This window comes from Hypanus sabinus, chromosome 16 (assembly GCF_030144855.1).
Source record: "Hypanus sabinus isolate sHypSab1 chromosome 16, sHypSab1.hap1, whole genome shotgun sequence".
Lineage (NCBI taxonomy): Eukaryota > Metazoa > Chordata > Chondrichthyes > Myliobatiformes > Dasyatidae > Hypanus > Hypanus sabinus.
In genome coordinates, this window is record NC_082721.1 from 89,631,511 (window position 1) to 89,703,599 (window position 72,089).

Consider the following 72,089-nt stretch of genomic DNA (forward strand, 5'->3'; position numbering starts at 1 on the left):
GTGTATAAACTTATGAGAGGCACAAGTAAGTAAATAATCCAATTCGATTCCCAAAATCAGGGTATCAAACGCCAGAGAGATTAAAGTAAAAATGAGAGGAAGGAGTCTGGAAGGAGTAAGTTTCTTTACACAGAAAGAAGTTGATATCTGGAATGTGTGGCCTATGGTGGAAGCAGCTACAATTATTATGTTAGAGGTAGACATATAAGTAAACAAGGTATAGAAGGATGGGGTCTTAATGTGGCAAAAACGATCAGAGTAGATGGTGAGAAAAGTAGGCATAGATATGTAGGCTGAGGGGTCTGTCTCTATGTTGTACAGTTCTGTAGCTCCCAAAAATGTGTGGGTTGGTACATTAATCGGCCACTGTAAATTGTCATTAGTGTACTGATTACTGATGGAATTTGTGAGGCATTGATGTCCATAGGCAGAAAATAATATGGGATTCATTTAGGATTATTGTAAAAGGGTGTTTGCTACTTCACACAAAGTCAGTAGGCCAGAGGCCCTGTTTCTGTATTGTATGTCTCCCTCTTTCTGTCACACCTCCCACAACTTGTACATTCACAGAGCCTGCTTTGTAAAAACATTTGCAAACACTACACAATTAGTTAATGTTTGGAAATGTGCTTCTGATACATTCTTTTATTGCTAGCTGACTGGACAGTGATCCAGCCCTGTAGCCTCTTTTCCAGCAAGCATTATTACAAGAGGCATGGCATAGACAACTTCATTTGTTTTAATCAGTGTCTAATTGAAAATGTATCTAGTGCTTTTCCAAAGTATATGATGAATAATTTCTTCTCAGTCTTCCAGCCGGGTGCAAGTATTAATTATAACCAATGTTCCGATGACAAACTCTGTCATCTTCATCAGGGATGATGCCTGGGTGTGTCTAGTCCAGTGGTATTTGTACCCCCATAGTTCATCCATCCTGATTGGTTAGTCTTAGCTAATCAGGTTTCCACTCTCCCACCTTGTTTACAATCGAATTCCAGTTCTTAACTGGAGCGAGACCTTAGTTTTTGTTAAAATTCTTTTCCTCCAGTTTCATTTCAATGGCTTTTTTTTACAGGTGGTCCTACAAATCATTGGCAATTGGCATGGCGCAATAGTTTTGTACCATCAAAGTCAATCCAATGGCCATTGTGAGTGCGATGTTCTGCTACCACTGATTCCTCCAGGTAATCCAAATGGATGCACCTCCTGTGCTCCTTGAAGTGGGCTTCCACCGCACATCCCATCTGGCAGATATATGTTGCTCCACGTTCACAGGGTATCCTATTAGCAGCAGGAGACCTGAGTCCCAGCTCATCTTTGATCTGCATAAGCTGTGATTTGAGCTTTAAGATGAAACACATAGTAGAAACTAGTTGGGAGAGCAGAAACCTGATTGGATGATGACTAATCAATCAGGAAGGACAGACTACAGGGGTATAAATACCACTGCACTAGACATGCCCAGACACCATTCCTGATATAGATGGCTGAGTTTGTCATTGAAACATCAGTTATAATCAATACCTGTACCTGGCTGGAAGCCCAAGAAAAGTTTATTAGCTTTCTACGTATTTTTGTGTACCAATATGGTGGCATACTCTTACATGGCATTTAAAAATAATTTTGGAATCATTAATGTATTCCTGCAAATATGAACAATATTCATACAAGACTCATCTCAATAACAAAACTACACAACAGTAAAGAATACATACACAATGCTGGAAAGAACTCAGCAGGTCAGGCAGCATCCGTGAGAAAAGAGCAGCCAACGTTTCGGGCCAAGACCCTTCATCAGGAACGAAACGTTGGCTACTCTTTTCTCACAGATGCTGCCTGACCTGCTGAGTTCTTCCAGCAGTTTGTACGTATTCTTTGATCCACAGCATCTGCAGTTGTATTTTTGTGTTTTACACAACAGTAAAGTTACTCATTATATTCAACTCACAGCAACGAAGGTGTTTTAATTAATTTCCAATTCAATGCACAAAAACATCTTGGCAGATTCCACATTAGGTATACAGAAAGTGGTCCTTATCAAGATGGCACAAGTGAACCATGTTGGCATTCTGAGGGCTACGTACAATACTGTTAAGTATATCTCTTTTGAATTACACTGACTGTAATCTGCAGCATGTAACTTACCTTTAAGTAAAGTACTTTTGAATCAACTTAATGATCTACAGATTTCACTGCCTTCTGAAGTGCTCAACAGACTAAGCAGATGTGGCACCTGTAAGCCATCAAAAGTTCATCACCAAGATATCCTGAAGTGGGAGGGTGAAGAGCCAGAGGTCGTGGTACATGTAGGTACCAATGACATAGGAAGGAAAGGGGAAGAGGTCCTGAAACGAGAGTATAGGGAGTTAGGAAGGCAGTTAAGAAGAAGGACCGCAAAGGTAGTAATCTCGGGATTACAGCCTGTGCCAAGCGACAGTGAGAGTAGGAATAGAATTAGGTGGAGGATGAATGCGTGGCTGTGGGATTGGAGCAGGGGGCAGGGATTCAAGTTTCTGGATCATTGGGACCTCTTCTGGGGCAGGAGTGACCTGTTCAAGAAGGACGGGTTACACTTGAATCGTGGGGGGACCAATATCCTAGCGGGGAGGTTTGCTAGGGCTACAGGGCGGACTTTAAACTAGTAAGATGGGGGGGGGGGGCGGGAGACTATTTGAGGAGACTATGGGAGAGGAGGTTAGTTCACCAGTGGAGCAAGTAAATAGACAGTGTGTGAGGGAGGAAAGGCAGGTGATGGAGAAGGGATGCGCTCAGCCCGAAGATGTAGGGGAGAAGAAAGAAAAGGATAATAAATTTGAATGCATTGTTAGGGATGGAAAGAGAGGAGGAGATGGAGAGTATCTTAAATGTATCTATTTTAATGCTAAGAGCATTGTAAGAAAGGTGGATGAGCTTAAAGCGTGGATTGATACCTGGAATTATGATGTTGTAGCTATTAGTGAAACATGGTTGCAGGAAGGGTGTGATTGGCAACTAAATATTCCTGGATTTAGTTGCTTCAGGTGTGATAGAGTAGGAGGGGCCAGAGGAGGAGGTGTTGCATTGCTTGTCCGAGAAAATCTTATGGCGGTGCTTTGGAAGGATAGATTAGAGAGCTCCTCTAGGGAGGCCATTTGGGTGGAATTGAAGAATGGGAAAGGTGCAGTAACACTGATAGGAGTGTATTATAAGCCACCTAATGGGATGCCTGAGTTGGAAGAGCAAATGTGTAAGGAGATAGCAGATATTTGTAGTAAACACAAGGTGGTGATTGTGGGAGATTTTAATTTTCCACACGTAGACTGGGAAGCTCATTCTGTAAAAGGGCTGGATGGTTTAGAGTTTGTGAAATGTGTGCAGGATAGTTTTTTGCAACAATACATAGAAGTACCGACTAGAGATGGGGCAGTGTTGGATCTCCTGTTAGGGAATGCGATAGGTCAGCTGACAGATGTATGTGTTGGGGAGCACTTCGGGTCCAGTGATCACAATAGCATTAGCTTCAATATAATTATGGAGAAGGACAGGACTGGACCTAGAGTTGAGATTTTTGATTGGAGAAAGGCTAACTTTGAGGGGATGCGAAGGGATTTAGAGAGAGTGGATTGGGTCAAGTTGTTTTATGGGAAGGATGTAATAGAGAAATGGAGGTCATTTAAGGGTGAAATTATGAGGGTACAGAATCTTTATGTTCCTGTTAGGGTGAAAGGAAAGGTTAAAGGTTTGAGAGCACCATGGTTTTCAAGGGATATTAGAAATTTGGTTCAGAAAAAGAGGGATGTCTACAATAGATATAGGCAGCATGGAGTAAAGGAATTGCTCGAGGAATATAAAGAATGTAAAAGGAATCTTAAGAAAGAGATTAGAAAAGCTAAAAGAAGATACGAGGTTGGTTTGGCAAATAAGGTGAAAGTAAATCCGAAAGGTTTCTACAGTTATATTAAAAGCAAGAGGATAGTGAGGGATAAAATTGGCCCCTTAGAGAATCAGAGTGGTCAGCTATGTGTGGAACCGAAGGAGATGGGAGAGATTTTGAATGATTTCTTCTCTTCGGTATTCACTAAGGAGAAGGATATTGAATTGTGTAAGGTGTGGGAAACAAGTAAGGAAGTTATGGAACCTATGACAATTAAAGAGGTGGAGGTACTGGCGCTTTTAAGAAATTTAAAAGTGGATAAATCTCCGGGTCCTGACAGGATATTCCCCAGGACCTTGAGGGAAGTTTGTGTAGAAATAGCAGGAGCTCTGACGGAGATCTTTAATATGTCATTAGAAACGGGGATTGTGCCGGAGGATTGGCGTATTGCTCATGTGGTTCCATTGTTTAAAAAGGGTTCTAGAAGGAAGCCTAGCAATTATAGACCTGTCAGTTTGACATCAGTGGTGGGTAAATTAATGGAAAGTATTCTTAGAGATAGTATTTATAATTATCTGGATAGGCAGGATCTGATTAGAAGTAGCCAGCATGGATTTGTGCGTGGAAGGTCATGTTTGACAAACCTTATTGAATTTTTTGAAGAAGTTACGAGGAATGTTGACAAGGGTAAGGCAGTGGATGTAGTCTATATGGACTTCAGCAAAGCCTTTGACAAAGTTCCACATGGAAGGTTAGTTAAGAAGGTTCAGTCGTTAGGTATTAATGCTGGAGTAATAAAATGGATTCAACAGTGGCTAGATGGGAGATGCCAGAGAGTAGTGGTGGATAATTGTTTATCGGGATGGAGGCCGGTGACTAGCGGGGTTCCTCAGGGATCTGTTTTGGGCCCAATGTTGTTTGTAATATACATAAATGATCTGGATGATGGGGTGGTAAATTGGATTAGTAAGTATGCCGATGATACTAAGGTAGGAGGTGTTGTGGATAATGAGGTGGATTTTCAAAGCTTGCAGGGAGATTTATGCCGGTTAGAAGAATGGGCTGAATGTTGGCAGATGGAGTTTAATGCTGAGAAGTGTGAGGTTCTACATTTTGGCAGGAATAATCCAAATAGAACATACAGAGTAAATGGTAGGGCATTGAGGAATGCAGAGGAACAGAGAGATCTAGGAATAACAGTGCATAGTTCCCTGAAAGTGGAGTCTCATGTAGATAGGGTGGTGAAGAGGGCTTTTGGAACGCTGGCCTTTATAAATCAAAGCATTGAGTACAGAAGTTGGGATGTAATGCTAAAGTTGTACAAGGCATTGGTAAGGCCAAATTTGGAATATTGTGTGCAGTTCTGGTCACCGAATTATAGGAAAGTTATCAATAAATTAGAGAGAGTGCAGAGACGATTTACTAGGATGTTACCTGGGTTTCAGCAATTAAGTTACAGAGAAAGGTTGAACAAGTTAGGTCTCTATTCATTGGAGCGTAGAAGGTTGAGGGGGGATTTGATCGAGGTATTTAAAATTTTGAGAGGGATAGATAGAGTTGACGTGAACAGGCTGTTTCCATTGAGAGTAGGGGAGATTCAAACTAGAGGACATGATTTGAGAGTTAGGGGGCTGAAGTTTAAGGGAAACACAAGGGGGTATTTCTTTACTCAAAGAGTGATAGCTGTGTGGAATGAGCTTCCTGTAGAAGTAGTAGAGGCCAGTTCAGTTGTGTCATTTAAGGTAAAATTGGATAGGTATATGGACAGGAAAGGAGTGGAGGGTTATGGGCTGAGTGCGGGTAGGTGGGACTAGGTGAGATTAAGGGTTCGGCACGGACTAGGAGGGCCAAGATGGCCTGTTTCCGTGCTGTGATTGTTATATGGTTATATGGTTATATGACTGAAAACAAGGCATGAGGGGGGCGGGGAGGTGACCTCCAAGCCAGGCTGAAACACAGAAGGGTGAGGTCTTGTCTACCTAGCATCTTGCTAGCAAATGGGCAGCTGCTGGAGAACAAAATTGAGACCTGAGGATAAGATTGCTGCATCAAAGGGAAATGAGGGATTGTTGTATTCTATGGCTTTCTCCCAGCAAGCCAGATATGGTGTTCAGATCCAAAAGCTTCATGATTCATAGAATATATCGAACTGCTGATTTGGAAAAGGAAAAAGTGGAGGTGTGTGCTTCATGATAACCTCTCAGTGGTGCTCTGATGTGGCAGTTTTGTCAAACTTGTGACCTTGAACACCTAATGGTCAAATGATACATGTTCTACTCACCTGAGGAGTTCTCCTCTATAATCCTGACTCAAGTTCACATGCCACCAGTGAGTGACTATAATCAAGTGCTTGAGATACCTCATGATATCATCTCCATATAAGAAGCCGTCCATCCCAACGCATTTCAAATCATAGTTGGAGATTTCAATTAGGCTTGTTTGAAGAAAACTCTGCCCAATTACCATTAGATATAACCTGTAGCATCAGAGGTCCCAACACACTATACCACTGTTGTGCTCAGATAAAGAATGCCTACTGATTAATGCCCAGGCTCATTTAGTAAGTTGGATCAATTGGCTGTCCTTCTCCTACCTGCATGCAGGCAGAGGCTAAAGAATAAAGCTCTAGCGTAGGACAACAAAGAGGTGGTTGTGGGAGAGAGAACAATGGCTTTAGGATTATTTTCAGTTGGTGGACTCAGCCATGTTCAAGGATTCATCTGTGGATCTCAATGAATACACCATGACTGTCACAGACTTTGTTCAAATAGTTGTAGACAAATGTGTTCTCACAAAGATATTCAGATGTCTTCACCAATCAGACATCTGGATGAACCATGAGATCCACAAACTGCTGAGGGCCAGATCAGAGGAATGGAACATTGTTGCAGAGAAGGAGCATCCATCCTCAGGGACCCCTACCACCCAGATCCTGCTTCCTACTCACTGCTGCCATCAGGAAGAATTTCAGGAACCTCAGGACTCACATCATCAGGTTCAGGAATAATTATTACTGCTTAACCATGAGGCTCATCAACCAAACATGACAATTTCATTCAACTTCACTTCATCATTAAAATATTCTGACAACCTATGGACTCACTTTTAATGATTCTTGATTTCATGATCTCAATATTTTTTGCTTATTTATTTATTATTACAATTTCTTTCTTTTTGCATACTTTGTGTCTTTTGCACACTAATTGACTGCCCAAGTAGATGCGGCCTTTCATTGATTCTATTATGAATTTATTGAGAATGCCCACAAGAAAATGCGTTTCTGGATTATATATGGTGACGTAGAAGTACTTTGATAATAAATTTACTTTGAACTTTGAAATTTGATACAGCTGGATTCATCACCAGCAAAGCCTGCCCCACCATTGAGCACACCTACATGTATCGCTGTCACAAGAAAGCATGAAGGACCACCCACCATCCAGATCATGCTCTCTTCTTGCCGTTATCATTGGGCAATGAATTCAGGAGCGTTAGGTCCCACACTATTAGGTTCAGAAGCAATTATTAGCCTGTAACAATTAGGCTCCTGAACCAGCATGGATAATTTCACTCAAAAGAACTCCAAACTGATTCCACGATGTACAGGTTCACTTTTCAAGGCCTCTACAACTCATGTTTCAATGTTGTTGCAACACACACAAAATGCTGGAGGAACTCAGCAGGCCAGGCAGCATCTATGGAAAAGAGTGCAGTCGACGTTTTGGGCCGAGACCCTTCAGCAGGACTATTACCAAGGGCACGTGATTTTAAGGTGACTGGAGGAAAGTATTGGGGAGGGATGTGTAAGGTAAGTTATTTAAAGTGAGAGGTTGGTGCATTAAACACACTGTATGGTGGTAGAGACGGATGTTAGAATGTTAGGAGAGTACAGCACTGGAATAGGCCATTCAGCCCACAATGTTGTGCTGAACCAGCTAAAAAGCAATTCAATAGCACCTACAGTGGTGCTAGAAAGTTTATGAACACCATAGAACTTCCTCTGTTTCTGAATAAATATACCTAAAATGTGATCAGATCTTTACCTAAGTCCTAAAACTCAATAAAGAAAACTCAAAGAAATAAACAACACAAAAACATTATACTCATTCATTTATTCATTGAGAAAAATGATCCAATATGCAGAACCAGAGAAAATTCTATGGGGTTTGACAAACTTTCTAGCATCACTGTAAATACTAATCCCTCCTACCTACACCATGTCCATATTCCTCCGTCTTCTTTACATCCATGTGTCTAACAAAATGTCTCTTAAAAGCTTCTAATGTATTTGCCTCTACCACCATACAAGACAGCACATTTCAGGCATCAACCACACTCTGAGCAAAATAACTTACTTCTCACATTCCCATTGAACCTATTCTCCTCACCTTCAAATTATGCCCTCTGGTATTACACATTTCAACCATGGGAAGCAGATACTTTCTGCCACTCTGTTTATATCTCACAATCTTCTAAACCTCTATCAAATCTCCCCTAAGCCTATGATGCTCCAGAGAAAACAAACCAAATTTATCCAGCCTTTTGTGATAGTATATGCCCTCTAAACCAGGCAAGCATCCTGGCAAACCTCTTCTGCACTCTCTCCAAAGCCTCAACATCCTTCCTATAGAGGGGTGACCAGAATTGTATGTGATACTCCAGGTGTGGCCTCACCAGAGTTTTATTAAGTTGCAATATAACCTCTTGACTTTTGAACTCAGTGCCTCAACTAGACATTCCATAAGCCTTCTTACCAGCTTATCAACCTGTGTAGCCACTTTCAAGGAGATACCGAGGTGCAACACTCCATCTGCCATTTCTCAACCCTTATCTGTTGTATTCTTTGCCTGTTTTCTACATTATCCACAACTCCACCAATCTTGGTATTATCTGCAAATTTATTAACCCATCAATCTATTTTTTCATCCAGGTTTTTTATATACATTACAAACTCTAAAGGTCCCATCACTAATCTCTGTGGAACCTGACTAATTACAGACCTGCAGTTCAAATGAGTCCCTTCAACCATTACCCTCTGTGTTCTATGCACAAGCCAGTTCTGAATCTAAGCATCTGCACACCTACGCATCTTAACCTCTGAGATTAGAGACATTAGAGACATCTAAAAAACTCTTAGATTGAGGACTATGTAGGATGGAGGGGTTGATTGATCTTGGAGTAGGTCAACAGGTTGGTACAACATTGTGGGCCAAAGGGACTATACGCATCAGGAATAGGGTTAGCTTTAGTGTTCCATATTCTATGTTCTATGAACGTGTAAAAAATGAATGGATATGGACATTTTGTAGGTGGAAGGGATTAGTTTAGTTAAGCATTTAATTGGTTCAGCACAACGTCATGGGCCAAGGGGCCTGTACTCAACTGTTCTATGTTCTATGTACGTATTCTCTTCCACTCCATCTCTGTTGTCTTGAACTCTCTGAACCTCCATACTCCTCATATTTGCTTATAGTTCTCTATCGTTGTTGGCTATACTTTCATTTAGTAAAGCCCTAATCTCTTGAACTCTCTCCTCTCCTTTAAGGAAGTTCTTTTAATATAAAATGTTTTGGCATCTTCCTGGCTTGTTGTCAATTTAGTTTGATACATCTCCAAGGGACATTTTACATCTTTAAAGACACCACATAGATGGTAATTTTTGATAAATAAATATATGCACATAACAGCGAATGCTGTTAAATGTTTTACTGATTTTATTGCCTCGACATCCCCCACCACTGCCATCACAAGCAATTGTCCATTGCTGAGTTAGAGCTATAACAATGAATATAAGCTACCAACCAAAGTAAAACGAGAAATACATGCCATTACACATCAGAAGAAGTCAGTGAGTACATAAGAAATGAAAAAGCTGCAACATAGAGGAATAACAAAGCCTTTTGTCCAAATGGAAGCAGAATGTTTCACCAAGCTCATACCAACGTTGCAATACATCTTTTGGAAAGTTGCTAATATGTACGTTTTATTGTTTCTGGAAAAAACAAATAAGTTATTACAAACCATGAAGAAGCAAGACAGGTAAACCTGCATCCAATGGTCAGAAGCATTTGCACTTGTAAAACATTCCATGCATTCCTTCCACAATCTCTTGGAAAGAAGTACTTTTTAAAAGAAAATGGACATTGGACATTGAACCTGTGAGCACTACCTCATTTTTTCAATATATATTCCTTTAACCTTTAACATCTGCTGGACGATGTCGAGGATGTTCTATGAGTCTGTGGTGGCCAGTGCTATCATGTTTGCTGTTGTGTACTGGGGCAGCAGACACCAACAGAACCAACAAACTCATTCGTAAGGCCAGTGATGTTGTGTGGGTGGAACTGGACTCTCTGATGGTGGTATCTGAAAAGAAGATGCTGTCCAAGTTGCATGCCATCTTGGACAACGTCTCCCATCCACTCCATAATGTACTGGTTAGGCACAGGAGTACATTCAGCCAGAGACTCATTCCACTGAGATGTAACATAGAGTGTCATAGGAAGTCATTCCTGCCTGTGGCCATCAAACTTTACAACTCCTCCCTCAGAGTGTCAGACACCCTGAGCCAATAGGCTGGTCCTGGACTTATTTCCACTTGGCATGATTAACTTATTATTATTTAATTATTTATGGGTTTTATATGGCAATATTTCTACACCATATTTGGTTGGCGTGGCTGTAACAAAACCCCAGTTTCCCTCAGAATCAATAAAGTATGTCTGTCTATCTGTATTTCTGTTTTTGCACGATGTTTAATCTCCAATAAACATACTGTAATTGATTGATTGATTGATTGATTGATTCTTCTATATTATCTATTGCATTGAACTGCTGTTGCTAAATTAACAAATTTCACAACATATGCTGGTGATAATTAACCTGATTCTGATTCTGAATTGCTGTTAGCTACAAAATGTTGCAGCTAACTCGCTTCTTAACTCCCTGAGATAGTGATGAAGGACTTATTAAAAAGGCAGAAAGTATGAAATAGAATTAATTTGGTAGCAGTGATGCATTTTGGTGAGATGGCTGATAATGGAGTCTAGAGTGAAAAACTCTAGAGGAACGCAGCAACTGTGGAGGGAGACAGATAGTTGCTGTTTCAGGTCATTACATATTATCTGGTCTGAAACTGAGGGCAGATATAGGTGGTTGAAAGAGGTGAAGGGAAGGTGTGAAGCAAGAGCTAGCAAGTGGTGGGCAGATCCAGGTGAGGAAATGGAGGATGGGAGAGTGTAAATAGTGACAGAGGCTGGGAGGCATTAGGTGGGCTGCAGATGATGGAATCTGATAACAGATGAAGGTGGAGCGTGGAACCAGTTAAGGGAGGTAGGGTGGGCAGACGGCAGCAGTGGAGTAAGTGAAACCAGTGGTTGGAGTATATGGGTGATAGGCAAACAGAATTAGAAAGAGAAAAGGTGATAAACTGGGATGAGTATGGGATTAGGAATTGCAGAGGACCTGAAATCTGTCAAACCATAGTGTTGTGACGCTATTTAAATGATAGGAATCATTTCAAGCAACTGCTTAACAAAACCATTTTGGAGTTGGAGGAACAGAGGAGTGTCTAGGGTTAGACATATTTAGTGAGCAGAACCTCCAGAAAATGGATGATTCCTCTACAGGAGAAAAAGTACTTTGTGACAGCATACCATGCAAGAAATATTTTATTTTAACTAAATGCTCACCAGTCTTAGTTATGGTTGTGGTTACTCCAGATGTCTCTTCTCCACCTGTAATACTAATGCTGTAACAAGACGCAAAACAGATTAATTATAAAGCATCCAGCGGTAATAAATGGTCAACCATGTTGTGCGAGTTTGGTGTCACTGGTGAGATGGTTTAAGTTCCTTTTACTTGAAGGCAGTTAGTTTGAGTTCTGACAAACACTCTAGCTGTTAAAATCATTAAAATCTCCGATGTTCTTGACTTAAAAACTAACATTTTTTTTTATTTCACCCAACAGTAGAATCTGATTATGGCATATTCTGCAGTGGATCCTCAGATTAGAACTGAATAATAGAATTGTTACAGCATAGTTAGATCCCAGATGTCTCCTAATAAAACAATCCTCTGAAAATTATTCTCTCTACAGTACCAATCTAATTTCATTCATTTCAAAGGTATAAATGATTCTTTTTTCACCACACTGTGAGCAGTGAATTCCTGATTGGAACCATGTTCATGTAAAGATATTTTTCATTGCATCTATTGCACAATTTTTGCCTAGAAATTTTAAACTTGTGTCACCATGTCCTTGAAATATTTGTTAATTTAGTTACAGATTGGCATGTATCACATTGTGGGAATCACTGAATTGTGGCTGAAAGAAGGTTATAGCTGGGTACTTAAAGTCCAAGAATGCACATTGTAGTGAATGGACAGGCAGATGGGCAGAAAGGATGGCCTAGCTCTGTTGGTAAAAAATGAAATCATATTAGAAAGAAGCGACATAGGATCAGAAGGTATTATAATATTTTTATATTTGTATATCTGTGAACTTGTAATGCTGCTGTGACTCTATAATTTCCTTCGGTATCAATAAAATACTTAACTTGTCAGTAGAGATAAAGAAGAGCAAGAGTAAAAATACCCTAATGGGAGCTATATACAGATCTCAAAACTGTTGGAATGATGTGGTCTGCAAATTACAATGGGAGATGGAAAAGGGCAGGATAGACAAAGGTGAAGCAGTGGATGTTGCGTACTTGGATTTTCACAAGGTCTTTGACAAGCTGACACACAAGGCTGCTTAACCAGTTAAGAGTTCATGATATTACAGGAAAGATTCTTGCTTGGATAAAGCAGTGGCTGATTGGCGGGAGGCAAAGAATGGGAATAAAGGAAGCCTTTTCTGGATGACTGCTGGTGACTAGTGGTATTCACAGAAGTCTGTGCTGGGGACACTTCTTTTTTATGTTATATGTCAATGACTTGGATGATGGAATTGATGGCTTTGTGGCCAAGTTTGCTGATCATAAGAAGATAGGTGGAGCGGTTGGGAGTACTGAGGAAGGAGAGAGGCTACAAAAGGACTTAGACAGATGAGGAGAATGAGCAAAGAATTGGCAGATAGTATACAATGGTTGGAAGTGTATGGTCACACACTTTGCTAGAAGAGATAAAAGGGTAGACAATTTTTAAATGGAGAGAAATTCTGAAACCTAAGGTGCAAAGGGACTTGGAAGTTGTCATGAAGAGTTCCCTAAAGGTTAATTTGCAGGCTGAGTCGGTGGTGAGGAAGGCAAATGCAATGTTAATATTCATTTTAAGTGGACTAGAATATAAAAGCAAGGATGTAATACTGAGACTTTATAAAACACTGGTGAGGCCTCACATGGAGCATTGTGAGCAGTTTTGGCCTCTTGTCTAGGAAGGGATGTGCCGACATTGGAGAGAGTTCAAAGGAGGTTCACAAAAATGATTCTTGGATTCATGCTTGTCACATGTGGGGTGTTTGATGGCTCTGCACCTGCACTCACTAGAATGCAGAAGAATAAAGGGTGTTCACACTGAAACCTATTGAATGTTGAAAGGCCTCAATATGGTAGATAAACAGATATTTCCTATGATGGGAAAGTCTAAGACTAGTGCACGCAGCCTCAGAATAGGGGGATGGAGGTTAAGAGAAATTTCTTTTCCAGAGGGTGGTTAATTTATTGCCACAGGTAGTTGTGGAGGTCAAGTCACTGGGTATATTTAAGGCAGAGGTTGTTAGATTCTTGACTAGTCAGAGCATGAACGGATACAGGGAGAAAGCAACGGTTTGTGGCTGAGAGGGAAATAGATCAGCCATAATGAAATGGCAGAGGAGACTCAATAGGTCAAAAGTTCTAATTCCTATGGTCTTATGGTCTAATTGGAACAGCCTTATCTAAAATGCACCATGATTGCTGTCACTCTGTCTAATCTCTACCAGGAAAGAAGGAAAGAACGTTAGCTTCTAATCCTAATCTAATTCAATGACTGGAATTCCTTGTCCCCAGAGTCAATCCAATAAATATTTCATCAGTCTCTCTTGGACCTTCACATCCTGTCAAATGAATGCCGCTCATGTGTTGGTTTGTTTTCATACTTCTGCAGCTAGAGTGGCTAATGTTATCCCACTTTTCAAGAAGGGAGGGAAGGAGAAAACGGAGAACTATCGCCCTGTTAGCCTAACGTCAGTCGTGGGGAAGATGCTTGAGTCCATTATTAAGGACGAAATAGTGGCACATCTAGATGGCAGAAATAGGATTAGGCCGAGCCAGCATGGATTTACCAAGGGCAAATCATGCTTGACTAATCTGTTGGAGTTTTTTGAGGGTGTAACAAGGATGTTAGACGAGGGTAAGCCAGTGGATGTTGTGTACCTAGATTTTCAGAAGGCATTCGATAAGGTGCCACATAGGAGATTGGTGAGTAAAATCAGAGCTCATGGCATTGGGGACAGGGTTTCAACATGGATAGAAAACTGGTTGGCAGATAGAAAGCAAAGGGTAGCAGTGAATGGGTGTTTCTCGGACTGGCTGGAGGTGACTAGTGGGGTACCACAGGGCTCTGTATTGGGACCACAGCTCTTTACGATTTATGTCAATGATTTAGATGAGGGCATTGAAAACTATATCAGCAAGTTTGCTGACATTACTAAATTGGGTGGCAGTGTGACATGCGAAGAGGACGTTAGGAGAATACAGGGAGACTTGGATAGGCTGGGTGAGTGGGCAGATACTTGGCAGATGTCATTTAATGTGAATAAATGTGAAGTTATCCACTTTGGAAGCAGGAAGCAGAGGGCAGAGTATTGTCTGAACGGTGTAGAGTTAGGTAAGGGAGAAATGCAAAGAGACCTAGGAGTCCTAGTTCACCAGTCAATGAAGGTGAATGAGCAAGTGCAACAGGCAGTGAAGAGGGCAAATGGAATGTTGGCCTTTGTTACAAGGGGAATTGAGTACAAGAGCAAGGATGTCCTTTTGCATTTGTACAGGGCCCTGGTGAGACCACACCTGGAATATTGTGTACAGTTTTGGTCTCCAGGTTTAAGGAAGGACATTCTGGAAATTGAGGAAGTGCAGCGTAGATTCACTAGGTTGATTCCTGGGATGGCAGGGCTGTCTTATGCAGAGAGATTGGAGAGATTGGGCTTGTACATGCTGGAATTGAGGAGATTGAGAGAGGATCTGAATGAAACGTTTAAGATAATTAAAGGATTTGATAGGATTGAAGCAGGAAATATGTTCCAGATGTTGGGAGAGTCCAGTACCAGAGGGCATGGATTGAGAATAAGAGGTCAGTTATTTAAAACAGAGTTGAGGAAGAGCTTCTTCTCCCAGAGAGTTGTGGAGGTGTGGAATGCACTGCCTTGGAAGACGGTGGAGGCCAATTCTCTGAATGCTTTCAAGAAGGAGCTAGATAGATATCTGATGGATAGGGAAATCAAGGGATATGGGGACAAGGCAGGGACTGGGTATTGATAGTGAATGATCAGCCATGATCTCAGAATGGCGGTGCAGACTCGAGGGGCCGAATGGTCTACTTCTGCACCTATTGTCTATTGTCTATTGTCTACTGGTAATTGATTTTTATTCTTATTGGCAAAAGGATTCAATGGGGCCAGTCTCTTGTAAAAATATATGGTACTGGAGCCAAGAGAACAACACAGTACTGCTCTGAAAAACAACAAAAATAAATTTGCTTTGACTCCTTAGCCTTGAGAAAGGTTTGCATCACCATATCGCCACTAACCCTAATTCTAGTCCCATTTCTTTTTTATTCATTTATGTCATTCTCTTTTACCTGAAGCATCTTTCCTTTTGTAAGCTGATCAATAAAAGAAAAAAATTGCATGTGTCAGAAATCTGAAGCAGAAAATCAAAGAAGTTGGAACCTCTCAGAAGCTCAGAAAGAAACAATGGAAGGAGAAACAATCAATGGTTCATGTTGGAGTTCCACCATCAGGTGATTAGTTCTGATGAAGGTTCTTTGACCTGAAATGTTAATTGTTTCCTGGTGCTGAGTGTTACAAAATATTAATTTAAATTTTCCAACTGCAGTGGCCAGTTTGATTTCATTTTCAATGGATCTTTTGTCTAGGTGTCTGGATCTCAATTTCTATTATTTAATTGGTGAACTACTATGGGAAATATGAAGTGTCAATGACCTTAAAAGCCACAAACCTGTTACTGCTGCCTTGCAGGAGAGTTCTGTAGGCTTCAATTTCCTTCTCAAGTTGCATCTTTTTGTTGATCAGCTCTTCATATGTTTTCGCTTTATTAATAATATCATTCCTCATATCGGTTAACTCCATTTGAAGTTTAGAAATGGTCATCTTTATACCATTAAGTTGATTGGCATATGACTCATTAATTTCTGCAATGCTATTTTCTAAAGAGAGGTTCTGCAGAATTGATGGGAAAAGGGAGAAAAATAGAGTTTTATTCTACTGGTCTTTCAAGAGATTGGTCAATGATATTGTGGGATTGTCTAGAAATTCATTCATTTCAGTCATTGGCTTGTGCCCATTCATTATGTCATGGGATCTAGACCATCAATCACTGTATGCATACTGTGTGCATACTGTATGGATCACTGTACATGTAGCAGAACATTGAGGTTTTAACATCACTCTCATTTTCCCTTCAACGTATGAAGGTTCCTTAAGATGAAGCATCAGTTTTCCTATTGGTGACTGGATGGAAAGAGACACCCTAAGCCAGAGGGTTTCATGATCGACTGGTCCACCACCCAGACAAGTAAAATAGAACTCATATATCGACAGACTCTAATTCGAACTCAACTTTCTGAAACTTACCCTCAGTATGTTACAGAAAAGAACAAGTTGGCTTTTTCTGAAATTCATCTGCTGTCAAATCAATTTCAGATGCAGGTGATAATGTGCAGAATTTAAAATGAAGATGAGAATTTGGAAAACTTGTGGCCAGGGAATTCATTGTTATTCTTTGCCTCCTGTATTATAACAGTGCTGCTGCCTCACAGCTCCAAGGTCAAGTTTGATCCTTTCACATCACAAAAATGTTATGGTAGGTAAATTATTCTTTAGTGTAGGTATGTAACAAAATAATCAAAGGAGGATTGATGGGTATGCAAGACAGAATAATTTATGAGGGTGCAGAGAGATAAAGGAAGAGGAAATTGCATTGTTGGAGAAATAGCAAGAACTGAACGGCTTCTGTCCTTATTGTCATAACTAAATGAATGAGTTCAAAGTTCAAAGTGTGTCTTACTGTTCAGGTTATAACCCAATATTATGTCTAGTGAATTTGTCAGCAATTATTGAGAAACTTACTAGCCTTTTGCTGAAACTAAATCACTATTTTACTTACCGCACTTAACAGAGAGTCATACTCAGCCTGAAGAGTCTGACATTGTTGACGTAGTTCCTTCAGCTGCACTTTTGTGCTTTCTGCTGCCTCACTCACTTGAACCTTTTGAATCGTTTGTGTTTCGATCTTGTATTAGAGGGAAGGATGCATAAAAAATGACAAATCCTTTATAAAATCAAAACTCTGGTCAATCATACAATAACAAAATGTCAACTGTTCTCTTATCTCAAATACTTCCCAGATTGTTGCGAAATCAGTCTGCATACATTTAATTATTTCCTCCTCTGTGTTAGTGAGACTCAAAGTAGATGGGGGAGGGGGGGTCTGCTTCATTGAGCACCTTCAGATTGGCTGCCACAATAACAGGATTTTTCAGTGGCCACTCATTTAAATTCTACTTCCCATTCCCATTCTGACATGTCAGTCCATGTCCTCTTCTACTGTCATGATGAAGCCACTCTCAGGTAGGATGAGCAGCACTTCATATTCCATCTGGGTAACCCTCTAACTTAATGACATGAATAGTAAATTCTCTAACTTCTAGTATTTGCTTCTCCTTCATCTTCTCTCTTTTTTCATCCCCCATTCTGGCTTTCCTCTTACCCTTTCTCTTCTCTTCTCTTCACCTACCTATCATCTCCTCTGTTACTCCTCCTCCTTCCCTTTCTTTATTGGTCCATAGTCCTCTCCTATCAGATTCCTTCTTCTTCAGCCCTTTGCCTTTTCCAAATATCAACCCCCCCCCCCCCCCAGCTTATCAGTTCATCCCCCTCACTCACTCACTCACTTTTCCCTTCACCTGGCATCACCAATCACTTGTCAGCTTGTACTCCCTCACCACCCCCATATTCTTATTTTGTCTTCTTCTCTTTTTTTTCCATTCCTGATGAAGGGTCTCAACCTGAAACATCAGCTGTTTATTCTTCTCCATTGTTGCTATTTGAAGCATTGAGTTCCTCCAGCATTTTGTGTGTGTTGCTCTGAATGTCTGCATCTGCAGAATCTGTTGTACTTAGCTATTTCCATTGGTCATGAATCAGACATGAACTCAGTGGCATCTTTATTAAATACACCTGTACCGCTGCTTATTAATGCAAATATCTAATCAGTCAATCATATGGCAGCAACTCAATGCATAAAAGTAAACAGACATGGACAAGAGGTTCAGTTGTTGTTCAGACCAAACATCAGAAAGGGTAAGAAATGTGATCTAAGTGACTTTGATTGTGGAATGATTGTAGGTGCCAGACGGGATGGTTTGAATATCTCAAAATCTGTTGATCTCCTGAGATTTTCACACACAACAGTAAGAAAAATAAAAAAAAACATCCAGTGAGCAGCAGTTCTATGGGTGAAAAGAGAGATAAAGAGAGAGGTCAGAAGAGAATGGCCAGACTGGTTCAATCTGACAGGAAGGTGACATTAAATCAAATTATCACACATTAGAATAGTGTGATAAGAAGATAATGAGCATCTCTGAATGATATAGCTTGCTATAGCAGCAGAAGACCACAAACACATACACTCAGTGACCATTTTATGATGTCCAGGAGGTACTGAATAAAGTGTCCTCTAAGTATAGTTGTTAAGATGGACATTGCAATACTTCAAGAGATTTCTCAGATGCCAAGACTTGTCAAATTTAATAAGTCCAAATTTCACCCTCATTACCTCTATAGAGTTGTATTGCGATATGTCAATAGCCTGGAGTCACTTGGAAGCAATAGGAGTCCTGTAGTTAATCCAGATGGTGTTATACAGTTATAGGTTTTGCTGGCAAGGGGCATCATGGCACTGGGTAGCGACTTTATAGAACCATTTAAATTTATGAGATGCATAGGCAGGTCTATGGCAACAGCCTTTTCCTTAGGGGCATCCAAAACCAGAGGCATATGTTTAGCATGAAAAAAGAAAAATGTAAAAGGGACCTGAGGGGCAATGTTTTCATGCAGAAAGTGGGTGAGTAGATGGAATGAGCTGCCAGACAAAGTGGTTGAGGCTGGTAAAATACTACCATTTAAGAAGCACTTTGACATTTACGTGGAAGGGCATGGTTTAGAGGGATATGAGCCAATCAAAGGACATTGTGACTAGCTGGGGAGGCACTGTAGTCAGCATGGACTGTATCTGACCTGTATTTTTCTATAACAAGGCTCTATAACAAGGGATCAAAGATGCTGGAATTTGGAGTGACAATCTGTTGGTGGGTGGGGTAGGAGTAGGGAACTGCGCTAACGTAAGTCCTTTTCTCCCACCAGTACTGCTTGGTTCCTCTCTATTGATAGAACAGATATCTATAGAACAGATACCTGCTCTATTGGTTTTATTATTTCATTCCAGCAGGTAGGTTTCAAATCATTCACTCAAGAAGTCTCTAAGGCAGAAATACAGAAAAAGCAAACTCACCTCAGCAGCAAGCCAGTTGTCTAGATTCTCTTTGTTCTTCTTGCACATGGCTTCATAATTTAGTCGCAATTCTTCCAGTGCCTTGGTCACGTCAGGAGAAGAAGCAGCTTCCACATTCACACTAACAGTCCCAGTAATATGTTTTTTCAACTCAACCAATTGCTATAAAAATGAAAATTACAAACTCATTGCCATTTTCTCCAGCTAGATATTCACAACATTGCAAAATTCAAAAGAAATCCAAAGTAAATCAAAGTATACATATAACCATATAACATATAACCATATAACAATCACAGCACGGAAACAGGCCATCTTGGCCCTCCTAGTCCATGCCGAACCCTTAATCTCACCTAGTCCCACCTACCCGCACTCAGCCCATAACCCTCCACTCCTTTCCTGTCCATATACCTATCCAATTTTACCTTAAATGACACAACTGAACTGGCCTCTACTACTTCTACAGGAAGCCCATTCCACACAGCTATCACTCTCTGAGTAAAGAAATACCCCCTCGTGTTTCCCTTAAACTTCTGCCCCCTAACTCTCAAATCATGTCCTCTAGTTTGAATCTCCCCTACTCTCAATGGAAACAGCCTGTTCACGTCAACTCTATCTATCCCTCTCAAAATTTTAAATACCTCGATCAAATCCCCCCTCAACCTTCTACACTCCAATGAATAGAGACCTAACTTGTTCAACCTTTCTCTGTAACTTAATTGCTGAAACCCAGGTAACATCCTAGTAAATCGTCTCTGCACTCTCTCTAATTTATTGATAACTTTCCTATAATTCGGTGACCAGAACTGCACACAATATTCCAAATTTGGCCTTACCAATGCCTTGTACAACTTTAGCATTACATCCCAACTTCTGTACTCAATGCTTTGATTTATAAAGGCCAGCGTTCCAAAAGCCCTCTGCACCACCCTATCTACATGAGACTCCACTTTCAGGGAACAATGCACAGTTATTCCTAGATCTCTCTGTTCCTCTGCATTCCTCAATGCCCTACCATTTACTCTGTATGTTCTATTTGGATTATTCCTGCCAAAATGTAGAACCTCACACTTCTTAGCATTAAACTCCATCTGCCAACATTCAGCCCATTCTTCTAACCGGCATAAATCTCCCTGCAAGCTTTGAAAATCCACCTCATTATCCACAACACCTCCTACCTTAGTATCATCGGCATACTTACTAATCCAATTTACCACCCCATCATCCAGATCATTTATGTATATTACAAACAACATTGGGCCCAAAACAGATCCCTGAGGCACCCCGCTAGTCACCGGCCTCCATCCTGATAAACAATTATCCACCACTACTCTCTGGCATCTCCCATCTAGCCACTGTTGAATCCATTTTATTACTCCAGCATTAATACCTAACGACTAAACCTTCTTAACTAACCTTCCATGTGGAACTTTGTCAAAGGCTTTGCTGAAGTCCATATAGACTACATCCACTGCCTTACCCTCGTCAACATTCCTCGTAACTTCTTCAAAAAATTCAATAAGGTTTGTCAAACATGACCTTCCACGCACAAATCCATGCTGGCTACTTCTAATCAGATCCCGTCTATCCAGATAATTATAAATACTATCTCTAAGAATACTTTCCATTAATTTACCCACCACTGATGTCAAACTGACAGGTCTATAATTGCTAGGCTTCCTTCTAGAACCCTTTTTAAACAATGGAACCACATGAGCAATACGCCAATCCTCCGGCGCAATCCCCGTTTCTAATGACATATTAAAGATCTCCGTCAGAGCTCCTGCTATTTCTACACAAATTTCCCTCAAGGTCCTGGGGAATATCTTGTCAGGACCCGGAGATTTATCCACTTTTAAATTTCTTAAAAGCACCAGTACCTCCACCTCTTTAATTGTCATAGGTTCCATAACTTCCTTACTTGTTTCCCACACCTTACACAATTCAATATCTCTCCCATTTACTAAGTTGAGATTCATTTTCATGTAGATATTCACAGTAGATACACAATAGAATCAATGAAAAACTGCACATAATAAAGATGGACAAACAACCAATGTGCAAATAATAACAAATTGTGCAAATACAAGAAAAAAGTAAAATGATAATAATAAACAAATAATAGATATTGAGTTGTAGAATCCTTGAAAGTGAGTCCATAGTGTGTGGAATCAGTTCAGTGTTGGGGTAAGAAGTTATCCCCCCAGTTCGCCCTAATGCCTAACAGTTGAAGGGCAATAACTGTTCCTGAATGTAGTGGCCTGGCACCTGAGCCTCCTGTACCTTCTTCCTGATGGCAGCAGCAAGAAGAGAGCATGCACTGGATGCTGGGCATCCTCAATAACGCTGTTGCTGTCCTGCAACATTGCTCCTTACAGATGGGCTGTAGTCTCTACTCTCTGCCAGTAATGAAATAAAGACTTTGATGAAGTTCATCTACTTTCCAATCCAGATACTCAATAACGTGTCACCAGATGCCCTAAGGAACAGTTCTACAGTTATACTGTTCACAGTAATCTGACTTGTATCATGGCCTGGTACTGCAATTTCAAGGTGCAGGAATGCAGAGAGTAGAGGACACAGTTGGACCATCAAGGTCACAGATCTTTCAAACAATCTCAATATTGTTGTCTTTGTCACCAAAGAAATTTGCACATTTCTACAGATGTACTGTGGCGAGTTTTCTAACTGGTTGAATCACCATCTGGTATGGAGGGGCCACTGCACAGGATCAGAAAAATCTGCAGTAGGTTGCAAACTCAGCCAGCTCAGTCATGGGTACTAGCTTCTGCAGCATCAAGGTGATTCTCACCACCCTGGACATGCCCTCTTCTCATTGCTACCATCAAGGAGGAGATACAAAAGCCAGTAGACGTGCTCTCAATGTTTTATGAACAACTTCTTTAACACCACCATCAGATTTCTGATCAATGAACCCATGATCAATACTGTACTATTCTAGTTCTCTTTTCGCACTACTTATTTAATTTTTATTATATGTATCTTATTGTAATTTATAGTTTTTTGTGTATTGCACTGTATTGCTGCCACAAAACAACAAATTTCATGGCAATACAGAGGAAAACAAAACTAGAATATAGAATGAGTGTTGCAGACAGGTAAAATGCAGAGCAGGTAGACAATATGGTTCAAAATATGATCTGGTAAATTGTGAAATCTAGAGTGCATCTTATCACACTAAAGAACCATTCAATTGTCTTATAATGGCAGGATAGAAGCTGTCCTTGAACCTGCTGGTACATGTTTTCAGGCTTTTGTATCTTTTAAGAAAAGCTTCTTCCCTTCCACTATCAGATTTCTGAATGGCCCATGACCCTGTGAACAATACCTTATGAATCATCTTTTGCACTATTTATTTAAATATTGTTAACTTATATATTCATTTTTATGTCTTGCACAGTACGTGCTGCAAAACAACAAATTTTGGAACATAGGTCAGTGATAGCAAACCTAATTTCAATTTTAACACAGTATAAAGTTGTTAAAAATTAGTTTTTCTAATAAATGTATCTTTCAATTAGATTGGCATTAATACAGCACTTTGGAACATTTTTCTTGCCGACATCATGGTCCTTAGAGAGAAAGAGGCCACTGCCAAAGGTGAAGACAACCTTACCTCCTCATGATCCTTCTTCAAATACACCAGCTCATCCTGGGCGCTAGTTAGGTCACTTTCCAAGTCTTTGCAATTGCAAATATATTCATCCTTTATTGCTTTGAGATCAGCAATATCAGCTTCCACAGACAGTCTGGTGTTTAACTCATTTTCATATCTAATTTGAAGATGTATAAAATAAGGAAGTTGTTTAAATTGAACGTGAAATATAAAAGCAAAGGGCTCAAAATAACAAACTTGTACATTATGAGGGAATTATAGTTCAATATCGATTGAGGCTCAAATATAGACAAAAATTATTTTAAAGGTAAATATGTATTAATAATTTATTACACTGTTAGTCTTACTATTATCCCATAAGAAATGATGTGGAAAGGATGTTTCCTTAAGTGGACAAGAGGGTACAGATTCCATATAAAGAATGTCCCTTTAGAACAGAGATGAGGAGGAATTTCTTTTGGGAAAGGGTAGTTTACCTATGAACTTCTTTGCCACAGATGACTGTGGAAGCCAAGTCATTATGTGAATTTAAAGCAGAGCTTGATAGGTTCTTAATTGGTAAGAACATTAAGGGATCTTTTGGGAGAAGACAGGAGAAAGGGGGTTGAGAGGAATAATAAATCAGCCATGATGAATGGTGGAGCAGACTCGATGGGCTGTATGATGTAATTCTGCTCCTATGTCTTATCCTTAACTGATTTACACTGCGATAGCAATACATGCAGAAGAAATTGATTTTATAATCAGGTATTTCTGCATCAGGACACTTATAGCTGGGAAGTGATTACAATTCCATTATAATATGAAAGTTCACACAGGCTCAGGTCAACAGCACACATTTTGTATATATGTGTGTGTGTGTGTAAACAGTGAGTGTACATATTCCTAGTAGGGCTGGCATTAATTGTTCATATTTAGTTGGTCCTTGATGACTTAGAGCTGAGATGCATATGGGAGAGAGACTGAAAATCTGGTTGAGTGGTGCTACAACAACAACCTCTTGCTCAATGTCAGCAAAACCAGGGTGCTGTTTATTGATTTCAGGAGAAGGAAACCAGTGGTCTATGAGCTAGACCTCATCAGAGGATTAGAGGTGGAGAGGATCAGCAACTTTGAAATTCCTCAGTGTTATAATTTCTGAGAACCTGTCCAGGGACCAACATATAAGTGTAATTACGAAGAAAGCAAGACAGCACCTCTGTTTCCTTAGGCATGATATCTAAAACTTAAAGAAACTTCTACAGATGTGTAGTGCAGTGGAGTGTATATTGACTGGCTGCATCACAACCTGGTTTGGAAACACTTATGCCCTTGAATGGAAATTCCTACAAAAAGTAGTGGATATGACCCAGTCCATCACAGGTAAAGCTCTCCCCACCAATGAGCACATCTGCACAGAGTATTGTTGCAGGAAAGCAGCATCCATCATCATGGTCCCCACCACCCAGGTGATGCTCTCTTCTCACTGCTGCCATAAAGGCAAAGGTACAAGAGCCTGAGGACTCACACCGCCAGGTTCAGGAACAGTGAAAACTGCTCAACCATCATGTTCCTGAAACACAGGATCATTGAACTGTTTCTACAACCTAAGGACTCCCTTTCAAGAACATTTCATCTCATGTTCTTCATGTTTATTTCTTAATTATTTATTACTATTATTTATCTCTTTTTGTATTTACGAAGTTTGTTGTCTTTTGCACATTGGTTGAAAACCCATTTGGAGCAGTCTTTCATTGATTCTATTATGTTTATTGTCTTATTAAACATTTATTGAAATGCCCATAAGAAAATGAATCTCAGGATTGTATATGGTGACATATACATACTTTGATAATAAATTTACTTTGAACTTTGAACTTTTCTTGAATGGACCCACTTGTTTGTGTTTTTAGACCACAGCTGAAAGAGAAACTCATTGCCAGGGATCTCAAGTCATTTAGACCAGATCAACAAATTTCTTCAAGAAGATTGGTGAATCTAATGTAATGTTGACACTTCCCTTTTACTTGCAGATTTATTTAACTAACAAATTAAACTTCACAACTACTGTGCCCCTTTTTCTAAATTACTCCAGGTTTCTGAATTACTAACCCAATAACGTAATTACCATACAGAGAATATCGAAAAAGAACTGCAGATGCTAGAAATCTGAAATAAAAACAAAATATCGAAGCTCTCTAACAACATATGAGAAGCAACAACAAAGTTAATATTTCAGATCTGAAACTTTTAATGAGAACTCTTTCCCGGTGCTGACAAAGTCTGCAGACATGAAGTGTTCACTGTCATCAGTGGCTTCAAAGCCAATGCAGAAGATTCTCAGGGATAGGATTTAAACACAATTCAAAAGGCATTGCACCTTCTAGATTTGATCAAGGTTGTGAGGAGGGTAGTAAAGGTGACTAATGAAGGTGGTGCAGTGGGCATTATCAACATGAGCTTTCTTTAAGGCATTTGACAATGTTCCTCATGGTAGTCTGAGCTAGAAGGATAAGATGTATGAGATCTACAGTGACTTTGGAGTTGGGGTTCTGAATTAACTTGTCAGCAGATTCAGTAGGCTGGATAGTGTAATTCTGCTCCTCAGTCTTCTGGTGTTATGATTAAATCCATTTCTTACTCCATAGATTCTGCCTGACTTGTTGAGTGGTAATGAGTGGTAACAGCAGTCTAAAAGACCCTTCACTACAGCAACTGTTCAAGCAGAAGGATACATCATTAACTTGCAAAAGTTCTAGCTGTATTGATTGTCAGAAGCACGAGTACATCTGTACACAAGTGTAATGAAAAGCTTACTTGCAGCAGCATCACAGGCACTGTATAAGTGACACTCACAAGAAAAGCATAAATTAAATTAATTTTTATCAGAAAGAGCGGGGTAGCTGAAAGAACATTGCATACATATTAAGCAGCAAATTATATGTTTAGTGATTATCAGAAAGGTCTAATTTTCCTATTATCTATTTCAATGGCCACACTCCCAGCAATTAAGAATAGGGACTAAATGTTGCTTTTGTTAATGATACCCACATGATTTTTGAAAGGCTTGAACTTTAAAAAGTAATTCTGGAGAAGTCAAGAAATAGCTCACACACTTAGTTTGGAAGTCTCTTGCTGCCAGAGTTGCATTGTCAAGGTCCAGAGCCAGCCGTGCATTTCCGAGGTGAATCTGCAAAATCTGAAGAACAAAATCACAGTGAGTTACCTCTTAGGTGTGCAAGACATGTAGTTGAATTGTTATGATCCATAAGGTGCCGTCCTCATTGGTGTTTGGAATAGTGACCCCCAAGGTGCATTAAACTCTGGTGCTAAGGGTGTACACCAGTTCAAATATTCAACAGTGTCTCCATTATAAAAGCCTGCTCCACATCACCCATGCATGACATCATACCTAATGATCTACACTCTGTGTCCACTTTATTAGGAGTGAAACCCGGTGTGGACTTCTGCCGCTGTAGCCCATCCACTTCAAGATTCAATGTGTTGTGCATTCAGAGATTCTCCTCTGCACACCACAGTTGTAACATGTGGTTATTTGAGTAATTGTCACCTTCCTGTCAGTTTGAACCAGTTTGGCCATTCTCCTCTGACCTCTCTTGTTAACAAGGCATGTTCGCTAACAGAACTGCCACACTAGATGCTTGTTTTTACTTTTGCACCATTCTCTGTAAAGTCTAGAGATTGTTGAAAGTGAAAACCCTAGGAAATAAGTAGTTTCTGAGATGTTCAATCGACCCTCTCTGGCACCAATAATCATTCCATAGCCAAAGTCACCTAGATCACATTTTCCCCCATTCTGATGTTTTGTCTGACAAAACCTCTTGACTATGTCAGCATATTTTTATGCATAGAATTTCTGCCACATGACTTGCTGATTAGATATTAGCATTAACAAGCTGGTGTGCAGATGTACCTAATAAAGTGGCCACTACCACCCAGGATGTCTGTGCTAAACCTGAGAAGGTTTCTCAAATGGGTGACACTGTGCCATCAGGGAAGGGCACATTGTTTATAAACTTATTGTCCTTCAGTCAGAATAAGGAAGGATTCCAAGTTTCCAAGTTCTGGTCTGTTTTGTTATTGTGTGCAATTGTGTGCCCTTTATTTAAGAAAGGATGTGGCAGCATTGGAGAGGGTCCAAAATACCTCTTCAATGCTGTCCCAGGAATGAAAAAGTTAACATATGAAGAGTGTTTGATGGCTCAGGGCCTGTATTTGTTAGAGTTTAGATTAGAAGAATGAAGGTGGGGGGGGTTCTCATTGAAAACTTTTGAAAGGCCCCAATATAGAGGAAGTGGAGAGAGTGTTTCCAATAGTGGGAAGTCTATGATCAGAAGGCAGTCTCAGAATAGAGGGACATACCTTTAGACCAGGGATGAGGAGATATTTTTCTGGCCAGAGGGTGGTGTATCTGTGGAATTCATTTCACAGATGTCTGTGGGTTCCAAGTCATTGGTATATTTGAAGTTGAGGTTGATAGGTTCTTAATTAGTAAGGATATCAAAGATTATGGGAAGAAGGAAGGAGAATGGGGTTCAGAGGGATAATATATCAGCCATATCCTGCCACTGCCTGTAAGGAGTTCATACCTGCTCTTTGTGACCATATGCATTTCCTCGGTTTTCTCCCACAATCTGAAGACATACCGGTTGGGAGGTTAATTGGTTATTGTAAATTGTCTTGTGATCAGGCTAGGGTTGTTGGATGGTGCAGCTCGAAGGGCTGGAAAGGCCTGTTTTGTTCTGTGTCTCAATCACCCAATAAATGAATGCATAATTGAATGGCAGACAAGATATGATGGGCTGAGTGGCCTCATTCTGCTCTTATGCATGTCTTTTGTCTTAAGGTTCTGCATATAAAAACGTTATCACACAATTGAACAACCAGCCAATGGAATCATTAATGAACAGCTGGTCTGCTTGCAGAGATAGGGTTCAACTTCAGAAATAGTTTAAAACAGTAGAGTTGTCATTGCGTAGAAAAAAAACTGAGATATTAAGTAACAGATCACCTTTCAGCAATGCAAATATAAGCAACAATTAAAACTTATCAACTGTCATCCTGTCATCCTGTTCAATAAAATGTTGCCTCTGTATCAAATGAAAGTCCCTTTATGCCTGACTTACCAACCTAAATTCGAAACTAAAGTAGTGTAGATTTCAAAATAGTTCTCTAGACTTGTATCCATTTTGCTTATGGGTCTGAACCAGTTGAACATGCTCAGTGAATCTTCTGAAGTTCAATTCTCTCCTTATAAACAAACATTCAGTGTAAGACCTTCAATCTTGTTTCCTGATCTGCTGGCAATTTATCAGCCCCTCCCCCCTCTTTTATTCCTTATCCTGAGCTCTGGGCAAAAAGTTGCACATTCTGAACAACTTAAGTTCTATACCAATTCTGGAACAAGTTGAGAATTATTGATATGTCAAGAAGTGCACTTCAGAACAGCATCAGTGAACTAAGCAGAACAACAAAAGTAAGTAAGACATTTCTCCAGTAAATGTCCATCTCACCTCCCCACAAAATAAACATATTAAACATATAAAAGGAAAATACAGTTATGCTTGTGTTCTTACAGAAGTTACCTCTTACCTGTTCTCTCAGGGGCTTGATTATTTCATCATAGGCAGAATAGTTAATCGTTTTCAAAGCTGAGCCCACTTGGAATTCTTTAAGCTGCAATTCCAGCTCTGTGTTTGATTTCTCCAGGGTCTTCACCTGCTCCAGATAACTGGACAGCCTGTTGTTCAGGTTAATCATGGTCTCTTTCTCATCACTAATGATGCCTCCTGACTTACTGCTTAAGGAAGAGCTTCCACTAAAGTTTGATCCACTAAATCCTGCTCCACTAAAGCTTGATCTACCAACTCCTGATGCACTAAAGCTTGATCCACCATATCCTGATGCACTAAAGCTTGATCCACCATATCCTGATGCACTGAGGCCACCGGAACTAAAGACAGATTTAGAAATCCCACCAAAAGACCCTGTTCCCACATTTCTTCCTCGGTATGACATAGAGCTCAAGGATGAGAAGCTTCCACCGCTCCCAGATATGGATGGTCTAAACTGTCCTAACATATTACCTAAAGTCGATGGTAACTATTTCACTCTAGCTTTCAACAGAGGATGAAGTAAAGCCTCTGAATGCACAAGCTAATTTTGCGTGAGTTGTTGGCCCAAAAAGCTCAGGATGGAGTTATCTAGTTGGGAAATCCCCTGATTCCTCAACCATCCTATTCACCAAGCATTTACATCTGCTTTTATAGATGAAGAACAAGGTGAATGTTCCCTCCCACCCAAATCTTATTTGTCTCCAACCATCTCCTCCCAGTAGGCTGGGTGCCAGCAGAAGTAATCAAAGCCTCCGTTTGTTTTCTCTTATACTCTGTGAGTGCTGACAGTGCAACATTTATGACAGATTCATTCAATTTTGTATAAAGGTATATCTATTGCAGGGGGATAAAACAAGAGCTTGCTGGAAGATGCAGCACACTCAATGTTATCTGGATCTTCTTCCACTTTCCTGCCTCCCCCACCCTCCCTTCTATTTTCCCCACATCCTCTGCTCTCCCTCCAATCCTTCCCCTCCCTCCTCCACTCTCAAACTTATCCTTCACTATGATCAATACCCATAGCCTTCCATCCCTCTGATCCTACCACCCCATTTCCTTCCTCTAATACTCAATATAGACCCACCTTCCCCATCCTACACATACAAGCATACACACATACACATATACACAGACTTTCACACTCTGCTCTGACAAACATCATTGCTCTCTGGACTGGCTATTTCTCTCGAGAATCAGAAGCGAGGGTTGGGAATGATGTGTCACCATTGAACTAGCAGTCCCTCATTGATGGACAGATGTAATCACAATTTAAGTACTGTAACACAGAAAAAGTTTGTGTACTAATGCATTTAATGGGAAGGAAATATTGGAAAGCTAGGCTTTTATCCACTTGAGTTTGGAAAAAGGACAGTGGTTTGATTGAACACAAAAGCACAAGAGGAGGAGTCAGCCACTCAGTTTCTCTAATCTGCACCATCACCCAATACAACCACAGTTGATTTACAAAAGGTCCCAGCTCCTCCTCGGTCCCAGAGCCTCAGGATTTATGTCAGGGTGGAGAATCATAATCAAAATTAGGTTTATTATCGCTAACATATGCTGTGAAGTACGTTGTTTCACAGAAGTACAGTTTAAGGCATAAACATACTTAAATAAATACAGTAATACAAAAGATGAATAATGTGGCAATGTTCATGAACTGTTCAGAAATCCAGTGATGGAGGGAAAGAAACAGTTCCTAAATCCCCGAGTATGGGTCTTCAGGCTCCTGTACCTCCTTCCTGTGTTAATAAGAAGTGGGAACGCCCGGGATGGTAGGGGTCCTTACCGATAGATGCTGCCTTCTTGAGTCACTGCCTTTTGAAGATGTTCTCAATGGTGGTAAGGCTTGAAGGGCCAGCAGGGCCTATTCTGCACTGTACCCCAATAAATAAATAACTAAAATAGGTGTACAATATTGTGGGGTTGTGTTAAGCTGGAGAACTGTGAAATACTCAGAAACGAGGAGTAATGAGTCAGAAAATTATAAAGAGAAAACTGGAATGTAAGAGCAAACTAGAGAATAATACTTACAAACAATAATACAAAAGGAAAGGGGTAGTTAAGCTTAAACACAATCTGGAGCCACATACAATCTGTTGGACTCTGGCTCAGGTAGCATCTAGTCAACACCCTATATTAGAGCTGTGGGAGTTAGTGGCTTTCCTCGGATTGTCTCCTCAGATGGAATCAGGAAGATCTTGAAAAGGGAGAGAAGTGTCAGAAAGGGTGGAAGTTAGTGGCAAGTGTGATACAATTGATTAGTTCCACATGAGTCTTGATTCAGGGTTTCAACACAAAATATTAACAATTCCTTTCCTCCAAGAGAGGTTGCACAATCCACTGAGTTTCTCTAGCAGAGTGTTTGTAGTTAAAGTGGTGCCTCGAGATGAAATGGATACAGGTAATGAGAACTAGAAAAGGCAACATTTTCACATGAGCAATGAATAACAGGATCCAAACAATTAGGATGATTGGATTGTTTTCAGAATGATAATCAGTAACTTCAACCATTTACATTTGGTGTTAATATCTTGGATGAAAGTACCAAGTGTATTATTTCCACTTTTTCCAGTGATATAAAGATCAGAGACCTATGAGAAGGATAAAAGAATCTGCAAGGGGTTATAGATAGGTTAAACAAATGGGTAAGAGTTTGGCAGGTGGAGTATCCTGTAGAGAAATATAGGCTATCCACTTAGAAAGAAAGAATGAAAAATCATATTATTATTATTATTATTTAGATATAGAGATACTTCAAAATCTTCTACAAATGGACATGGAAATCCTAGTGGAAAAACTAGCAGGTATAACAGTTATTGGAATTTCAGATGGAATATAGGGTTATTGCAAAGAGTATAGAAATTTTGTAGGGTAGAATCAAGGCTCCCAGTTTGATAGTAAGGTTTTCTGAACTGCCACTCAGCATTGAGTAGTAGGTGCAAAATGGGACAAAACTTCAGTTTGTATCCTGAGAAGTTTCCTAAAAGTGAGCATTACCTTAACTTCAAACTTGCATAGAATGCAAGCACTATCACCTCTTGTGGTTTTCAGAGGTACGGACCTCTGGAGGAATATCTTATGGATAGATAGCACACACATACATTGCCTCTTTTGACCTGATGCCAATTTATTTTGTCCCTGTTTATTCATTCCCCATTACTTTGTTCAACTGAATTCCTGTATGTATTTTTGTAATGGGAGAAAATACAGAGAACTGCATCTATTCTGCATTGGTGTGAGATCGGTTCATTGGATTAAAACCTACATCCTAGAAAAATGAACCATGAAGAATTGCAACAAAATTCTTACCTTGAAATGTCAATGCAGTTCGCAGAACAGGTGAAGACATTTTGGCAATTGCTTTGCTATTCAGCCTGATTATCCCATTATTGTTGCACGGTGCTATTCTGCTCTTGATTTGGATGTGACTGTCCTTCATGCATTACATTCATCTGGTGATATAATCTTGCTTTTATTGGTAAGAGTTGCATTGGTGTCTCATTCTCCTCTCAATAAATTGTATGTTTTCTGAGTAGATTTTGATCATAAGATCATGATATAGGAACAGAGTTAAACCTTTCAGCCCATCGATTCTGCTCCACCATTTAATCATGGCTGATTTATCATCCCTTTCTACCCCATTTTCCTTCTTTCTCTGTGTAAACTTCAAAGCCCTTAGTAATCTAGAATTTACTAACCTCTGCTTTAAATATACCCAATGACTTTGCCTCTACAACCATCCGTAGCAATGAATTTCACTAATTCAACAGCCTCCAGCTAAAGAAATACCCTGCATCTCTGTTCTAAAGGAACATCCCTCTATTCTGAGGTTGTACCTTCTCATCATAGACCTTTTTTATGCCATGGACCCTTTCCATTAACCTAGGGTCTCTGGATCCTAGGTTGGGAACCTATGTCCTAGACCCTCGCAATATTGGAAACATCCTCTGCATGTCTACTCTTTCTAGGTCTTTCAGTATTCAGAAGGTTTCAATGAGATCTCCCCCTCATTATTCTAAACTGCAGTGAGCACAGGACAAGAGCCTTTAAGCGCTTCTCATAGCTTTCCTTTTCATTGTCGGGCTCAATCTCATAAATCCCCTCCAGTCTCTCCAATCATTTAACTTTATTTGATGTGCAATAGACAACTTCACACACACACACACACACACACACACACACACACACACACACACACACACACACACACACACACACACACACACACACACACACACACACACACACACACACACACACACACACACACACACACACACACACACACACCACTTCCAACTATCCAGCTGACAAAAGTTTATCAATACACACCCTGTTGACTATACCTTGAAGTAACATAAGAGCATTCATCCAAATCCAAACTGAACCTGCCTTATAATATTTGGATAAACAATAAAATGATAAATGATATATTTGGAAAATATATTTGTTATTTGATTTATGTGTCTAAACAAATAATATACTTAGTGGCCACTTTATTAGGTATATCTGTACGCCCGCTCTTTAAAGCAAATATTTAGTCAACCAATCATGTGGCAGCAACTCAATGCATAAAAACATGCAAACCTAGTCAAGAGTTTCATTTGATGTTCACACCAAACATCAGACCGGGGAAGAAATGTGATCTAAGTTACTTTGACTGTGGAATGATAGTTAGTGCCAGACAAGGTGGTTTGACTCTCGCAGAACTGCTGATCTCTCAGGATTTTCACACACAACAGTCTCTAGAGATTCTAGAGAATGGTGTGAAAATCAAAAGACATCCATTAAGTGGCAGTTCTGTGGGTGAAAACACCTTGTTAATGAGAGAGGTCAGAGGAGAATGGCCAGACTGGTTCAAGCTGACAGGAAGGAAACAGTGACCTAAATAACCAAGTGTTACAATGGTGGTGTGCAGAGGAGTATCTCTGAATGCACGTATCCAGCCTTGAAGTGGATAAGCCTCAGCAGCAGAAGACCATGAACATACACTCAGTGCATTTCTGAATCTTATATTTTGCACTGCGACCAGTGTAAGTGCATCAAAGCTCAGAGTAAATTCATTACAAAAATATGTATATGCCTCCATATACCACACTGAGCTTTATTTTCTTGTGGGCATTCACAGTAGAATTTTTAAAAATATATAATACAAAAATGAAAGACTACATGCAAACACTGATGAACAGCCAATGAGTGAATGACAAATCATGCAAATAAGTACATCAATAATACTTAGAAAAAAGGTTGTAAAGTCATAGGTTGTGGGATCATTTCAGAGATGAGGTGAGTGAAGTTGTCCTCACTAGTTCAGGAAAATCTGCATATTTGTAAATTGTGTGTAAATCTTGATGGTAGATTTCGAATGAAAACATTAACATGTTGTTTATTTGCAAAGTAGATTAATATTTAATATTGTCAAGTGTTCTGTTCAAAGTGGTTTGGAGAGCAAATGTTTCCAAGCCCAATAAGATGAAACCTAACCTTAGGTCTCAGTAAATATATGTACTTATTAACCTGACTAAAAATAACAAGTTAAAGAAATACTTCTGAAGCCTAGTTTACTGAGTGCTTAAATCAAAATCATCTTGACAACCACCTGGTCTAAGATAAAGGCTGGCCCTTTAGTTTGTTGACTGAGTGCTAAGTGATAGTTGTGAATTTGCATTTATTTAAAAAGCTGTTTCAAAGGATTGAAATTGAAAAGTTGGCCATCATCCAGATTCCAAAGTTAGGAAGGGCTGATGATGAATCAAAGAACACTTGAATGGATAATGCTAAGTTTAATCAAATGAATTGAGACTGCAAAATTATGAAAAAACTTGAAATAATCTGTGGCTTTTCCAAGATACCCTAAATCTATTTATAGCTGATGAATATTTCTGAAGGGTACTCACTATTCTAATGTTAAAATGTGCACAGCAAGCTCCCACAAGCAGCAAAGTGGGAGTGACCTGCTTACCTGTGACATTGATTGAGAAATTAATTTGAGCCCCAGAGGCAAGTACCTGGGTTGTCCATACAGTCATGCCTTTGGGTTTTTTACATTCTCATTAAAGGTATGGGCTGGGTTTACAATTTTAAAAAGTGTAACTCCTTCCCAATTCTTTATAATTCTTGTACTCAAAACTGCAAACTGTAAATTTACTCTTTGAGGGCCAATAGGCACTAATCCATTATATGAAAGGATTGTGATGTCTTTGACTATATCATGAATAAGGTATAGCAGATATTTGCAACTTGGTGTGGAGCCACAGTTGCTAGTTCAAGTTCAAGCTTATTGTTGTCACAGGCGTAAGTACACACAGTATAAATGCCATAGAAATTATTTTTTCACAGCTGTAGCAGCATTATACAACACAAGACAAGACAAACAAAAGTTAACATGAATATACATTCAGTGGCCACCTGTACCTAATAAAATGGTCACTTTTCTCTGCTCTATGCTCATGGTCTTCTGCTTTTCTTGCCCATGCACTTCAAGTTTTGACATGTTGTGTGTTCAGAGAAGCTCTTCTGCACACCACTCTGTAACACATCTTTAGTTAAGTTAGTGTCACCTTCCTGTCAGCTTGAACCAGTCTGGCCATTCTCCTCTGACCTCTCTCATTAACAAGGCATTTTCATCCACAGAACTGCCACTCGTTGCAGTTTTTTTTTGTTTCTTGCACCATTCTCTGTAAACTCTAGAGAATGTTGTGCATGAAAATTTCTGAGGTACTCAAACCACCCCATTTGGCATCAACAATCATTCCACGATCAAAGTCAATTAGATCACACTTATTCCCCATTCTGATGTTTGGTCTGAAAAACAACTGAACCTCTTGACCATGTCTACATGCTTTTATGTATTGAGTTACTGCCGCATGATAGGCTAATTAGATATTTGCAATAACAAACAAGTGTACAGGTGTATCAAATGAAGTGGCCACAGAGGGTACATCAATTGATTGTGATGTCCTTGATTATATTACCAATGAAGTGTAACAGATATTTGCAATTTCCTGACTTGGAGCCACAGTTTCTAATTCAAGTCAAAGCTTCTTGGTGTCGCAGGCACACAATATAAATGCCATGGAAATTAGCCTTTTTGCAGTAGCAGCACAAGACGTTACATAGACAATCTAAATTTAACATAAACACTTATCAACATATCTCTTGCTCATTGACTGGCTTCTGTCACCTTGGATTAAGAACTCCCTATTTTGCAAATTTCGGCTTGGTTTTACTCCTCCTACCTCAATAAATTTCCCTGACCATATAATCGACTTAGATTTCTCAGACCTGCAGTTTGGCCTCTTTCCTTCCCTCAGTATACCCTTATACCAATTGTTGCACCTTCCACAACGAACACTTGAGACTCTCTCTCTCTCTCACCACCCCCACACATATATTCCTCCTTGATTTCTTTCTCTTTCTCCCACTCTCAGTGTCTCTCGTTTCTCTTTCTCAGTCAATCTTATTCTTTTTATATCCCTTTCCCACTCTCCCTCTCTCTTTCCTCTTAGAACCTACCACATTGACATAAATTTAACCTGTTATCACTTTCTCTATTAACCCCATCAGCAACAACACAAGAGGTTTTATTAAATCTTTCCAAGCTCTTAATGAAGTGGAGCCACTTGTGTGCCTTCTTCTTGACTGCATCAATGCATTCCCATAAATAATAGCGAGAACAGAAAAGATACAAGGGAGTATTGAGCAAGATATGATGGAGTGCTCTCCTGCTTTTCAATGGAAAAACATAGTCTTTCACACAGAGATACTCTTCTGCACACCACCATTGTAACACTTGTTTATTTAGGTCACTGTTCCCTTCCTGATGAAGGGTCTCGGCCCAAAACGTCGACAGTGCTTCTCCTTATAGATGCTACCTGGCCTGCTGTGTTCCACCAGCACTTTGTGTGTGTTCTTTCACAGAACATACTGCAAGGTGGAAAGAACAGCACTCCTGAGATGAATATATCAGTGACTTGTTCATGTATATTCCTCTTAATACCTCTGCCCACTAACTCAATCCCATTTGCACCTATACTCAACAGCAGCTCTGCTGTGTTTACCCTTGCATGAATCCACTCACTTATCTGAATTCACTGAATTCTACTTGTCGAAGCAGAGACTGATCAAACAAAACACCCAGCCACTGACGACGGCGACCATTTACTCTTGCCCACAATGCACCAGAACATGAGGACCCCGGAATGGCTTCTACAACCACCTGAAGACCCACCAATAGACAGTCCCTTAGGAGAACATCATACTCAACTCGAGTGATTGTACACCACACCACTACTTCTACTTGTCCTTCCTGAACTGTCCCCAAAATGAATTCCACAGCCAAAAGGTACCCTGTTTCACAACACTTACAGAGAAAGTGGGGAGTGTTTTATGCAACTTTGACTCCCTGTTTTCCAACTTCTGAGTAAGAAAAGACTAATCCATCATTTTCTCTACAGCTAAATATTAAAACCATGAAAAACATAAGGCAGGATCAACTTGTTTTCACATTTTCTGTTCTTGGGCCCTTTCTCTGTCACCTTCCTCAGCCATGCTGACACATGTGCTGAGTGCTTCAGCATTCTTTGTCTTTATTTTAGGTTTCTGGCATTTGCAACCTTTCAGACAATAAGACCATAAGTGTAGAATTCAGCCATTTAGACCATTGAAGCTGCTTCTTCATTCCATCATGTATGATTTATTATCCCTCTCAACTCTGTTCTCCTGCCTTCTCCCCACAACCTTTGACATCCTGACTAATCAAGAACCTAACATCCTCCTCTTTAAATATACCCAATGACTTGACCTCCTCAGTAATCTTTGGTAAAGAATTCCACCCTCTGACAAAAGAAAGTCCTCATCTCTGTATTTTGAGGCTGCGCCCTCTGGTCCTAGATACCCTCACTATAGGAAACATCGTCTCTGCGTCCACTCTAAAGTGGCCTTGAAATTCAAGAGCTATAAAATTCTCTTTACATATTAAGCTTTTTGTTTCCAAGATCATTCTTGTGAACTTCCTTTGGATCATCTCCAATGACAGCACATCCTTCCTTAAATAACTCTACAAATGCAACTCTACAAATCTTTGACAATACTTAGAGTATTGTGTTCAATTCTGGTCATCTCATTATAGGAAGGATGTGGAAGCTATGGAGAGGGTGCAGAGGAGATTTACTGGGATGTTGCCTGGAATGGAGAACAAGTCATATGAAGCAAGGTTAGCAGAGCTGGGACTTTTCTCTTTGGAGTGTAGAAAAATGAGAGGGGACTTGATAGAGGTCTACAAGATTATGAGAGGCATAGATAAGGTGGATAGTCAGTATTTGTTTCCCAGAGCACCAATAGCAAACACCAGAGGGCATATGTACAAAATTAAGAGAGGGAAGTTTAGGGGAGACATCAGGGGTAAGTTTTTTACACAGAGGGTTGTGAGTGCCTGGAATGACTTGCCAGGGATGGTGGTAGAGGCTAAAACATTAGGGTAATTTAAGAACCTCTTGGACAGGCACATGAATGAAAGAAAAATGGAGGGTTATGGGGTAGTGTGGGGTTAGTACTTTTTTTAAGGATTATATGAGTCAGCACAACATGGAGGGCTGAAGGGCCTGTACTGTGCTGTAGTGTTTTATGGTTCTATAAGTGGTTCAAAGCTGCTCACAATAGTTGAGGTGTGTCTGACCAATGCCTTCGAAAGCTTCAGCATTGGATCTTTGTTTTTATATTCTAGTTTTCTCAAAATGAATGCTAGCATTACTTTTGCCTTCCTTTCCAGCAACTCAAGCTGCAAGTTAGTCTTCAGGGAATCCTGCACAAGGACTCCTAAGTTCCTTTGCACCTCTGATTTCTGATTTGCTCCCAGTTAGAAAATAGTCTTTGCCAGTATTCTTTCTGCCAAAGTCATGACCATACTGAGCAGTCTGTAACCATTCAGCGGCAGTGGAAGTTAGGTAGAGCACCAGCAAATGTGATTTCTTTCTTTCTCCTTGCGTGGGTGTTTTTCTTAAGAACAGTAGCCAGTGCGCAGGTGCTGGAGGTGTTAGAGGGATCAGTGGCAAGGAAAGACAAGTGAAGTATCCCAAAGCATGGTGAGTTGTTCTCTTTGCATCTTTTTTTTAAACTTTTAAATTATTAAAGAGAGATTGAGTCTTGTGGAGTGGCCATCATCAGAGTGGGGGCTAGAGTCATTTGGGACCTTAAAGGCTTTGGCTCTAAAGACTTTGATGAGAAGAGGCTGAGGCCAAAGAAACAGGTAACAAGGGTAGGTGGGTAGGTTTTTCCTTTCATTATTTCTGATTTGGTCTCGGTTACCCATAGTAGAGTGCAGACAGGATGACAGATATGGCAGTGGATTGCTCCTCCTGTAGGATGTGGGAATTCATGGAACCTGATGGTCTCCCTGATGACTACACCTGCGGGAAATGCTGCCAACTCCAGCTCCCGAAAGATTCCATTAAGGAACTGGAGCTGGAGTTGGATGAGCTAAAGATCATCCAGGAGGCAGAGCAATTGGTAAATAAGACAGAGTGCAGAACTCAGGGTGTATATGGGTGAACACTGAGAGGTAAATGGAAAAAGAAGTCAGTGCACAGTCCCCCTGTGGCCATTCCCTTAGCAACAGGTATACCCCTTAGGATACTGCTGAGGGGGATGACCTATCTGGGCAAGGAAGCAGCAGCCGGACCAATAGCACTGTGGTTGCCTCTAATCCTCAGAAGGGTAGGGTGAAGTCAAATAGAGCAATAGTCATAGAATACTCTAGTAGTTAGGGGGACAGATACAAGATTCTGCAGCAGCAAATAGATACCAGGATAAAGTGTTACAGATTGGTACCCTGGCATAGGCAAGAGAGGGGTAGATGTCCTGCACAGTAAGTTTAAGGAGTTAGGAAGGAGGTTGAAGAGCAAGACTTCCAAGGTGATAATCTCCAGCTTACCCTTTGTGCTATGAGCTAGTGAAGGTCAGAGCAGGAAGATAGTGCAGATAAATGAATGGCTGAGGAGATGGTGAAGGGGACAGAGTTTCAAGTTCTTGGATCATTGGTACCATTTCCTGGGGAAGGGGTGAGCTGTACAAATGAGACAGGTTGAACCCGAAGTGGAGGGGAACCAATATCCTGGGAGGGAGGTTTGCTAATGCTATTGGGAATGGTTGAAACTAGATTTGCAGGGGGGTGGAATTGAAGAGAAAAGGCAGAGGATGGGGTGACTGATGCACAAGTGGAAACAACTTGTAGGGAGTTTGTGAGGAAGGATAGGCAGATAATAGAACAAAAATGCACTCAGCCACCTGGTTTGAGATGTGTCTATTTTATTGCAAGAAATATCATAAACAAGGCAGATGAACTTGGAGTACGGATCAATACGTGAAACTGTGACATTTTGTCCATTACAGAGACTTGGATTTCTCAAGAGCAGGAAAGGCTGCTGAGTGTGCTGGGCTTTAGATGTTTCAAAAGGGACAGGGAAAGAGGTAAAAGAGGTAGGTGTGTAGAAAAGAAAAGCTTACAAAAGATTCAAGAAACTATGTACTATTAGAGCTCTAGCAAATTACAGGGTTGCCAGGAAGGAGCTTAAGAATGAAATTACGAAAGGGCTAGAGGGGCCATGAGAAGGCTTTGGTGAGCAGGAGTAAGGAAAACACCAAGGCATTATACAAATATGTGAAGAGCAAGAAGATGAGCCGTGTGAGAATAGAACAAATCAGGTGCAATAGTGGAAACGTGTGCATGGAGTCAGAGGAGGTAGCGGAGTTACTTAATGAATACTTTGCTTCAGAATTCATCAGGGAAAAAGACATTGGCAATTGTGGGAATGACCTACAGTGAACTGAAATCCTTGAGCATATAGAAATATTAAGAAATAGGATGTGCCGGAGCTTTTAAAAAGCATTGTTAGATAAGTCACCAGGTCTGGATGAGATATACCCCAGGCTACTGTGGGAAGTGAGGGAGGAGATTGCTGAGCCTCTGGTGATGATCTTTGCATCATCAATAGGGACGAGAGAAGTACCAGAGGACTGGAGGGCTGCAAATGTTGTTCCCTTGTTCAAGAAAGGGAGTAGAGATAGCCCGGGACCATTGAGTCTGACTTCAGTAGTGGGGAAGTTGTTGGAGAAGATCTGGAGAGGCAGGATTTATGAGCATTTGGAGAGACATAAATAATTAGGGATAGTTAGCATAGCTTTGTCAAGGGAAGGTCATCCCTAATGAGCCTGATTGAATTCTTTGAGATGTAACAAAACACATTGATGAAGGTAGAGCAGTGGATATAGTGTATATGGATTTCAGTAAGGCATTTCATAATGTCCCCATGCAAGGCTCATTCAAAAATCAGGGAGGCATGGGATCCAAGGAAACCTTGCTTTGTGGATCCAGAATTGGCTTGCCCACAGAACGTTGTAGATGGTTTGTATTCTGCATGGAGGTCGGTGACCAGTGGTGTTCTGCAGGAATCTGCTCCAGGATCCCTACTCTTTGTGATTTTTATAAATGACTTGAATGAGGAAGTGTAAGTTTGCTGATGACACAAAAGTTTGGGGTGTTGTGGATAGTCTGGAGGGTTGACAGAGGTTACAGCAGAACATCATAGGATGCAGAATTGGGCTGAGAAGTGTAGTGCGAAGTGGTTCATTTTGGTAGGCCAAATTTGAAGGCAAAATATAATATTAATAATAAGGCTCTTGACTGTGTGGAGGATTAGAGCGATCTTGGAGTCTGTGTCCATAGGACGCTCAAAGCTACTGCACAGGTTGACAGTGTTGTTAAGAAGGCTTATGGTGTGTTGGCCTTCATCAACTGTGGGATTGTGTTCAAGAGCCATGAGGTAATGTTACAGCTATATAAGACCTTAGTTAGACCCCACTTGGAGTACTGTGTTCAGTTCTGGTAACCTCGCTACAGGAAGGATGTGGATACTATAGAAAGAGTGCAGAGGAGGTTTACAAAGATGTTATCTGGATTGGTGAGCATGACTTATGAGAATAGATTGAGTGAACTTGGCCTTTTCTCCTTGGAGCGACAGAGGATGAGAGTTGACCTGATAGAAGTGTATAAGATGATGAGGGGCATTGATCATGTAGATAGCCAGAGGCTTTTTCCCAGTATTAAAATGGCTAACCCGAGGAGCATAGTTCTAAGGTGCTTGGAAGTAGGTACAAAGGGAATGTCAGGGGTAAGTTTTTCACACAGAGATTAGTGGGTGCACTGCTAGCGATGGTGGTGGAGGCAGATACAACAGGATAGTTGCATGCAGCTTAGAAAAATAGAGGGCTATGAACTAGAGAAATTCCAGGCAGTTTCTAGAGTAGGTCACATGGTTGGCACAACATTGTGGGCCTAAGAGCCTGTAATGTGTTGTAGATTTCGATGTTCTACTCTGCTGGACACTGTATTCCATCTGCCACTTCCTTGCCTCTTATCCTATCTCTTTCAGTCCTTTTTGTTCCAGTTAATCATACAACCTAAATAAGCAGTTTGATTTCCTTTCAAGCTCAAGTTTGATTTCCTTTTTGGAATTTTATAGAGAATTATTTTCATTGAAGTAAAACAGTCAAACAAATAATGACATTTCTGTGTGACCTGACAACAGACTGTGTGCATAATTTCCTTTCTCTACAGCAATAGCGCAGATAATGCATGACCAAAGAAAAACATTCGGAAACTGCCTAAAGACCTTATTAAGAGATAATTCTCTAACAAAACTCTGGGCTAGGAATAAACTTCATTTACACAGAACATTTATGTTCACTGAATTTGCTTTTAGAATATTTTATGTAGCTTTCAACATATTTATGTTCAGGACCCATGGGCATGTGCTGGTTGGTGTCCAAATTTAAAATTCAAAGTATATTTATTATCAAAGTGCATATGTCATCATATATTACATTGAGGTTCATTTTATTGTGGGCATTCACAATGAAGCAAAGAAATAAAAATAGAATCAATAAAATCTACACACAAAGACTCAAAGTTTTCAAAGGTACATTTAATGTCAGAGAAGTGTATACACATCCTGAAATGCTTTTTCTTCACAACCATCTATAAAAACAGAGGATGCCCCCAAAGAACAAATGAGTTAAATGTTAAAAACCCTAAAGACCACACCCCCAGTTCCCCTCCTTCCTGCACGTAAATGGCAGCAAGCAACAATAGCCCCCTCCCCCACAGGCAAAAAGAAGTCTCGGAGCCTGCCAAAGACAAAGACACAGACACAGACAACAACAAAGACGCAGACTTGCAGAACTCCAAAGACTACTTGTTCATTTGGTATTCGACATACCACAGGCTCTCTCTCTCCCTAATAAGGGAGAAACAGTTGTGTCTGTTTCACAGTGAGAGGGGAGACTTGCTGGTTTATGATGTTAAAAGTCCATTGAATCGCTTTGTCTGAGCTCTGTGCCTGAAGATCACAGGTCTCTGGGCACACAGCCAGAGATCTTCCATCTCCCATGCCACACTGATCACCTACCTGGACACTGACTGACAAACCAATGTGCAAATACAAAAAGAAAACTAGTAATGAATGAATCAATCAATAAATAAATGAATGAATAAATAAATAGATAAATAGATAAATAAATAAATAAATAAATAAATAAATAAGTAGATAGATAGATAGATAGATAGATAGATAGATAGATAGATAGATAAATAGATAAATAGATGGGTAAATGGATAGATAAATAAATAAATAAATAAATAAATAAATAAATAAATAAATAGATAGATAAATAGATAGATAGATAGATAGATAAATAAATAAATAAATAGATACATAGATAGATAGATAGATAGATAGATAAATAAAGTTGTTTAGTCCTTTAGTCCTTAGGTTACAGAATTAGTTCAGTGTTGGTGTGAGTGATGTTATCCACACTGGTTCTGGAACCTGACTGATGATGGTTAATAACCGTTCCTGAACCTGTTGGTGTGGGACCTGAGGCTTCTCTACCTCATTCCTGATGGGAGCAGAGAGAACACAGAATGCCTGTATGGTGAGGAACTTTAAATATGGATGCTACTTTATTTTTGGAGCAGCCATTCTTTTGGAGTGTGCCAGTCTTTAAAGTGGCTTTGGCTCATCAGGCTTGGATGAGGCAAATTGTTTTGTAAGTTACTCTTTCCCTGTTCTTATTTGTTTATCTCTTATCTATTAGGGCATAGTCGTTATTGAGAATGGCTCCAGGGGCAGTATTTTCTACTCTCTGTGGATGTGGGAAGCCTGGGAGACAACCGGTCTCCCAGATAACACATCTGCACCAGGTGTCATACAGGAGAATGAGGAGATGACAGACAGGAACTATAGGGAGGTAGTCACCCCTATGTTGCAGAGACGGGTATCTTTGTGACTTTCAGAAGAAGGAGGTAAAATGCACAGCCTGTGCAGAGTACACCTATGGTCATTCTCCTCAATAATTAGTATTCAACTTTAGATACTATTGAGGGGATCAAACTACTGGGGGAGCCACAATGATTGATCTCTGGCACTAAGGTCTGGTGCTGTGGCTTGGAAGGGCAGTGATGTGAAGAGGACTGCAGTTTTGATAGGAGATTCTGTAGTCTGAGAAACAGAGACAAAGTTCTATGGGCACAATACAGACTCGCCAGTGGTATGTTGCCTCCGTGGTGCCAGGATCTGGGATGTCTTGGATCATGCCCATGGCATTCTCAAGGGTGAGGGTGAGCAGCCAGAAGTCTTGGGATATATTTCCACCATTGATATAGGTAGACAAGATAAGGAGGCTCTGAAGAGAGATTTCAGGGAGCTAGGTAGAAAGTTGAGAAACAGGACCTCCAGGATACTAATCTCTGGATTGCTAACTGTGTCGTGCTCCAGTGAGTAAAATGATTTGGTAGATGAATGCATGGCTGAGGAACTGGTGTAGGCGGCATTGGTTCATGTTTATGGATTATTAGGATCTCTTCTGGGGGAGATTTGACCTGTACAAAAAGGGCAGGTTATAGCTGAACCCAAGGGGATCCAATATCCTTGCCAGCAGGTTGGCTAGAGTTGTTTAGAAGGATTTAAACTAATTTGGCAGGTGGATGGGAACCAGGGTGATTATGTTGAAGATGAGGTAGTTGGTTTACAAACAGAGGCAATGTGTTGTGTGACTCCTAGCAAGGAGAGGCTATGATCCTTTCAGGTAAAAATCCTGCCTGACAAACCTGTTGGAATCCTTTGAAGAGATTACAAGTAGGACAGATAAAGTGAATGTAGTGGATGTTGTATATTTGGACTTTCAGAACGCCTTTTACAAGGTGTCACATGTGAGGCTGCTTACTAAGTTACTAGCCCGTGGTATTACAGGTAAGTTACTAACATGGTTAGAGCATTGGCTGATTGGTAGGTGGCAATGAGTGGGAATAAAAGGATCCTTTTCTGTTTGACTGCCAATGACTAGTGGTGTTCTGCAGGGGTCGGTGTTGGGACCATTTCTTCTTATGCTGTATATAAATGACTTAGGTGATGAAATAGATGGCTTTGTTGCCAAGTTTGCAGATGATATGAAGATTAATGGAGGCACAGGTAGTGTTGAAGAAACAGGTAAGATGCAGAAAGTCAGACAGATTCAGAGAATGGGCAAGAAAGTGGCAAATGAAATATAATGTTGGAGGCAGTGGTGAGGAAGGCAAATGGCATGTTAGAATTCATTTCAAGAGATCTAGAGTACAGGAGCAAGGCTGTGATGCTGAGGCTTTATAACGCACTGGTGAGGCCTCACCTTGAGTATTGTGATCAATTTTGGGCCCCTCATCTTAGAAATGTGCTGGCTTTGGATATGGTCCAGCAGAGGTTCATAAGGATGATTCTAGGAATGAAAGGGTTATCATATGAGGAGTGTTTGTTGGCTCTGGGTCTGTACGCACTGGAATTTAGAAGGATGAGGGGAGGATCTCATTGAAACCTTTCAAATGTTGAAAGGCCTAGACAGAGTAGATGTAGAAAGGATGTTTCCCATGGTGGGAGAGTCTAGGACAAGAGGGCACAGCCTCAGGATAGAGGATCACCCTTTCAAAACAGAGATGTGGAGAAATTTCTTTAACCAAAGGGTAGTGAATTTGTGGAATTTGTTCCCACATGCAGCTGTGGAAGCCAGATCATTGGGTATATTTAAGGCAGAGATTGATAGGTCCTTGATTGGACATGGCATCAAAGGTTATGGGGAGAAGGCCGGGAACTGGGGTTGAGGAGGAGATAAAAAAAGGATCAGCCATGACTGAATGGCGGAGCACATTTAATGGACCAAATGGCCGAATTCTGCTCCTATGTCTTATGACCTTATGCTAGTGCAGAATTGCAGCCAATAGGGTGAGTTGCAATGTTAAATGTGGACATCATTGAAAAGGGGGAAAATGGGACTGAATCTGCTATATTTGAATGCACACAGTATATGGAATAGGGTCGATGAACTTGTAACAATGTTACAGATTGGCATGTATGATGTTGTAGGCATCACTAAATCATGGCTGAAAGATTATCGCTGGAAACAATGTTCAAGGATACACATTGTATTGAAAGGACAGGCAGGAAGGCAGAGGGGGTGGCATTGCTCTGTTGGTAAAAAATGAAATCAAATCATTAGAAAGAGGTGACATAGGGTCAGAAAGTGTTGAGTCATTGTGGCTAGAACTAAGGATGACCACCCAACCATTGAGAACATTGACACGAAACATTGTCATAGAAAAGCAGCATCCACCATCAAAGATCCTCGCCACCCAGGCCATGCTCTTTTCTCACTGCTGCCATCAGGCAGTAGGTGCAGGTGCCTCAGTACTTGCACCACCAGATTCATGAACAGTTACTACCTCTCAACCATCAGGTTACACTCATTCTATTTCTGGTGTTCCCACAACTGATGGTCTCATTTCAAGGACTCTTTATCTTGTTGCTTCATGCTCTTTCATTTCATGTTTTTTCATACTCATTATTTATAGCTATTTATTTATATTTGCATTTGCAGTTTGTTCTTCATTGATCCTGTTTACAGTTACTGTTCTATAGATTTGCTAAGTATGCCTGCAGGGAAAAGACTCTCAGGGTTGTAAGAGGTGACATGAATGTAGTCTAATAATAAATTTTACTTTGAAATTTTTTGAAGATTTTAAGCAACTGCAAAGGTTAAAAAAAACCCTGATAGGAATGAATATAGACCTCAAACTGCCATAATGATGTGATTCTCAAGTTACAATGGGTGATAGAAAATTCATGCCAAAAGGTCAATATCACAATCGTCATGGAGCTTTCACTATGCAAGTAGATGGGAAAAATCAGGTTGGTACTGAGAGGGAGAATGCCTATGAGATGGATTTTTAGAGCAGTTGGTGATTGAGCACACTAGGGGATCAGCTATTCTGGATTGGGTGTTGTGCAATGAATCAGAAATGTTTAGAGAGTTAAGGTGCAAGTGACAATAATATGATCAAATTCACCTTGAAATTTGAGAAGAAGAAGCTTAAGTGTGAAGTATCTGGGAATTACAGATGAATGAGAGAGGAGTTGGCCAAAGTTGATTGGAAAAGAACACTGGCAGGACTGATGGCAGAGCAGCAATGGCTGAAATTTCTGGAAGCAGTTTGGAAGGCATAGGCTATACAGTATATATCCCAAAGGGGAAGAAGTATTCTAAAGGCAAGATGACAGAACCATGACTAACAAGAGAAGTCAAAACCAATATAAAAGCCAAAGTGAGGCCATATAATAGAGAAAACATTTAGTAGGAATTTAGAGGATTTCGTCATCGTTAGGTTACATCTGGAATTTCCAGTTGGCAGACGATTTCCCCCCACACCGCTCTGACATATTGGGAAATCATGTACTTGGCAGGTTACAGCAGTGGTTTGCCTTTGCCTTCTGCTGGCCAAGTTTAAAGAGATCACTACCTCTTACAGTGGATGACCAGGACTTCTATGTGTCTTGTCATCCTCTTAGCACTCCACCAACGCCTGCTCACCTGCTTTCATGATCATTGGACCATTAATCGGTCTCCTTCACTCAATCTGCCAGGTCCAGACTTCACACACTGGGACAGACAGATCTCCTACCTCACCGAGCGTGGAAGACCTGTCAGCTACCCTCACCTGGTTTGGCCTGTCTGCCCAGACGGTTTACTGGGGGTGTGGCCGCTGCGCATGTTACAGCTACTTGGAGCCACAGGTGAGAGTTGAGCACCAGGTGAGGACCAAAGGTGGACAAGTTTCCCTGAAAAAGGACATGGCAGGCCCCCCACCGGAGGTGCTACTCCTCCCTAGACACCCCATACACCCCTTAGAGGATTTAGAAACTTTTAAATACCAACAGAAGGCAATGGAAAAGTCACTTAGAAGGGAGAGATAGAAGATGAAAGAAAGCTAACCAATGGTATTAAAGAAGATACCAAAAGTTTCTTCAGATACATAAAATGAAAGTGGATATCGGACTGCTGGAAAGCGATACTGGAGAGGTATGAATGGGGGACAAAGAAATGGCAGATCAACTGAATTTGCATCAGTCTTCACTGTGAAAACACTAGCAGTATGTTGAAAGTTCCTCCGGCATTTTATGTGTTGCTCAGGATTTCCAACATCTACAGAATCTCTTGTGTAAATTAATCTAATGCTTTGCATGGTCTGTAATCATTTTTACTTTTTTTATTTATTTGTATGCTTTTGAGTTCATAAATGTTGCTTGTCAAGAATTTAGAAGGTAAAATTTAATGATGAATGCTTTATTTTGCACTATTTATATGACATCTAGCATCTACTTCCCTTCAACCATTCATTTCTTGAATTAACCAGCAAAATATTAATCACTATAGTTTAATAGACCTACATATTTTGACTAATTTGCACTAATCACTAAGCAATTACCATCAACAGATCACTAGCAATACTAGAGGAAACCATACACCAGACCATTGCTACACCACCATCAAGAATGCCTACCGTGCTATTCCACACCCTCACTTCGGGAAGTCTGACCGCCTGACTTTTCTTCTACTCCCTGAGTATAGGCAGAAACTGAAGGCAGTAGGGAGGACCAAAAAGGTACGTATTAGGGAAGCACAGGAGCACTTACAGGACTGCTTTGAATTGGTGGACTGACTGTAATTAGGGATTCATCTTCAAACCTAGATGACTATGCTGCAGTTGTTACCAACTTCATTAATACCTGTGTGGATGAGTGTGTGCCTATAAAGACTTACTGTACATTTCCAAACCAAAAACCAGGAGGTTAGTCATCTGCTGAAGGCTAGATCTGTGGCATTCAAGTCTGGCAACCCAGGCCTGTACCAGAAAACCAGGTATGATATAAGGAGGGCTATTTCAAGGGCAAAGAGACTATTTTGAATGAGGTTGGATGCAGCAATGGATGCTCAGCAGCTCTGCAGGGTTTACAAGACATTACTTCCTACAAAGCGAAACCGAATAGCATGAATGGCAGTGTAGTGTTCTTGCACAGTGTAAAAGAACTCTGAACTAAACACCAAGCATAAACCAGTCAATGAGGCGGTCCCAGTAAGATTAATAGTTTACTGTTCACTCTTCCACATTAACGTTTGGTGAAAACTGTTGATAAAACAATACAAAATATATACAGTATTTGTTTCCTTCTTGACATCACATTTACATCATAAATACTTGCAAAAGTAAAACTACAACAACTATATTACATTAAAGTACAACATACAGTCAGAATCTAGCTATGCCATCGACTGGCTTTAAATACACTTCAACACAAACTATCCGCAACTCTTTAAATAACAAAAAACATAAACTTTATCAACCGTTGTTACTTTTAACAGAATCAGCGTTAACATTTTTAATTCAGCATATCGATTATCTCATGAACTTACGGCATTGCTTCTCTAATGTTTCTAGTGCGTAGAAAGAAAACTTTTCTCGTGCTGATCCTGCACACATAAGCCCCCTCCTTCCCGTTTCCCCAAACCGGTATTTTCCCACAAGACGCGGCGTAACCGGGTGTGACATCATCGCATGCCGCGATATATCACAGACAACGAATTTACTTTAAACAACCTTAACGTTAACTAGAAAACAATAACAAACAAATTACTAAAGCAAAAATATAATAAACTAAACAAATGCCTTAAAGGCAACACAGGCAGTGATGCTTCACTACCAGATGAACTCAATGCCTTTTGTGCCTGCTTTGAAAGGGAGAACACAACTACAGCTGTGAAGATCCCTGCTGCACCTGATGACCCTGTGATCTCTGTCTCAGAAGCATATGTTAAGCTGTCTTTAAAGAGAGTGAACCCTCGCAAGGCGGAAGGTCCTGCTGGAGTACCTGGTAAGGCTTTGAAAACCTGTGCCAACCAACTAGCAGGAGTATTCAAGGACATTTTGAACCTCTCACTGCTATGGGCAGAAATTCCCACTTGTTTTAAAAAGGCAACACTCTAAGAAGAATCATGTGAGCTGCCTTAATGACTATTACCCAGTAGCACTCACATCTACAGTGATGAAATGCTTTGGGAGGTTGGTTATGATTAGACTGAATTCCTGCCTCAGTAAGGACATGAACTCATTGCAATTTGCCTATCATCACAATAGGTCAATGGCAGACCCAATCTCAATGATTCTCCACATGGCTTTAGACCACCTGGACAACACAAATTCCTATGTCAGGATGCAGTTCATCAACTCTAGCTCAGCATTTAATACCATCATTCCCACAATCCTGATTGAGAGGTTGCAAAACCTGGCCTCCATACCTCCCTCTGCAATTGGATCATTGACTTCCTATCCGGAAGACTAGGATCTGTGCAGATTGGTAATACCATCTCCTCCTTGCTGATGACCAACAGTGATATACCTTAGGGTTGTGTGCTTAGCCCACTGCACTACTCTCTGTATACACATGACCTTGTGGCTAGGCATAGCTCAAATACCATCTATACATTTGCTGACGATACAACTATTGTTGGTAGAACCTCAGGTGGTGATGAGAGGGCGTACAGGAGTGAGATATGCCAACTAGTGGAGTGGTGTCGCAACAACAACCTGGCACTTAACAGCAATAAGACAAAAGAGCTGATTGTGGGCTTCGGAAAGGGTAGGATAAAGGAAGGCATACCAATCCTCATAGAGGGATCAGAATTGGAGAGAGTGAGCAGCTTCGATTTCCTGGTTGTCAAGATCTCTGAGGATCTAACCTGGTCTCAACATATTGACACAATTATAAAGAAGGCAAGACAGCAACTACACTTCATTAGGATGTTTGAAGAGATTTGGCATGTCAACAAATACACTCAAAAACTACTATAGATGTACTATGGAGAGCATTCTGACAGACTGCATCACTGTCTGGTATGGGTGGGCTACTGCACAGGACTGAAAGAAACTGCAGAGGGCTGTAAATCTAGTCAGCTCCATCTTGGGTAATAGCCTACAAAGTACCCAGGACATCTTCAGGGAGCAGAGTCTCATAAAGGCAGCGTCCATTATTAAGGACCCCTAGCACCCAGGGCATGCCCTTTTCTCACTGTTACCATCAGGTAGGAGGTACAGAAGCCTGAAGGCACACAGTTAGTGATTCAGGAACAGCTTCTTCCACTTTGCAATCCAATTCCTGAATAGACACTGAACCCTTGGATACTACTTCACTTTTTTTAATATACAGTATTTCTGTTTTTTGCATGATTTTTAATCTTATAAATATATGTATACTGTATTTGATTGATTTATTTTTTAATATATTTTTTCTATATTATGTATTGCATAGTACTGTTGCTGCTAAGTTAACAAATTTCATGTTCCCTAATAAATCTGATTCTGATTCTGATAAAAATATTTGTTCTAATCTCATGTATAATAGATGCTTATGATTTTTATTGTGAATACTGGTTATATGAGGCTAGGTGCCTGCAATGCTGATGGATGTAAGTTTTACATTGCATCTGTGCATACTTGCGCTTGTCAAATCAAAGCAAATTCAAGCTTAGTTACCATTCAACCAAAAATGAATACAGCTGAATGAAACCGTGTTCCTCTGGAGCCAAGATAAACGTATCACAATCTTTACTTTAAAACCTTTTAGAGCTTTGAGGTACTTACATTGAAAGTGTTTCAAATTACAGTAGTGCTACAAATTGTAACAATAAACATAGAATGGAAGTCCATAGCTCACTATTCATAAACCACTGGCCCATTGAACGCCAACGCCAATGCCATCTAGCCGAAATATTTTATTTTTTCCATTGAGCCTGTTGGTTGTTTTGACTGCTTGACATGTTTTAATTGTGTTGTGAATTGGGATTTGTGTTTCTTTGATGTGACGGATACTAAATTCTGACTTTTTATTGAATGATCTTTCAAAAAATCATATTTGTTTGCATAACTGTGGTTATTTTACAAACAATATAAATGTTAGACTTACCTTGCTAATTTTTTCAAACAATGATCAATTTTATTATTGTAAATATACTCAAATAATAATAATTATTATTATTTTTAGTATCTAAGGATGTTGATAAGAAAAGCAGCAGAATTATGTAAGTACTTTGGAGAACAACCTTGTATAAAACTTAAAGTAGAATGGCTTTTTAAACTGGAAGATTCTGAACTACTATCTTTGCATCAAAAACAAAAATAATTAGTGATATTTTTATATATCAAGATATTGTTGATGTTCTATGCACCATTTGTGAGGAAGAGAAAATTGTGGGTGAGTTTAGTTGTGGAAAATTGGGATGAAAGGAAGTTAGATTAGTTAAAATGACACCTTAACCGGGGAAATGATATAGATGTGGTTACCAAATTATGCAACCAGAAGAAATGTGAAGCAAGAGTGAAACAGCATGTGTGAAGGAAGTCTAAATCTGATATGGTTAAAGTAGCCATTGATAACATTATCTTAGCAATTAAAATTAATGCTTCTATGCATTTTTTGCAAGATATTAATACACATGTGGCCAAATATGTAAGCATACCAGCGATTTGGTGCAACAAGTCCTATGCATTTGTTGAGTGCATCCGTTTTTGTGTTTCAGAAACAAATAATGGAAGAATTGTGGAAATCTGCTTTCCATACACTAACTACTGATGGAAATACAAACATTTCTGTATAGAAAATGTTAATCTTGTATTTTAAGTTTTGACCAGAAAATGAATCTTCCTATAAGACCGTGTTTGTGGGTATTTTAAACTAACTGCATGTGACTACTGTTGAAGCAGAAAAAATAATTTATATCAACAAATTCTTGTTATTCGAAAGATTGTAGTGTTTAATATGCTTCAGATGGGGAAACTGTTATGCTTGGTTTGGCAGCAATTCTTCAATGAGAAATAAAGCATCTGTCTGTGCAAACATTGTATTGCACACAAAGACGACCTGGGATTAGAGATTGCATGGAAAAAATATCAATTATACAGGATATAGAGACACTGTCACAAACAGTATATACAATGTTCAGCAGGTCATCACTCAGTCTGGTGTTGAGAGGATAAACAGCTTTAAATTCCTCGGCATCCACATCACTGAGGACTTCACATGGTCTGTACACACCATCTGTGTGGTGAAAAAGGCAGAATAGCTCTTCTTTCACCTCAGATAGTTGAGGAAGTTTGGTATGGGCCCCAAACCCTAAAAACTTTCTACAGGACTACAATTAAGAGCATCCTGTCTGGCTGCATCACTGCCTGGTATGAGAACTGTACCTCTCTTAATTGCAGGACTCTGCAGAGAGTGGTCCGGACAGCCCAACGCATCTGTAGTTGTGAACTTCCCATGATTCAGGATATTTACAATGACAGGGGTGAGAAAAGGGTTCATAGGGTTGTTGGGGACCCGAATCATCCCAACCACAAACTGTTCCAGCTGCTACCATCCGGGAAATGGTACCACAGCATAAAAGCCAGGACCAACCGGCTCCAGGACAGCTTCTTCCACCAGGCCATCAAACTGATGAACTCATGCTGATTTGAGTGTATTTTAATGCTCTATTTATTATATGATTGCACATTGCACATTTAGACAGAGACATAACAAAGATTTTTACTCATGTATATGAAGGATATAAAAAATAAAGTCAATTCAATTCAAATTAAAAAAGGTCGAAGAATTAGTTGACATCACAAAATGTGATGTTGTGCCATTTAGCCCACTAAGTGAAGTAAAATGGCTGTCAACATTTTGCTGTTACTGTTTTGATGAGCAATTACGAAGTTTTGATTCAGAATTACAAAGAGTAAGTTAACGAATGTGACAATTTAATCAGCAACTACTATCTGAAGAATACACTCATCTTGGTCTTTCAGCCGGGTACAGGCATCGATTATTCCCAATCTTTTGATGACAAAGACTGCCATCTTCTTCAGAGGTGATGCCTGGGCAAATCTAGTCTGGTGATATTTATACCCCTGTATTCTGTCCCTCCTAATTGGTTGCTCTTCATCCAATCAGGTTCGCACTCTCCCACCTGGCTTACAATCAAATTTCAGTTCTTACTTAAAGCAAGGGTTTCATCATTGTTAAAATTCTTTTATCTACCATACCCCTTGTCTCTTTGATTTAACTTAGTTGTGCAATGTAGAGATGACAAAATGTGGCATGGAGTCAAAGTCATACAGTACTACAGCACTAAACAGTAGTCTTGTTATTCTGACTAGTCCGATCAACCCACACCTGGACCATAGCCCTCCATACCTCTCCCATCTATGTACACTACTTACCCTCCAAGAGGAAAATATACTTTCCAATATTTTACCCTGAAGTGTCAACATACCCTAGGTATGGGAATCATAGAGCTGAACTTACACCCACTTATACCTTAGTTCACTCAAATTCAAATGAGCCTTTAAAAAATCTATTTTCTTACTCTTCTGTGATATTTTTAACAATATGAAGTACACATAATTAACAAATATACACAAAAATGCCATTCAATAATAAATAAAATAATAATTTGAAAGGAGGGGTAACAATCTATCAGCTACTAGGCTTGACTTTGAGCCAAAAGATACAATAGCAACAGTAATTAACTTCCCTGATATTCTAGGACAATTCATTATCTTCATTTAATGGCTGACATAAATAGTTTAACTGGTCACTCATGCCAGTAAAACTGGAACTTTGCTGTTTGCAAAATCTTTTTCAAAGCAATGTAATGGTTTAGAACTCTGAGTAAAGAGCTTGAAGCAAATGCTCTCTATTCAACCTGCTACATCGTCCTAGCTGCCAAGCTTCTCACTGCTGTCTCCTCTCTAACCATTTGCATCAGATTCTCCTGTACTTCACCATTTCTTAAACACCCTGCACTGCCCAGCTCCCCACAATTTGCTACCCTTAATCTCTCCATCACTTTTTCCACTTAACTATCCACATTGCAATTTAGGAACAGCTTCTTCAAAGATTCAGAGATTCAAAATACAGTTATTATTTAAGTATGTATACAGAATACACTTGAAATTCACACTCCCACGGGCAGCCATGAAACAAAGAAACACTACAGAATCCATTCAAGAAATTATCAAGCACCCAGCACATGACAAAGGAACAAATTGCACAAATAGCAAGAACCAAGGGAACAACACATAGAGTATGAGATGTCAAACCAGGAGTCCAGTAGTACTCAGCTTGGTTCAGTTCACTAGCCAATGCAGGCAGCATGGCCTTTCTTCGTAACAGTGCATGAGACTATATTGATCGCCCTAATCAAACCACATACAATCAGCAAAAAAAGGGTAGGCAGAATCCAGGAGGACATGGACCATGAACCTTAAAGTCCCCCACAAACTTGCCAATTCTTGCAATGTGGATCCCAAGACTCCTGCACTTCCCTCCAACAACAGCTAGTGAGAGGGAGAGGGGCTGAATGGTAGCTTAATGGTGAACACAATGCTTTTCAGTACCTGCTACCTGGGTTCAATTCCCATCACTGTCTATAAGATGCTTGGACATTCTCCACCTTGTAGTTTTCCTTAGGGTGCTCTGGTCTCCTCCCGGACTCCAAATGCATACCAGTTTGTAGGTTAATTTGTTAGTAAACTGTCCTGTGATTAGGCTAGGGTTAAATTGGGGGATTGGTGATGGTGTGGCTCTAAGTGCCGGAAGGACCCGTTCAGTGCTGTATCTGAACAAATAAATTTGAAAAAATGCTGGTTACATGCAGGCAGACAGTGCCATCAAATTTCTGAAAAGACAATGAACAACCCATGAACGCTACCCCACTATTTTTGCTTTCTTTTTGCACTAATTTAATTTAACTATATAGATTATTGTAATTTAGAGTATATGTATGTATTGAGCTGTACTGCTGCTACTGAACAGTAAGTTTCACAACTCACACAAAATGCTGGAGGAATTTAGCAGGTCAGGCAGCATCTATGGAAATGAATAAACAGTCGACATTTCACATCATATGTCAGTTATACTGAACCTGATTCTGATTCTGTAACCAGCATAAATCTTTCCTTAGTTGGAAGTATTCTCATCTATGAATCAAAACTTGTGGGTTCACAATCAATTACCATTGGTGTTCAAGTGTAGTGTGTTAGTGATGGTGAGGGGTATGAATGATTAAATTGTATTTTAAAATAATATTCATTCCTCAAAATTAAGCTCAAACAACTTTTATTTCCTCCATCAGAGAAACAAGAGATTCTGCAGATGCTGAAATTCTCATAAAATTCTGAATGTATTTTACAAGTATTTTTGCAGAATCCATCAGGTCAGGCAGAAGGACAAGCAGCATCAATGGAGGGAAATGAGCAGTCGACATTTTGGGCCAAGATCCTTCATTGAGACTCCTTGATTAAGTCCTGATAAAAAGTCTCATTTTTTAACTGCATTGCATTTTTTGGTTTCTAAATGACAATAAACTGAAATTCAAAAATTCAATTCAATTCAATTCAAAGTCTTGGCTTAAAGCTTTGACTGTTTGCACTGGCAATGAAAGCAAGAAGCAAGTCCTCCATCATATGGAACAAGTATTATCTTTTACAGATATTTAATCTCTCTCTCTCACTTTCTCCCTGTCATGATACAAACATTGCACTTCACTGTATGTTTTGATGTATGCATGACTAATAAAGCAAAGCTTCATCTAATTTTTGATTTAACATCGTGCTGTCTGGATTCTGATTGCTGATCTCCATTTCACTCACCAAGCCCCAACTCCTGGTCTTCCTTTAAAATTCAAGGAGTCCTGGCTCCTGCAGCCCTTTCAATCACTGTTATTTTTTCCTGCACTCTTTGAAAATTATCTATGTTCACCAGAAAATGATCATCATATTGTTGTTTAACATTTAATAATGAGTGAACTAAAAGTGCAAAAATTGGAATAGACCGAAAATCTTCCAGTCCAGCATCATCTTTGCAGATTAATATAATTTTACAATTGTTAGCACCACTTTGTCCAGGCCTCTTTGCAGGCAATATACAAGAAGGTAGTGCTTTTTAAAAGTGGAATTGTACTATGTACTAGGGATGTACTGGAGGATAGATCATTGTTAAGCTACTGCGTTTGCAGACAGAGTTCTGATCCATCTATCCAAAGGCATGAATTCAAATCCCATCAAGGCAGCTGGGGAATTTAACTGTACATATTTAAATTATAAACAAAGTCCTGCTCTATATTAGTGAGTCCAAGACTATTTGGGTGACCGAACACCTGTACTCAATGGCTATCTAGAGCTCCAGTTGCTAGCCATTTCAACTTCCCTCCCCATTCCCACACTAGTCCGTCTGTCTCTGGCCATCTCCACTGCTGGGACAAGGTCAACCATAAATCCGAGGAACAGCACGTCATAGTGTTTGAATCAATGTTTGGACTTTGAATTCTCATTAGGCATTGAATGGGCACATAATTCTCATTGGGCATTGAAAAGGCACTGAATTCTCATTGACCATGAATGGGCATTGGGTTTCAGGTAACCCATGCACCTGTGTTCCTTCTTCACTCTTTCGGACTCACCCAGGTCTTCTCTCAAACTCCTTTTTTTGACAGACCTCCATCCAGCCCTCTGTCCATTCCCCCCCCCCCCACCACCACCACCACCATTACCCAGTTTCTTTCCCCTTCCTATAGTTCCATTTGGATACCAATTATGCAGTTAACCACCCAGATCCCATATCCTCTCCCCCCCAAATTGCCCCATTTCCCTATCATTCTCCTTTGTCTATGTCCATGTATATATAACCTTTCTTTCTTATCAGATTCTATATCCTTTGTTGCACACACCCATCACCATACTCCCTCCCAGTCTATCCCCATCTCCATCCTTCTCTCCTACATGACTAGTCATCAAGCCCTTGTCACTTGGGTCCACCCACAAATGGCCAGATCCTATTTGCACCCTCCCCTCTCTCTCAAACTTGCTCTCCCTTTTCACATTCTCAGGCCTGATGCAGGGGTCTCCACCTGAAATGTTGACCATACCTTTGCCTCCATGGATGTTGCCTAATCCACTGAGGTCCTCCAGTGGTTTGTTTCCTGCTCCAGATTTCAACAGCTCCATAATAGCTTAATAATGACAACTATAAATCCTCACAGTTAATAAAGTTCATGAGTGGCTTTATGGAAGGGATGAGAAAATCTGCAGATGCTGGAAATCTGAGCAACACTCACAAAATGCCAGAGGAACTCAGCAGGTCAGGTAGTATCTATGGGAATGCATAAACTGTTTCAGACCAAGAGCCTTCATCAAGATTGAAAAAAAAGATGAGAAGTTATGAGAAGTTAGAGCAAGAAGGTGGAGGGAGGACAGGAAGAAGTACAAGCTAGCAGGGTATAGGTGAAAATGGGAGAGGGGAGGGGTGAAGTAAAGAGCTCAGAAGTTGGTGAAAGATATAAAGGGCAAGAGAAGGGGAAATCTGATAAGAGAGGACAGAAGACTAGAGGGAAGTGATGGGCAATTAAGGAGATGAGAAAAGAAACAGGAATGAGGAGTGATGAAGGAGAAGGGGGGGGGAGTGGGGAAATTACCAGAAGTTGGAGAAATCGCTGTTCATGCCATCAGGTTGGAGGCTCCCCAGATGGAGTATAAAGTGCTGCTCTTCCAACTTGAATGTGGTCTCATCACGGCAGTGCAGGATGTCATGGACTGACATGTCGGAATGAGAATGAGAAATAGAATTGAAATTGGTGGCCACCGGGAGGATACCACTTTTTCTGGAGATTGGAGCGTAGGTGATCAGCAAAGTGGTCTCTGAATCCATGTAAGGTCTGAATGATATACAGGAGGCCACACCAAGAGCACCAGATATAATGGGTGACCCCACAGTCTCACAGATGAAGTGTTGCCTCACCTGGAAGGACTGTTTGTAGCTCTGATTTGTAATGAGCAAGGATGTGTAGGGGCAGGTGTGGCACTTGTTCTGCTTGCAAGGGTAAGTATCTCCATCAAGGGTAAGTATTTCAGAACATCTGTCTCCACCACATCTGCTCTCAGGATGAGGCTCCATTCCAGAATGAAGGAGATGTTGTCCTTCTTCAAGAAAGTGGCTTTCTTTCCTCCAATGTTGTCCTCACACTCATCTCTTCCATTTTATGCATATCTGCCCTCACCCCATCCTCCTGCCAGCCCACCAGAGGTAGGGTTCCTCTCATCCTCACCTATCATCCCTCTAGCCTTCATGTCCAGCACATAATTCTCCAGAACTTCCTCAATCTCCAAGAGGATCCCACCACCAAGCACACCTTTCCATCCCTCCCACTTTCTGCTTTCCACAGTGATCACTCCCTATGAGACTCCCTGGTCCATTCATCCTTCCCCACTAATCTCCCTCCAGGTACTTATCCTTGCAAACAGAACAAGTGCTAAATTTGCCCCTGTATCTCCTCCTTCACTACCATCCAGGGCCCCAAACAGTCCTTCCAGGAGAGGCGACACTTCATCAATGAGTCTGTTATTGTATCCAGTGCTCCCAGTGTAGTCTCCTATATATCAGTGAAACCCGACAGATTAGGAGACCACTTCACTGAGCACCTAGCAGAAAAGCGTGATCTCCCGATAGCCTCCTGTATATCGGTGAGACATGACATAGGTAGGGAGAGCACTTCACCAAGCACCTACATTCCATCTACCAGAAAGAGCGGGAAATCCCTGTGGCCACCCATTTCAATTCCACTTCCCATTCCCATTCCGACATGTCAGCCCATGGCCTCCTCTACTGCTGCAATGAGGCCACACTCAGGTTGGAGGAGCAATACCTTATATTCCGTCTGGGTAGACTCCAATCTGATAGCATGAACACTGATTTCTCAAACTTCTGGTAATTCTCTCACCTTATCTCCTTAACTTCCATTCAATTTCCTCTTGTCCTTCTTCCCCTTCTCTTCCTTCCATCGTCTTCTACCCTCTCCTATCAGATCCCCTCTTCTCCAGCCCTTTATCTCCTTCACCAATCAACTTCCAAGCTCTTCATTTTACCCCTCCCCCTCTCTTGGTCTCACCTGCCACTGTACTTCCTCCCCACCTTCTTGCTCTAACTTGTCATCTTCTTTCCTAGTCCTGAAGAATGGTCATGGCCCTAAATATTAACTGTTTGCTCTTTACCATAGATGTACCTGGCCTGCTAAGTTCCTCCAGCATTTTGCACATGTTGTTTTAAGGAAAGGAGACTGCTGCTCTTACCATGTCCTCTACACATCACTCAAGTCCTACCGGTTTACTAACTATCCCTGCAGAGTTGACTTAACAGCTTCTGTCGCAGTTCAAGATAGACAATTAAAGCTAGCATTCCCAAGTGATATCCACAGCCTTAGCATAAAGGAGTATTTTTTAAAAGTGCATGCAATGCTTATATTTATGCTTCTTTATGTCTTTATGATCTTTATGATTTTATGTCTTTATGTATTTTTCTACAAAATACTTAATTTTGTGAAAATGCTTGGCACTGACAAGTAGGAAGTTAGAACTCAGAACATAGAACAATGCATCACAGGAATCGGTCCTTCATCTCATAATATCTGTACTAACCACAATGTCAAATTAAACTAAAATGCTTTTCCTTGCACATGATCCATCTCACTTCCCCCCCCCCCCCCCCACCTTCCCTGGATAATGAAATCTCATAAATGCCATCATTGCACCATTCCACCATTTCACACAGCAAGTGTCTTTAGTGCATTGGTTGATTATCAGTTGTTTATCATATTCAAGTCTGTTTCTAGTTGATGTATCGTTTATTAGTTTATGTATAGATCTTCATAAATTATGTTGCATTTCTTTATCTTCTCATAAATTCCTGCAAGAAAATGAATCTCAAGGTCGTATATGGTGACATTTACATACTTTGATAATAAAGTTACTTTGATTTTGAACCTGTAACAGGTGCTCTGTGCAAAAAACAACTTGCCAGCACTTTCAATTAAACATTTCCCTTCCATTTTAAATGCATGCCCTCTATAAGTAGACATTTTTACCCTGGAAGAAAGATTTTATCTACTCTATTTATGTCTCTCATAATGGTATCAACTTAACTCCACTATGGGTTTGTGGATTTCACTGATTTAGCTAGTTTCAGGAGTGAAACCCAGAAATAAATGTCACAGTCCAGAAACTTGTTTCTTGTCAATCTGTACATGCCAAAGTCACTTTGGGAAGCCTGTAGCAGAAGAACACTGAGGAATATCTTGTTGTTGGGTTGGCAGATTTGCAACTGAGCAGTGCGTCAAAATGTTTTTGATAATGGCAACACTGTCAATATTTATTTTGACTGTACAACAAAAGTGATAGTTTGCTTAGAACTGCTGTTTACGTAGCTTCAAAGGTGCAGATTTGAGACTTTTGCACATTGACTCAGTTAAACCCATATTTTGTATTTTTGGCCACATTCATCAATGGCATCATGGAAATTCACCCAAATTGTCCAACATTTCAAAGTAACCATTTTGTAAATTACCTTGAAAATTTCAGACCTCTGCATTAAGTGGATGAAAACTTTAAGTTATCAAACTGTAGTCACAAGTTAGAAGACCTATTGATCCAAAACCTAATGAGCTAGTTTGATTATTTTTTTCACAGATATTATGAGCATGGCACAATAGTGTAGCAGTTAGTATAATGCTATTACAGCTCCATCAATCAGTGTTTGGTTCCCGTAGCTGTCTCTGTAACTGCATGAGATTCTGCTGGGTGCTCTAATTCCCTCCCATTTTTCAAAGACATATTGTTAGGGTCAGTATGTTATGAGCATGCTATGTTGGCATCTGAAGCATGGTGACACTTGCAGGCTGAACCCAGTACATGTTCAAACTGTTGTTCACGCAAATGATACATTTCACTGTATTCTTTGATGTTTAGATGTGCGAGTGACAATTAAAGATAACCTTTTTTTCAGTCTTCCTAAATATACTATTTGTCAGGTTTTTGTCACCAGCCTTGCATATGTTCAATTTTATTTTATGTTCTATGTTACAAATGTTAACAGAAATTGTTCATTTTGCTTCTGCGCATGCTCTATGTGGTGTTGGATGCGCGGTAAGATCGCCAATAGACCAGCTGTCTCACAGTATCACCAATTCAGCTTCAGTCTTCATCCCTAGTGCTGTTTGTGTAGAGTTTGCATGTTCTCCATGTGAACCTGAGTGGTCTGGTTGTTTCCCATGTCCCAACAATGTGTTGGTTAGGATATTAATTGGTCTCTGAACAGTGTCTCCTCTGTTTGAGCTCTCTTCAACCGTTCGGTCTTGTACCAAACTACAGAGCCCCAGTCTCTATCTCAGTATAGTGATTGGTTGTGGAGTTTCACACTATGACTGCCAGCCACTTTTGAGAGGAATAGAATATTAAAGCAAAAATATAATACTGAGGCTTCATAAACCTTTGATGAAACCAAATTTAGAGTATTGTGAGTACATTTGGGACCCTTATCTGGCATTGGAGAGGATCCAAAGGAGGTTCATGAGAATGATCTTGGGAATGAAAGAGTTAAAGTATGAGAAGTGTTTAATAGTCTGGGCCTGTGCTTGTTGAGGTTTTAACTGATTGAAGATTTCATTGAAACCTATTGAACATTAAAAGGCCTGACTAGAGTGGACATAGAAGGGATTCCTCCAATAGTGAGGGAGTATAGGACTAGAGGGAAAAGCCTCAGAATTGAAGAACGTCCCTTTACAACTGAGATGACAAGGGATTTCTTTAGTCAGAGGGTGGTGAATCTCTGGAATTCCTTGCCACAGGTGACTGTGGAGGCCAGGTCAATGGGTATATTTAAAGCAAAGTTTATCGGGAGAAGGTAGGAGAATGGGGTTCAGGTGATGAGATGCTGTACAGTTTGAATAGGTGTATGCTGCTCCATTGCGAGAAGACAAATGGTCATTAATAAAAAACAGATATAAATGGGGTTTAGAATCACAAGCAGGTTTATAATCACCAGCATGTGATGTGAAATTTGTTAACTTAGTAGCAGTAGTTCAATGCAATACATAATATAGAATTACAAAATAAAACAATAAACAAACAAATAAATAAATAAATAAATAAATCCTAACTAAATTCTCACTCCCGATGAAGGGTTTCGGCCCGAAACGTCATCACTACCTCCTCCCATAGATGCTGTCTGGCCTGCTGAGCTCTGCCAGCATTTTGTGTTTTTATTTATTTCCAGGATCTGCAGATTCACTCATGTTGCAAATAAATAAATCCTATTCAGTGTACTTTAAGCAGTATATGCATATTGAAGAGATTAAAATCGTACAAAAAACAGAAATACTATATATTTTAAAAAAGTGAGGTAGTGTCCAAGGGTTCAATATCCATTTAGGAATCGGATGGTAGAGGAGATGAAGTCATTGCTGAGTTGCTGAGTGTGTTCCTTCAGGCTTCTGTACCTTCTACCTAATGGTAACAGTGAGAAAAGGGCAAGCCCTGGGTGCTGGAAATCCTTAACAATGGATGATGCCTTTCTGAGACACTGCTCCTTGAAGATGTCCTGGGTACTTTGTAGGCTAGTACCCAAGATGGAACTGACTAAATTTAAAAATCTCTGCAGCTTCTTTTGGTCCTGTGCAGTAACATCCCCACCCACCCCACCCCCATACCAGCCTGTCAGAATGCTCTCCATGGTACAGCTATAGAAGATTCTGAGTGTATTTGTTGGCATACCTAATCTCTTCAAAATCCTAATAAAGTATAGCCACTGTCTTGCCTTCTTGATAACTGCATCAATATGTTGGGACCAGGTTAGACACCCAGGAACCTGAAACTGCTCACTTTCTAAGTTAAAGAGAGGCATAGACAGAGTAGAAAGGAGGGCATCTTTTTCCCCCAGATTCAAAATGTATAATGCTAGAGCCCACAACAGTTGCTCATTTCAGGGACTCGTCAATCATTATTAATTTCCAATCTGACAAGATTTTTTTAATTCTAGTCTGACATCAACTTTATAAAATTCTAGTTAAGCCACATCTGGAGCATTGCATACAGTTCTGATCACCTCATTATAGAAAGGATGCAGTGGCTTTGGAGATGGTGCAGAAGAGGTTTGTCTGAATTAGAGGGTACTTATTATGAGAAGAGGTTGGAATAACTTTGGTTGCTTTCTCTCTGTTAGAAGTTTATAAGATTATAAGAGGTACAGAGAGAATAGACAGCTGATATCTTTTTCCCAGGATCAAAAAGTCCAACAAGCGAGGGCCTGCATTTAAGGTAAGGGAATAAATTCAAAGGACATGAACAGGGCAATTTTTCTTTACACAGTGGGTGATGATTACCTAGACTGCACTGCCAGAGTAGGTGATGGAAGCACCTAAGACAGAGACATTTAAGATGCTTTGCATCTGATCAGCGAGTGGGAGCTTGAGTAGAAGCAATAATTTCATTTAGGTTTGTGGCTGAAGATTAAAAAAGGCAGTGCATTGCAGCAGATTTTAGAGATGGACTGCACACAATCAGTGAAAGAATTCATTAGAAAAGGCGAATAAAAATAAGGCAAGGGCAACTGGAGTTGCTGTTGTTGGAGCAGCCATTGTGTGGGTGGGCCAGTGATAGAGTGGTTTTGGCTCATCAGATTTGGGTGAGAACAGGCTTGAGCAAGATACGTATCTGCGAAGTTCCTTTATCTTCTTTATTTTTCATTCCTCGTCTGTTTGAACAGTTAGTGCAGTGAGAACGGCTCTAGGGGCTGTGTTTTCTTCTATCTGTGAGATATGGGAATTCTGGGAGACCTGTAGCCTCCTGGATAAACACATCTACATCAGGTGCACTGCTGCAGCTCTGCAGAGCACATATTAAGGAACTGGAGCTGCAGCTCAAGACTTCTGGCTCCTACGGGAGACTGAGGAACTGATAGGTAGGAGCTACAGGGAGGTAATCATCCCCAGGATGCAGTAACTGAGTCACTGTCAGGAGAAGAAAGGGAAAGCCAGTGTAGAGTACCCCTGTGGCTGATCACCTCAACAATAAGTACACCAGTTTGGATACTGTCAATTAGGATGACCTACCAGGTGAGACTTATGGCACTGAATCTGGTGCTGTGGCTCAGAAGAGATGAGAGATGAAGAGGACTGCAGTAGTGATAGGAGATTCCAGAGTTAGCGAAATAGAGATGAGATTCTATGGATGCGATAGAGACACATAGATAGTATGTTGCCTCCCAGGTGCCAAGGTTAGGGATGCCTTGGATTGGGTCCACGGCTTTCTAAAGGGGGAGGGGGACGGTGATCAGCCAAAAGTCTTAGTACATATTGACACCAAAGACAGAGGTAGTAAAGTTGAGGAGGTCCTGAACAGATTTCTCAAAAAGCTAAGTAGAACGTTGAGAAGCAGGACCTATAGGGCAGTAAACTCTGGATTGCTGCCTGTGCCATGCGCCATTGTGGATAAGAATAGGATGAGTAGGCAAATGAATGTGTGGCTGAGGAAATAGTGCAGTGGGCAAGGGTTCAGATTACTGGAAAATTGAGTTCTCTTCTGTACAAGAGGGATGGGTTGCACCTGAACCCAAGGAGGGCCAATAACTTTGTGGGCAGGTTTGCTAGAGGTGTTCAGGAGGGTTTAACCTAATTTGGCAGAGGATTGGAGCTGAAAGGGCTGAGAATAGGGCAGTTGGTTTATAAGCAGAGGCACTGTGAGCAAGGAGAAGCTGAGGTCTGGGAAAAATTTTTGTCAATGGAATGAGATGCAATATAAAAGGCAGAAAATCAAAAAGCGTGATGAATATAGTGATATACTTGAATGCATGCGAATACAGAATGAGGTAGATGAACTTGCATCAGAGAGAGATTGGCATCACTGAATAATGTCTGAAGGAATATTGTAGCTATGAGCTCAACATCCAAGGATACACTTTGTATAAAAAGGACTGGCAGGTAGGCAGAAGGGTGGGGTGGTCTGCTGGTGAAAAATGAAATCAAATTATTAGAAAGAAGTGACATAGGTTTGGAAGTCGTAGCATCATTGTGGATCGAACAAAGAAACTGCAAAGGTAAAAAGAACCTGATGGGAGTTATATACAGATCTCCAAATAGTAGCAAAGATGTGGTCTACAAATTACAATAGGAGATAGAAAACACACATCAAAGGGCAATATTATCATGGGGGATTTCAAGACGTAGATAGATTTAGAAAATTTGTTTGGTGATGAATCCCAAAAGGGGGAATTTCTAGAATGCCTATGAGATGGTTTTTAGAACAGCTTGTAGTTGAGCCCACTAGTGAATTTGCTATTCTGGATGGAATTAATTATAAAGCTTAAGGCAAAGGAGCCCCTAGGGTCCAGTGATTATAATATAATAGAATTCAAACTGAAATTTGAAAAGGAGAAGGTGAAGTCAGATGTAAAAGTAATACGGTGGAGCAAAGGGAATTACAGAGGGATGAGGGAGGAGCTGGTCAAAATTGATTGGAAGAAATCATGAGCAGAGATGACAGCAGATCAGCAATAGCTGGAGCAATTTGGAAGGTGAAGGTGTAGATAGATAGATCCCAATGAAGCAGTATCTAAAGGCAAGATGACACAAACATACTGACAAGAGAAGTCAGAGCAAACATAAAAGCCAATGAGAGGGCATATGAAAGTGCAAAACATTAGTTGGAAGTGAGGATTAAAAACCAACAGAAGGCTAATAAAAGGCCATAAAAAAAGAAAAAGATGGAATATGAAGATAAGCTAGCCAAAGATATTAAAAAAATATACCAAACGTTTCTTCAGATATGTAAAGTGTAAAAGAGAGGCACAAATAGATATTAGACTGCTGGAAATGATGCTGGAGAGGTAGTAATGGGAAAGAAGGAAATGGAGGATGAACTGAATAAGTAATTGGCATCAGTCTGTGGAAGACACTGGCAGTATGCCGAAGGTTCGAGAGTGTCAGGGTGCAGAAGTGGGTGAAGTTGCCATTACTAGGGAGAAGTACTAGGGAAATTTAAAGTTAGCTAAGTCACCTGGACCAGATGGTGCACACTCTAGGGTTCTAAAAGAGGTGGCTGAAGAGATTGTGGGGGCATCTTAAGAATACTTTCAAGAATCACTAGATTCTGGCATGGTCTTGGAGCACTGAAAAATTTAAAATGTTACTTCACTGCTCAAAAAGGGAGTGCGCAGAGGAAAGGAAATTATAGGCCATTTAGTCCGACCTCAGTGGTTGGGATGACATTGGAACTTACTTTTAATGATGTGGTTTCAGGGTACTTGGAGGGAGATGATAAATAGGCCCAAGTCAGCATGGTTTCCTTAGGTGACTGACAAATCTGTTGGAATTCTTTGAAGAAATAACAAGCAGGAAAGTCAGTGGATGTTGTGTACTTGGATTTTCAGAAGGCCTTTGACAATGAACAACACATGAGACTGCTTAACAAATTAAGAACCCATGTTATTACAGAAAAGATACCAGAATGGGTAGAACATTAGCTGGTTAGCAGGAGGAAAGGAGTGGGAATAAAGGGAGCCATTTTTTGTTTGGCTGCCAGTGGGCAGTGGTGTTCCACAGGGGTCTGGTTTGGAATGCTTTTTTTAATGTTATATCTCAATGATTTGGATGATGGAATTGATGGCTTTGAAGCAAAGTTTGTGGATGAACAGAGGTAAGTGAAGGGACAGGTAGTGTTGAGAAAGCTGATAGGCTACAGAATGACTTATATTAGGAGAATGGCAAAGAAGTAGCAGATAGAATATAGTGTCAGGACCTTACGGTCATGCACTTTGGTAGAAGAAATAAAAGAGTAGACTGTTTACTAACTGGAGAGAAAATGCAAAAAACTGAGATGCAAAAGGACATGGGAGTCTTGAGCAGGATTCCCTAAATGTAAATTTGCAGGTTGACATGTGGTGAGGAAGGCAAATGTGATGTTAACATTAATTTTGAGAGGACTAGAATATAGAAGGAAGGATGTAATGTTAAGGCTTTATAAAGCACTGACAGGGCCTCACTTGGAGTACTGTGAGGCCCTCTCTCACAATTTTGGGCCCCTTACCTAAGGAAGGATGTGCTAGATTGGAGAGGCGTGGAAGGACGTTCATGAAATTTATTGCGGGATTGAAAGGCTGATCAAATTATGAGCATTTGATGGCTCTGGGCCTCTGCTCACTGGAATTCAGAAGTATGGGGGAGGAAATCATAATGAAACATAGCAAATGTTGAAAGACATCAATAGAGTGGATACGGAAAGGATTTTTTCTTTGTTAGGGGAGTCTAAGATCAGAGGGGCATCCATTTGGAACAGAGATGACAAAGACCTTATTGAGCCAGAGAGTGGTGAATCTGTGGAATTCTTTGCCACAGGTAGCTGTGGTGGCCAAGTCTTTATATATGTTTAAGGCAGAGGTTGATAGATTCCTGATTAGTCTGCGCATGAAGGGATATGGGAAGAAGGCAGGAGATGGGGGCAGAGAGGGAAAATTGGATCAGCTATGATGAAATGTTGCAGTAGACACGATATGAAAAAAGTCTAATTCTGCTCCTATATGTAATAGTCTTGTGGTTTATGTGAAGATAATTGAGGGATGTGAAGATTCTGTAGGGAGAATGGATTAGTTCAGTTCAATATTTATTTAGTAGTTTTTTTTTGTAATTTATTTTTTATTGAAATTCATCAAACATTTCCATAAGATGTATTTCAGACATTGTACATATATATCATATAATCATATATATCACAAAATCTCCACAAAGTATTTATCTGTGGTATACACTTACAGAAAAGAGTGGAAAGAAAAAACAAGCAAAAGGAAAGAACTATGTACAAGTAGGGAGTGATCCTTTTTTCTTAACAACAGATTCATTGATTTCAGAATTGATCTCAGAATGGCGGTGCATGATCTCAGAAGGGCCGAATGGTCTACTTCTGCACCTATTGTCTATTGTCTATTGATTTGTGAGAGTAAAATCAAGCTTATGAGGCATTATGTAGTTAAACCACTTTTCCCAGTATGAATCAAATTGTTCCAGCTTATGATTAACAGATGCTGTTATCTTCTCCATTTTGTAAATATCCATTGTAATTTCCATCCATGTATTTAAAGTTGGGCTTTCCTGTGATAACCATTTTCTAGTAAGAGTCTTTTTACCAGCCACCAACAGCATATTCATTAAATATTATATCTTTTCAACCATTCTTGAGGTATATATCCAAAACATATGGTCTTACTCTCTAAGAGTATTTCACATTTAAAGATGTATTGTAGGGCATTGTGTATCCCCCTCCAATAGTTTTTGATAACAGGGCAGTCCCAAAAAATATGATAATGATTTGCATTTTGATTTCCACAATTTCTTCAGCAAACAGGGAGGTTACTATCATGATGGGATTTCTTATCAATAAAATATCTTATCAAGATTTTCCATCCAAACTCCTTCCATTTCTGTGAACTGGTACACTTCCATTGATATCTCCATATTATTGTCCATTCTTCCTCAGATATAATTATCCCTCCTTCCTTCTCCCATTTTGTTTTAATATATGAAGTCGAATGTGTTTTAAGATTTGACAACCGCTTATACATGTTTGAAATGATTGTACTACCATTATCTGAATTATGTGCTTTTCGGAATGGCTCTATCAAGCATGTATTTGCCTTGGTTACATTTTTAAGTGTCTTATTAACATATTGTCGCATCTGTAAATACCAATAAAAATCTTGTTTTTCTAATAAGTGTTTCTCTTTCAGCATTTCAAAACTGAACAGTGTTCCTTCTTTCATTATGTTGCAAAGAACTGTTATTCCTTTAGCTGTCCAGACCTTAAATCTAGCATCCAATTTATTTGGTGTAAATTCCGAGTCATATGCACACCATTTAAGAATTGCAATATCTCCCTCTAGGTTATATACTTTTATAGTAGTTTTCCATATTTTAAGAATCAATTTCACCCATAGATTATCAATAGTATTTATGTACCTTTGCAGGTTGTTATCAGCCAAAATTGCTTGTATGCAGATGGGAAGTACCCGCTCCTCAATGTTTTTCCATTGAGCGTCATATGATGGGTTGCACCAACATATCACAGCTCTCAACTGTACTGCAAAATAATAATCTCTAAGAAAAGACAAGCCCCCATCCCCCCTTTTCCTTTGCTAATTGCAAAGTTTTGAGATGAACTCTAGGCCTTTTACCCCGCCAAATACACCTTGATAGCATCTTGTTCCATTCATTGAATTGATTTTGATTAACCTCTATTGGTAGGGTCTGAAAGAGATATAACAGTCTGGGCAGTATATTCATTTTAATAGACTCAATCCTTGAACTGAGACTGAAAAAAGGAATCAGGCTCCATCTTGCCACATCTTCCTTAATTTTTTTTATATAGAGGCTGATAATTACATTCTGATAATTTTGCCAAATCTTTTGCCATAATGATGCTCAAATATTTGAAAGAATCTGTGTGCCATGCCCAGGGGTATCGACTTTCAATTTCTCTTGGTGGGCTATAGTAATATGAAAGTAATTGGGTTTTATCTATGTTGATCTTGTATCCTGATAATTGACCATATTGTTCAAAGGATTGCATCAATTTAGGTAAAGAGTATGTTGGTTGCCCTAGATAGATCAAAATGTCATCCGCATAACAAGCCAATTTATGCTCTGTCCCTTTAATAGTAATTCCCCTGATATCTTCATTTTGTCTGATGTATTGAACTAATGGTTCCAGATATAATGCGAGGAGAGGTAGTGACCATGCACCACCCTGTTTCATGCCCCTTTCTAGGGTAAGACTATTTGATAAATATCCATTGATTTTAATCCTAGCAGTAGGATTGTCACATAGTGTCTGCATAGTTTTAATAATTGTGTCTTGGAAACCAAATCTATGTAAAACTCTAGGAAAGAAAATTCCAATTAACTGAATCAAAAGCTTTTTCAGCATCCATGCTTATCACTATTGCTTTGATTTTATTATTTTGCATATGATCGGTAATGTGAAGTGTCCTTCGTATATTGTCTTGTGTCTGGCATTGTCGTATAAAACCTGTCTGATCGTTACTAATCAGTATGGGTAGAAACTCCTCTAATGGTTTGGGCATGATGGAGGTAAATAATCTATAATCTGCATTAAGAACGGATATTGGTCTAAATGACCCGCATTCCATTTTAACCTTACCTCCTTCTTTCAGTATAGCTGAGATTATCACTTCCTTCCAATTGGGTGGCATTTGTGCCTTTTTTTAGAGCCCAGTTCAGTGTGGGGAGTAAAACAGGAATTAACTCATTTTTAAATTCTTTGTACCATTCTGCTGTATACCCATCTGATCCTGGTGACTTGTTTAATTTAAGCCTACTAATTGCAGCTTTTAATTCAACTTCAGTTATGTTAGCAGTCAACCTTCTATTTTGTTCTTCGCTTGAAGTGGGAAACTCTAAAGAATTCAAGAAGGTGTCAATTTTGGTTATGCTTCCCCCTGGATCTTTGGAATATAACATTTTGTAAAATACTTCAAAAACTTCTTGAATTTCACTTAGCTTATTTTTTATCATTTTCGTTCTTGGGTTCCTAATTCTATGAATTGTATTTTCTGCTATCTTTTTTTTCAGTATCCATGCCAGTATTTTCATAGATTTCGATCCACTTTCATAATGTCTCTATTTCAAAGACATTAAGTTTTTCCTGATTTCTTGCATAGCCAAATTATTTATTTCATTCCTAATTATTTTAATTTCCTCTAATGTATCCTGTGCCAAATTCAATTTGTGTTTTTTCTCTAGTTCCTTCAGCCTATTTTGTAATTCTTCTAATGTTTTATTCCTTATTTTTTTCTTATATGAAGATATTGTGATAATTTTCCCTCTTAAGACTGCCTTCAGAGTATCCCATAAAATGGGAGGTGAAACCTCTCCATTATCATTAAATTCTAAGTAGAGACCAATTTCTTTTT

General features: G+C 40.0%; 1 protein-coding gene across 1 annotated transcript; it reads right to left on the minus strand.

Annotated features, from left to right (window-relative positions):
- Nucleotides 1-8,911: 8,911 nt before the first annotated feature.
- Nucleotides 8,912-29,434, minus strand: LOC132405888 (keratin, type I cytoskeletal 10-like). The gene is made up of 8 exons (XM_059990872.1): nt 28,814-29,434; nt 26,317-26,399; nt 23,222-23,378; nt 19,585-19,746; nt 17,179-17,304; nt 16,012-16,232; nt 11,545-11,603; nt 8,912-9,845 (listed from the first exon to the last, which is right to left on the minus strand). The coding sequence occupies exons 1-8, from the start codon at nt 29,300-29,302 to the stop codon at nt 9,823-9,825; spliced, it is 1,320 nt and encodes a 439-aa protein (XP_059846855.1). The 5' UTR covers nt 29,303-29,434; the 3' UTR covers nt 8,912-9,822.
- Between the last annotated feature and the right edge of the window lie 42,655 nt (nt 29,435-72,089).

Excerpts from the sequence above, each read along its gene's own strand:
- LOC132405888 (XM_059990872.1), bottom strand. The coding sequence starts at position 29,302 with ATGTTAGGACAGTTTAGACCATCCATATCTGGGAGCGGTGGAAGCTTC. Across the intron at positions 23,379-26,316 it reads GCAAGAGACTTCCAAACTAA|ATATGAAAATGAGTTAAACA; the intron begins GTGTGTGAGCTA and ends TCTTCAAATTAG. Across the intron at positions 17,305-19,584 it reads ACAACTGGCTTGCTGCTGAG|ATCGAAACACAAACGATTCA; the intron begins GTGAGTTTGCTT and ends CTCTAATACAAG.